The sequence below is a fragment of the Piliocolobus tephrosceles genome, chromosome 4, assembly GCF_002776525.5.
Source record: "Piliocolobus tephrosceles isolate RC106 chromosome 4, ASM277652v3, whole genome shotgun sequence".
In the NCBI taxonomy this organism is placed as follows: domain Eukaryota; kingdom Metazoa; phylum Chordata; class Mammalia; order Primates; family Cercopithecidae; genus Piliocolobus; species Piliocolobus tephrosceles.
In genome coordinates, this window is record NC_045437.1 from 13,073,689 (window position 1) to 13,145,777 (window position 72,089).

Consider the following 72,089-nt stretch of genomic DNA (forward strand, 5'->3'; position numbering starts at 1 on the left):
GTACAGTTGTTTGGAAGTAAAAAGATATTCTGACTTTTTAAGTTGCCAGAGTTCTTATACTGGTTCTTTCTCATCTGTGTGGACTGATGTTTCATTAATCTTTGAAGTTGCTGTTCTTTGGATGGAGCTTTTCACTTTTATATTCTTTGATACCCTTCAGAGTTCGACTGTGGCATAATTTGGGTTCAGTCAACTGGCTTCACTCTGGATGATTTCACGGGGCCAAGTCTCAGCTCAGGGTTCCTGGGCTGTATGCTGTAACCCTGAAGGGCTGGGACTAGGCCCATGGCTTTGTCCTCTGGCCCCTCAAGTTTAAGCACCTATTGTGCTGGTGGGGCTGAGGTGTTCCTGGTCCTCTGGTAACAACAATCCAATGGGAGATGCCAGCAAAAGCGCTTCATCAGGGCAGTAAAGTTCATGCATACATTGTTGTGCTGGCAGCAGCTGGGAGGCTTTAGTTCCATGCACATGTTTGCAGGCTGCCAAAGCAGTGAGGAGAGGCTGTGGGTAAGACTGTGCTGGTGGGGATCCATCTGCAGAAGCGCTCCAACAGTTAGATGGGTTTTGCCAGTGAAGGAGCTATAGCAGTGCCCAGTTGGGCATCCAGAGCTGTGTTGCAAGTGGGCATCGCCAGGCAGGGACCCCAGGAGAGGCCAGCAGACAAGGGATGCTCAGATCAGACTGGCCTTGTTCCATGGGAAAGACAACCCTGCTTTTTCCAGCTCTGACAGTCAAGAATAGCCAAAGCCACCTAGAGGAACATGGTGAGCCTTAGGGGATGGGTGTCTTTGTCCGTGCTCCACTACAGCTATTCACATGCCAGACCCTCTGAGCTCTATACAGGCTGGAGTCCTGTTTCTGCCAGCTCTCCTTGCAGATCTCGCCACTAGCTCAAATCTCCATGGAGTCATGAGGTCTCTTGCAGCTAGGATTCTGGGGGTCTGTGGCAAGAGTAGGCCACTCTGTGACCATTCCACTCACCCCTTCCCCTGGAGTCACTCAGGGCCAGGAACAAGTTCTGGTGCTCAGCAACCTTAAGCAGGGTTCCCAGACTCCACCTCCTTCAGTCCAGTGCATCCTCCATCTGTCCACTCTCAATGTCTTCCTTGTGAAGACCTGCTTGGAGTGTACAGGTCTTTTTGACAGTCTGCTCTCAGTGAAAGAAACTCTTCTCTGATGAATCTGGTCAGCCATCTTGGTCCCAACCCCACAATTTCTATCTTAAGGCTAACTAGTATTCATTGTGAATATACACCACATTTTCTGTATACATTCATCTGTTGATGGACACTTAGATTGATACTGTATCTTGGCTATTGTGAATAAATATGGGAGTGCAGATACCTTTTCAACATACTGATTTTATATGATTTGGGTGCATACCCAGTAGTAAGATTGCTGGACCATATGGTAGTTCTATTTTTATTTTGTTAAGAAACTTTCATACTGTTTTTCATAATGGTTATATTAATTTACCTTCCCACCAACTTGTGCAAAAATGACTTTTTCTCCACATCTTTGTCAACATTTGTCTTTCCTTTTTTAGATAGTAGTCATTCTAACAGGTGTCAGTGTCAGTTGGTATATTACTGCAGTTTTATTTGCATTTCTCTGATGACTAATGATTTTGAACAGTTTTTCATATACCTGTCAGACATTTACATGCCTTCTTTGAAAAACAGTTATTTAGGCCCTTTGCCCATTTTTTAATTGTGTTACTTTATATTGGTCTGTTTTCATGCTGTTGATAAAGACATACCCAAGACTCAGAAGAAAAAGAGGTTTCATTGGACTTACAGCTCCACGTGGCTGGGGAATTCTCAGAATCATGGTGAGAGGGGAAAGGCACTTCTTAAATTGCATTGTGGTAGCAAGAGAAAATAAGGAAGAAGTAAAAGCAGAAACCCCTGATAAACCCATCAGATCTCGTGAGACTTACTCACTATCATGAGAATAGCACGAGCAAGACTGGCCCCCATGGTTTAATTACCTGCCCTTTGGGTCCCTTCCACAACACCTGGGAATTCTGAGCGTTACAATTCAAGTTGAGATTTGAATGGGGACACAGCCAAACCATATCATTCTGCCCCTGTAGCTTTTGAGTTGTTTGAGTTCCTCATACATTTTAGATATTAACTCTTTATCAGATGTATGTCTTGCAAATATATACTTCCATTCCATGGGTTGTCTTTGCAAGCTCTTGTTTTCTCTGATGTGCAGAAGCTTTTTAGTTTAATGTAATCCTATTTGCCTATTTTCACTTTTGTTGCCTATGATTTTGGGGTCATAGCCAAGAAATCATTGCCCAAACCATTGTCCTGGAACTCTCTCCCTATGTTTTCCTCTAGTGGTTTTACAGTATTAGGTCTTACATTTAAGTCTTCAATCTACTTTGGGTTGATTTTTTTACATAGAGTGAAATAATGGTTTAATCTCATTCTTCTGCATGTGGCTATCCAGTTTTCCCAGCACAATTTATTTAATAAACTGTCTTTTCTGCCATTTGGTGTTCTTAGAAACTTTGTTAAAGATCAATTGATTATAAATGTGTGGAGCTTTTTCTGAGCTCTCTATTCTCTATCCCATTGGACTATGTGTCTGTTTGTATGCCAGTGTTTTAATTACTATAGCTATGTAGTAGATTTTGAAATCAGGTAGTGTGATGCCTCTGGCTTTGTACTTTTTGTTCGTGATTGCTTTTGTCATGCAGGGTCTTATGTGGTTTCATACATATTTTAGAATTATTATTTCTATTTCTGAAAAATGTCATTGGAATTTTCATAGAAATTGCATTGAATCTGTGGATTGCTTTGGGTAGTATAAGTGTTTTAGCAATATTAATTCTTCCAATCCATGAACACAAGATATCTTTCCATTTATTTATGTCCTCTTTAATTTCTTTCATTAGTATTTCATAATTTTCAGCATACAATTATTCAACTCCTTGCTTAAATTTATTTGTAAGTTGGTTGTTGGTTTTTGTTGTTGTTGTTTTGTAGCTACTGTGAAGGGTATTGTTTCCTTTATTTCCTTTATGGATAATTCATTGTGTATAGAAATATGAAAAATTTTTATGTTGGTTTTGAATCCTGCAACTCTACTGAATTCATTTATTAGTTGTAATAGTTTCCTGTGGAGTCTTTATGGTTTTCTATTTATAAGAGTATGTCATCTGCAAACAGAAAAACAATTTACTTTCTTCTTTCCAATTTAGATGCCTTTTATTTCCTTCTTTTACCTAATTGCTTCAACTAGGGCTTCCAGTATTATGTTAAATAGAAGTGATAAAAGTGGGCATCCTTATCTTGTTTTTGATCTTAAAGGAAAAGCTTTCAAACTTTTTACTGTTGAGTATGATGTTAGCTATAGGTCTATCAGATAAGGCCTATATTGTGCTGAGCTAAATTCCTTCCATACTGAATTTGTTAAGAGTTTTTAGCATGAAAGATCTTGTGTTTTGCCAAATGCCTTTTCTGCCTCTGTGAGATGATTATATGGTTTTGTCCTTAATTTTGTTAATTTGGTATATCACATTTATTGATTTGCATATGTTGAACTTATCCTTGCATCCCAAGAATGAATTTCACCTGATCATTTTAAATGATCTTTTTAAGGTGTTGTTGAGTTCAGTTTGCTACTATTTTGTAAATAACTTTTGTATCTATATTCAATAGGAATATTGGTCTGTAATTTTTCTTTCTTTTGTTGTCTTTGCCTGGCTTTGGTATCAGGATAATGCTGTCCTCTTAAAACAAGTTTGGAAGTATTTCCTCCTCTTCAGTTTTTTGGAAGAGTTTGAAAAGAATTGCTTCCTTTAAGTATTTGGGATAATTCAGCAGCGAACCCATCAGGCCCTGGGCTTTTTCTTTGATGGAAGACCTTTTATTATTAATTCGGTCTCCTTACTCATTATTAGTCTGTTCAGATGTCTATTTATTTATGATTTAGTCTTGTTAAGTAGCATGTGTCTAAAAATTTATCTCTATTCCTTCTAGGTTACACAATTTGTTGGTGTATAACTGTTCATAGTAGTCTCATGATCCTTGTGCTTCTGTGGTATCAGTTATAAAGTTTCCTCTTTTATTTCCTCTTTTATTTTTTTGAGTATTCCCTTTCTTCTTAATCTAGCTAAGGGTTTGTTAATTGTGTTTATCTCTCAAAAAAAAAAAAAAAAAAAAAAAAACACCTTTTACCTGTGTTGATCTCTATTGATTTTCTAGTCTCTATTACATTTATTTCTGCTCTAATCTTTATTATTTCCTTCTGTTAATTTTGGACTTAGTTTGTTATTCTTCTTCCAGTTCATTGAGATATAGTGCTAGATTGTTTATTTGGTATTTTTCTTCTGTTTTGATGTAGGAGTTCATTGCTATAGACTTCCCTCTTAGGACTGCTTTTGCTGAGTCCTATAAGTTTTGTTATGTTGTATTTCCATTTTCATTTATCTTAAGATATTTTTTAATTTACTTTTTATTTTTGTATTTGACTTGTTAAAATAAAGACGATAAGTCTGACTGAATGAGCTCTTTGTGGTCATAAGATAACAAATTGTAAATAAGACCTAAGTCTATGCCAAGCATGGGTTAAGTTACAAACGCTTACATTTAAATAATAAACTATGTTCTAACTGCCATAAGACTTTTTCTTTTTCTCCAGCAGCTAAGCAAGCAATGACTTCAAGATAAACAGTAAAAAATAATTGCCACTCATTGATCACCAGATGCGGACTGACCACTCCCATTGCATTTCACAAGTCATAACTACAGCCTTGATTGAACAAGAAACTGATTGTAGTAACTTTCTCCTGCTAAAACACCACAGAAAGTTTTGACCAGCAGCCAAAGTCTGCACATAGACTTTTCTTAGGTCCTGCAAAAGACCTCCTGAGGTAAAAGCCAAATTCCACCTATTTGATTGTTAAAACTCCACCCCAAAGTGAACATGGCTTTTATGTATGTTTACTAAATGTTTTCTCACTATGCAAATATTTACTCACCCTTATAAATATTCCTAAACTCCCCACTCCTAGCTGACTTTGTGTGCTAAGCAAATCTTGCAAGGCTTAAAGTCCAGATTTTCCCCATTTTTGGTAGAGTATATACTCTTGGTTTCTCCCAGGTCAAGCTATCCAGATTTGTGAATCATATTTTATTGAAAAATGAAGTTTCTCTTTGCCTCCTTTGTAGATCTCATGTTATTTTTGATAACAGGACCATTGATTCTTTGAGAACCTCTTGTTTAATTTCTACATATTTATGTATTTTCTGAAATTTCTTTTATTACTGATCTCTAGGTTTATACCAGTGTTCAGAAAAAGATATTTGATATTACTTACATCTTTTTAAATTTGTTAAAACTTGTTTTGTGACCTTACCTATGATCTGTCATGAATTTTTCATTTAGCTGAATCTTATTTAATAACCAAATACATGGTCGTGAGATAATTCTAAAATATGGTTTACCCTTCCCTGCTTTCTTAAATGGAGTTAGCAAGCATAATGGTAAATTATTCTTTTCTGCATTCACCCCTTGTCAGTATCTGCCACCACACTCAAGTTCCTGTGTATTCTAGCCAAATGGCTTTCTTAGCTCTAGAGGATTTACCTAATGCTATGGTTTTAATGTCCCCTCTAAATCTCAAGTTGAAATATAATTGCCATTGTTACAATATTAGGCACTGGAGCCTTTAAGAGGTGATTAGGCCATGAGGGCCCCCACCCTGCCCATGTTTAATTCCTCTAAAAGGGAGGCTTTGGGGAATAGATTCTCTTTTGCCCTCATGCACTGTATTAGTCTGTTCTCACACTGCTATGAAGAAACACCCGAAACTGGGTAAATTATAAAGTAAAGAGGTTTAATTGACTCACAGTTCAGTGTGACCAGGAGGCCTCAGGAAACTTACAATCATGATGAAAGGCAAAAAAGAAGCAGGCACATTCTTCATAGGGCAGCAGGACAGAGAGTGCGAGCAGAGGAAATGTCAGATGCTTATAAAATCTTCAGATCTTGTGAGACTAACTCATTATCGTGAGAACAGAATGGGGGAAACTGCCCCCATGATTCAATTACCTCTACCTGGTCCTACCACTGGCACATGGGGATTATGGGAATTTTAATTCAAGGTGAGATTTGAGTGGGGACACAGAGCCAAACCATATCACGCACCCTTGCCCTTTGGCCATGGTATGACACAGGAAGCAGGTGACAGCACGACGTTCTTTGACTTTTCATCCTCCAAAACTATAAGTCAAATAAATCTCTATTGTTTATAAATTATCCAGTTTGTGGTATTCTGTTATATCAGCAGAAAACAGACTAGGAGAAAACTAGTACTGAAACATGGGATTATTACAGTAACAGACACCTGAAAATGTGGAAAGAGCTTCAGAACAGAGGCTGGAAGAGTTTGGAGGAGCAGGCTAGAAAAAGCCTATATTGTTATAAAAGGAGCATTAAGGGTGATTCAGATGAGGGCTCAGAAGAGGAGAGAGCTGTAGGAAGAGTCTGAACTTCTAAGAGATTACTTAAGTGGCATGATCAGAATTTTGGTAGCAATATATACAGAAAAGGCCATTCTGATAAGGAACAAGATATTGAAAGCTGAAATAAAGGTCATCCTCATTATACAATTGCACAAAAACCTGGCTGAATTGTATCCATGCCCAAGGACTTCATGAAATGCAGAACTTCAGAGTGATGAATTCGGATTTCCGGTAGAAGAAATATCTAGGCAGCAAAGTACAGTGGCTACTTTTATCCACATACAGTAAAATGTGACTAGAAGGAAATGGCTTAAAGATGGAACAAAACAATTTGGAAAATCCACAGCCTGGCTATTTAAAGAGTGAAAAGGCACATTTAGGAGAGCAAACTAAGGGTGTGTTCAAGCCACCATTTGCCAAAGAGATTAGTATTGATAGAAGGCAGACAGATGCTATTCATTAAGACAATAAAAGAAAGACCTCTAAGTCATTTCAAAGATCTTCAAGGCTGTACCTCCTATCACAGGCCCAGAGCTCTAGCAGGGCAGAGTGGTTTTGGGAGAAGAATCCAGGATATCCTCCATGGACTTACTGCCCAGGGCCACCTCAAGACTGTTCCAACATTTCAGTGCAGCACTCTTTAGCTACTCTAGCCATGGCTTAAGTATGCACATGTGCAGCCTGACCCACCACTTGGAAGGCATAAGCAGTAAGGCTTGGAAGCATCTATGCAGTGCTAATTCTACAGACACACAGAATGCAAGAGCTATAGGGGCATGGCTATCTCCACCTCGATTGCAAAGGACATTGTAGACAGCCTAGGGGTTTAGGCAGAGACTTGTGGCAGAGATAGAGCCACTGCAGAGAGCCCCTGCTAGAGCAATGCCAAGCAGAAATACAGGGTCAGAGTCAACGCAGAGAGTCCCCACTGGGGCACTTGCCTAGGGGAATTATGGGAATAAGGCTACCTCAGAGACTCCAGAGCTGTAAGGCTAGCAGCATATAGTGCCACCCTGGAAGAGATGCAGGCAAGAGACACAAACCTATGAGGGCTGCTGGGTGGGAGGAGTCCAGCAAAGCCAGAGGGACAGGGCTGCTGAAGTCCTTTCAGGCCGACCCCCATCAACTGTACCCAGGATGTGAGACATGGAGTCACAGAGATTATTTTAGAGTCTTAAAATGTAATGTTGGTCACCCCATTGGGTTTTGGGCTTAACTGGAACCAGTTATCCCTCTTTTCTTCCCTCCTTTTCCTTTTTGGATTGATAATGTCTATCCTATGCCTTATCCCATCATTGTATTTTGTAAGTTGATAACTTGTTTTGATTTCTAAGCTCACAGCTGGAGGAAATTTGCCTCAGGATGAGTCATGCCTTGAGTCTCATCCGTATCTGATTTAGACAAGACTTTGGGCTTTTTTTTTTTTTTTTTTTTTTTTTTAGATGGAGTTAAGCTCCTGTTGCCCAGGCTGGAGAGCAATGGCACCATCTCAGCTCACTGCAACCTCTGCCTTCCAGATTCAAGTGATTCTCCTGCTTCAGCCTCTGGATTAGCTGAGACTACAGGCGTGAGCCACCATGCTCGGCTAATTTTTTTGTGTTTTTAGTAGAGACAGGGTTTCGCCATGTTGGCCAGGCTGGTCTTAAATGCCTGACCTCAGGTGATCCACCCACCTCGGCCTCCCAAAGTGCTGGGATTATAGGTGTGAGCCACTGCGCCCAGTTGGGCTTTTGAGTTGGTGCTTAAATAAGACTTTGTGGGCTATCGGGATAGAATGCATGTATTTTGTATGTGAGAAGAACATGAGTTTTAAGAGTCCAAGGGGAAAATGCTATAGTTTTAATGCCCTCTGCAAAATTAATGTTGATATTAATTGCCATTGTGACAGTAGTAACAGAGGAAGCCTTTATTAGGTGATTAGGCCATGAGAGCTCTGTCTACATGTGTGGGTTTAATGCCTTTAAATGGGTACTCTATTGCTCGTGAGTGCACTCTCTTGTCCTTCTGCCATATATTAATGTAGGAAGAAGGCCTTCACAAGACACGGAACAGATGCTGGCATGCTGTTCTTGGATTTTTCAGCCAGCAAAACTGTGAGCCAAATAAATGTCCATTGTTTATAAATGACCCAGTCTGTGGTATTCTGTTGTAGTCGCAGAAAATAGACTAAGGAACCTACTATAGTGGCATGGAGTGGCCATTGTAGAAACTTACAATTCATCTTTACCTAGAGCTCAGAGACTTAGGTGGAACAAAGTTTCTAAAGCCTATTCCATAGAGCTCATTCTAATCTGGTCTTAGTCTTCTAATTTCTGCTTCCTTCGTGGAAGATGAACCCAGCACAAAATCGGGTCCCTATCTAATCTTGCCAAGTAAAATTAGAGCAAAAACTAAGAGAAGGCACCTCTCCTAAGCCCACTCACTGGGAAGAAAACTTTCCAATAAAGTTGCCTCCTCCAAGACTGTTAGATTCATATCATTTAACTCCTCCGGTCAGGAATCTCATACCCATGGACCTAGAAAAACAAAAAGGGCAGGGGGGGGGGGGGGGGGGGCTTCCTGTATTTCCTTGGTAGTGAAATTTTTCTTTCTCCTAATTTTTATGTCTATTGTAGCTCCATTCTTCCATTTGTTACCTACCAGGATCCCTCCCTTCTGTGGGAGTGGGAGAAAGAGAAGTTATAGAGCCGAGCGCTTGTTGTTATTTTAAGACCACTGTTATAAGCATCAATTCCTGCAATGCGTTGAGCCAGACAAACCTGGATTCAAATTATTGCCCCACAAGTGATGTAAGGATTTGACCCAGATCATGATAGTTCATTTCTTTAAGATTTCATTTCCTCCGTCATAAAATGGCAAATAATGCCTCCATCATAGCACATTAAGTGACTTAGCATGGTACCTGGCAAAAAGTAGCTCCTTTCTTCTCTCCCTGTTGCTTTTAATGGGTATTGAAATAAACAGGCTGATTGCGCCCACACAGGATATCCTCAGCAGTACTCAGCTTTTAAATTCTTGCCTCCTCTTTTGTTGCCAACTGACACTTCTTGCTGCCGCTGTCTCTTCAGCTTCTAACCAGCTGCTACACTTTTTAGAGCATTTTTTGACTGCTGGCTCAGGGCGCCTCAGCCCTCCTCTCTTGGCGTAGAGTACAGAAGCTTTGTTACAGATTATCAGTTTGTAGTGGATGTTTGTTATATCTGTTGCTGTCCAGCACCTTTTGAACACTTTTCCTGTGTTTCATTAACCACCCTCTACCCCTGAGGCCAGTTACTAAGCTAGTGTCTTAACACAAACAAATCCTTCTATATTATGTTTTGTGATGCTGGACTAGGATTCTATAAACCAGCATCTGCTTTGTTGGCTGCTTCCTGTTGGATTATTTCAAAGGGAATCTAGAAAGAGACTGCAAAGCTTGAGGAATAAAAAGAGATACTGTCCTTCTCTTTGACTTCTGCTCCTATCAGCATCACTCAAGCAAATCTCCTTCACCCTGGCAGTGGCACTTCATTCTGGTAGTAGCAGTTGGTTCCAGTTTGCAATTTTTCCACTTGCACAATTAGCCCCATTGGTCCCCAGCAGAGTCAGTACCAATCAGCCAGGTAGCTCTCCCTTCTCAGGACTCTGAGTCCCAGCCCAATGGCATCACTCATCTAAGAATCCAAATTTTAGTAACTCTAACTTCTTCCTTTTAGTCCCAAGTCCCAGAGGTGCTATCTGTTTCTTGCAGGTGCTATTCTATATACTACTCTATATTTGTGGAGCTTTCACCTTTTCAGTTTCCTAGTCAACAATTCTGTATTAATGCAATTCTTTGCATTAAAATATCTCTTTAAAACTTGGTCTGAATATTCAACCCTGACAAGACCCTGACTAAAAATCTCTATTACAAGTACCACCTCTCTGAACTCACTTGCCTAGTGACCGTGACGACTAAGGCACAGGTCTTTGGCAGAGTGCTCAACTCGTACCAGTTTGTCTGGGACATCCCTGGTTTTAGCACCGAAAGTCCCAAACCAGAGAGTTGGTCCACCTTCCTGTGGCCCATGTGTCAACAATCAGATGTATCTCAGAACATTCAGAAGAGAGCTGTCCAGGGATTTCATTTGTAATTTTTTTGGATTAGAATTAAGATATACAGAAAAAGTCTGTCATATCTTAGTGTTCAACAAATAACCATATTACCCTTGAAATTCTGTAAGTATATTAAATCTGTGACACAGGGTCATTGAGAGGATGACTTATATTCAGTACGCACTTTCTATCTCCAACATGATTATATTAGTCTTGCTTGGGGTGTATTTTGCCATAGCAAAATACCACAGATGGGGGGTCTTAAACACCAGAAAATTATTTTCTCACAGTTCTGGAGACTGGAAGTCCAAGATCAAGGTACTGGCAGGGTTGGTTTCCCGTGAGGCTTCTCTTCTTGTCTTGCAGTTGCCTTCTTGCTGCGTCTTCACATGGTGGAGAGAGAGAGAGCTCTCCGGTGTCTCTCCGGTGGAGAGAGAGAGAGCTCTCCGGTGTTTAGAAGTGGCTTCTTCTAAAGCCACTAGTGCTATTGGTTAGTGACCTACCCTTACCTACCCTATCCCTTAAAAGGTTTTATCTCTAAATACAGCCCCACTGGGGATTAGGGCTTCTATATATAAAATTTGAGCGGACACAATCTAGTTCATAACAATGATTGTAAATAAGCTGGGGGTATAAGTGTTGTCCAAAATCCATGGAATCTGTTTTTAAATTAATATAAATAAAATAAGAGCAATTCTTATGATCAAAATAGTTTTTTTAATTAGTTTAAGCATATTATACCTGTATTCCCATACCAATTGCATACCCAATACGTTTTTTCTTTAGAGATTCATATGGGATCCATTTCACTGACATATGAGTTGACATCACTTGTCTGAAAGAAGGATGCAGTTTTTGAAAGACTGAATATGAAGTGTTTCCCATATCCTTTCAGCAGGTCAGAAGTAAGATTTAATGGCCTGATGTAATTTACAATCCTCATACCATGTGTTTGAAATGAACAGTGTGGTTTGCCTAGTCTGGCTGTGAATACCTGTCTTGAACCACTGCTGAAATTACCGAAAAGCACCACTGTCTATTGTGGGAAATGCATTATTATGATTACAGCTGTACTTTAGATGCCATTATGTAATATTTTGTCAATGTGAAGTGTCTCATTAATTAACTCTTTTTGGGTTTTCAAACAGGTGCTAAGGGATGCCATCACCAGGAGAAAGGAAAACAACTTATCCCAAATAAAATGGGGATAATTCCCACCCCTGCCAGTTCCACAAAGTTTGAAATGAGAATGTGGACATGCTAAAAGCATTGGCACATTTAAATTGAAAGAAAATCTTGTGCTGTATATTTTGCAGGTAAAAAGTGCAATGAAATTGCATTTCTGGCAAAGCAGGAGAGAGAATGATGGCTTAATCTTATTAATCTTGTTTTTCTCAAAGTTTAGGCCTTTTTCCCCATTATGGTAAGGTTGCCATGACAATCCAAGACAATTGAATATCCCCACGACAGAATGATTCATTAAGGTGAGGGCAGAGAATGAAGGTAATTATCACATCTGAATCACTGCCCCAGGGCCTTACCAAGTAGGAGATGTGACTTGTCAGTGTGTTACCAACAGAAAAATTTGACCACTATAAATGTCACCAATTTCATAGCTCTTGTCTTGGCAGGAACAATTGCAACCCAATGATCAGACACAGAATACTATGAGTCAGTTAAACAATTTCCTTAGCTGAAGATTAGTAAAAAGTGGGCATTAAATATTAATTAAGATAATAGAGGGGTAATGCAAAAAATCACATTCAGGTTTTTAGTTAGCTCAGCTTCCCTGCCTTCTCTCAGTCACAGCACACCCAAAGGTCCATGCCTCGCTTAACATGGTGAACTACTATTCAACATTAAATTCTCAGTTAAGATTTTGCATTCTCTGAAAAGATTATTCTGGCAACCAAAATCTAAGGGCAGCATGGAGTTCCATAGTCCCCTGTCCCATTCTTATTAAGGATCTTCCCATGCTATTTGACTACTGACTTCTCTGAATCACCCCAGTGGACTATAAGGTTATAAGGAAAAGAAACATATTTCTCTTTCCTCATTCATTCATTTATATATTCGAACAATCGACAAATATTTATTGAATACCTGCTACATGCCACCTACTCTTCTAGAAACAGGGACAACACAGTGACAAAATGGGAATGTTCCTGACTTGCAAAGATTGCATTCTAGTAGAAGAGGCAAATAATATATTAATGCATGTGCTAAATAGTGTCAGGCAGTCACACTGTGGCTCCTAGCAATCTACGATAGAGGAGAGAGAATCAGGAGGGCATTATCTCATTTAGGGTGGGTGGCCAGGTAGGGCCATGCTGAGGAAGTGGGAGAGATGCATGTAACTACCTCAAGGATTTGCTTTCTAGGCAGAAGGTTTAAAAGCAAGTGCAACGGTGCTAAGTTAGAAGTGGGCTCTGCTGGTTGAAGACATAGCAAGGAGGCCAGTGTGACAAAGCAAGAAGTGAAGACCTGTAGAAAATATGGGAGAGAGGAGGTCAGGAAACAGACTTCGTGGGGCTTTAGAACCACAATAAAGATATGAGAATTTAAAACTCCGAGGGAGATAGGAAGCCTTGATGGTGTTTTACTGGCTGGGGATTAGGTTAAGAGGGGAAGAAAGGAGAGCCCTTAAGGAGCTACTGAAGGAGTTCAGGCAAGAGAGGATTATGTCTGGGAGCAGAGGCGTAGAAGCAGTGACTGTGACAGGCAGTTAGATTTAGGACGTATTTTAAAGGTAGAGACAATGGCGCTCCTGACAAATTGGTGAAGGAATGTTACAAAAGTAAAAAATAAAGATGACTCCTTTGGGCTTGAGCAACTGGATGGTACAAAGATGCCATTTAACCAGGTGAGAAATGCTAGGGAGGGAGCAGGTTTGCACAGGGAGGAGGGAATCAGAAATTTTGTCTTAGGAATGTTAGGTCTGAGAGTGGTATGAATAATATCCGAGTAGAGATATCAAGAAGGAAATTGAATATAAACAGCTGGAGCCTGTGTTACACATTTATGGATCACTGGAATTTAAAGGGCATAAAGCATAGGATTGAGATTACTTAGATTGGGGTCCAAGAACTATGGCTTGCAGCCAAATCAGGTCACCTTCCTGTTTGTGTTCAAATGCTGTATTGGAACACAGCCACATTTATTATTGAAACATTGTCTGTGAATGCTTTTGTGCTACCATGGCAGAGTTGAGTAATTGGTGACAGAGACTGTGCACCCAGCAAAAGCCTAAGATATTTACTGTGGTCATTTACAGAAAAAAAAAAAAAAAAAAAAAAAAAGCCAACTCCTGACATAGAGATAAAGAAGAGAGGAGGTCTGAGGACCGGGCCATGGGATCATCCAATGTCTCAGAAGTCAGAGAGAGAAGGAGGACACAGATAAAACAATACAGAAGGAGCAGGAGTGAGACAGCAGAAAAACAAATTTTTTTCACACTTGTGCTCTTCAGCCCTAGAACAGAGGCCACACAGAGAAGATGCTCAAGAAATATTGATGAGATGTCAAATTAAGGAATAAATAAAGTATTAAAAAATTTAAGCAGCCAGCTGCAGTGGCTCATGCCTGTAATTCCAACATTTTGGGAGGCCGAGGCAGGTGGATCACGAGGTTAAGAGATCGAGACCATCCTGGCTAATGTGGTGAAACCCCGTCTCTACTAAAAATACAAATTAGCCCGGCTTGGTGGCCTGCACCTGTAGTCCCACCTACTCGGAGGCTGAGGCAGGAGAATCGGTTGAACCCAGGAGGCAGAGGTTGCAGTGAGCCGAGATCACGCCACTGAACTCCAGCCTATGTGACAGAGTGAGACTCTGTCACATAGAAAAAAAAAAAAAAAAAAAAAAAATTAATTAATTAATTAAAAAACAAAAAATTTAAGCAATTGGAAACATTTTACACTCCAGTCTGCCAATATGGTAGTCTTCAATATGGTCCTTTCATATGATCCAGTGTTCAATATGATCCTTTGACAAAATATACTGAGGCTACCATGAGGTTTTTAGAGGGAAAAATGATATTTTTAAACTCAGGTACGGGTAAGATGAAAACAGCAAACTCCAGACTCAATTTTTGATCTTCCAGATTTCCCTTTTCATCCCAAAAATAGCTTCTGTGTACTTTTATTGCAGGATCCACAACAGAGAAGAGATGAATCAAAATGAAAGGGCACCAATTCACACTGCTCTTCACACCCCATCACTGCAGACGATGGGCACTTCAAAAGCCAATTTGTGTAGTGTAATTTATTCTAGCTGCCCAGTGGAAATAAGTAATACCCTTGGGCCCTCTCATCATGCAGGTTATTTTATTTTTTAAGTTGGGTGAGCATTTCTCACATCTTTCAGGTGCACTGGGTATCGAAGAGAAAAATCTCTCACCCTGGGGGTTATGTGTACTCTGCTTCCCAGGACTCAGGCTTACTACCAGATGGACTATACAGCTGTTGACCCCTTTCCCTGCATTCAGCTGAGAACCTTCTTGAACAACAAGCCTTCATGAGACAAAGGGTGAATAGGAAAGCAGTTCCCAGTCAGGAACCCCTTCGATATTTTACGGGATATCTCTATCTCCAACATATTCCATAATGCCAAACTTTCTAGAAGATGTTAAGGAAGTACATTCGATGTCGATAGTAATAAGCATCAGCCTGCACTGAGAACCTGCTTTGCTACATTGTCTTAGGAAATCCTCACAACACACTTTGGAAGAAGAGTTATTTTCTTTCTATACAGAAGGTCACTTGAGCTTAGAGAGGCGTGGTAGACTTATTTACTATTACCCAACTTGTAATGTGAAGAGCCAGATTGTTACCCCAAATCTTTGTGATCCCAAAGTTTCAGGCTTCTTTTTTCTCATCACCCCGTGCTTCTGCAAGGCACACTACTGAACTATAAATGGAATAGAAAATAAATAACGTTTCTCAGGACTGAGTTAAACCATTTCATTGTCCACTCAAAGTATAGATCCATTTTCCTCCTGACTTGCTTGGGTGGGGATAAAATCAGCCTCAAATCAAAAAATCTAATGCCAATAAATATTACTGTAATTAACTTAGGTCACTTTTGAGACCCAGACAAGCTATCAATTCCGTTTGATTGGGTAAGATCACGTAGCAGGGCCTAATTTAGAAATCATGCATGGTTACATTGATAAGCTTTCATTTCTGCCAAACTTTATGTCAAGTAAATGCTATCGACCAAGAAACTTCAGGGTGCATTTCCTTAATCTTTACTAATTATTCTGTTGACTAAGTGAAAATTAAAATTCTTATCCAGAACAAGCACTTTCTAAGAACTATCTTGCGCTCTGAGGCATCCTTCACGTGAGGTAGCAGATGTCTCACCTGATAGTCTTTGGCAAAACTTTTCATCTTTAATCTGCAGGTTTAAATTCTGCCATGCTGTTTTTTAATCATCATTTAACTTCTGTTCTTACTGTTTCATTTATCCTGCAGTTCTGAGTGGAAATAATATTCTGTAGCGTAAGTGTGCTCATTTTAAAAAGTAGAAAAAAATACTTTCTCACATACTTCAAACTTATAAACTATTCCAAGGTACCTACTTTCCCCTCAGCCCTGCAAAACACCATTTAGTCCATCCGTCTTTTAACGCAATTCATTTTCTTCTCTATTTCTTATTTATTCATCAGTTCCCACTTAACAATGGTTAAAAGAAATGGGGTGATGGGTCTTTTCTCTCTACCATATTCTGTTAGATTTTTGTTAAATTCATTACAGTGTTACAACACTTTATCAGGAAGCTATTATATGCTTTGTACAAGGATAGATAATTTGGTGAATAAGAAATATATATGTTATATATGTACATACATACTCGCATATATAAAACAATAGCTTATAATTTCAGATTGTAATAGAGATGCTCAACTACTTCTACAAACTTGGTTAAAAGACTTTACTTTTCTGAATAGTCATCCTCTTTGAAGTTATTAGCTGAGGGTAGAAGAGGCCACTTACTATCCGTTCATATCCACACTGGTAGACAGATTATCAGGCGCACAAAGATGTCCACACCATAATTCCTGGAAACTGTCTCTGCAGATGTGATTACCTAGAAGACCTCAGAGTGGGAAGATTATCGTGGGTTATCTTGGTGGACCAGATGCAAGAGTCCATATGAGAGGGAGGCAAGAGGGTCACAGTCAAGGAAATGTGATGATGAGAGCCAAGTGGGGAAAAGGCAACAAAACAAAGAGAGAGAGAGATTGGAAGGTGTTGTGCTGCTGACTCTGAAGATGAGAGAATGAGCCACAAGCCAAGGAGTGCTGGCAGCCTGCAGAGGCCAGAAAAGGCAAGGATTGGATTCTCCCCTGGAGTCATCAGAAGCATTGCAGCCCTGCCAACCCTTTTTAGATTTCTAACCTATGGAACTCTATAATACATTTGGCTGCTTTGAGCCACTAAGTTGGTGGTAACTTTTATAGCAGCAACAGGAAACTAATGCATCTACCAAATCAATTCTGACAAAGAATAAAATGACAACTGTCATAGTCAGGTTGCCTTGACACTGGAGTTTGTGCAAGCAAGGCTTGTGCATAAAAGAGAATGAACCTTCACTGACATCCATGGCTGTAGGCCATTGCCTCATGATCCTCAGGGTCACTGTGTTACACGGTAGTATCAACCTTTTGTGGTTTTGCAAGTCTCAGTCTGTGTCTCAGAAGGCAGAGCATATGTGTTTACCATAAAGGAGAAATCATTCTCAGTGTCAGTCATGTGAATACAGGCAGGTCTTCAAAGCTGTGAGTCCAAGAAAGGGAATTCAGTGCCTCCCCTTTGATCTGGACACTGAGGTGACTAACCAGAGCAGAAGGGCTCAAAGCAAGCTTTCTCCTGCAGAATCATGCCAGGAACCAGCAAAAGAAGACCTTGGAAGCTTGTGATTTTCCTTAGGAACCCAGCTAGCATGCCTGGTCTACAATCCTAAGGGACTGACTGTATTTTATAAATGCATTTACTTTCATCTCTTACTCGTCAGTAAACTAGGAAAAAAGTTGCATTTTTTTTTGCAACTTTAAAAAAATGCATTTTCTCACGGAATCAGTAGGATATTTATGCAGGAATTGTAAAAGACATATATAAGGGATCATCTCTCCACATCTGAGTCGGTATTTTATAGGAAAGGCCACCATGACTGCTGGTACAGCAATTAGAGAATAATCCGAAGGAGAAAGTGATTTCCAGGGATCTAGTCTAGGACGGGGACTGGATGCTCTTTTCCACCAGCTCATTCTCTTTCTTCTGATTATCTTGAGAATGCCAGTTTTATTTTTATTGAGAAAAGCTGCATTTCAGGGCATGAGTGCTGTGGGAAAGCAGGAGCACACTCACATGGATTGGAACACTTAAGGGCAGGAGGGAGACAGGAGCCAAGTCTTAAAAGGTAAAAGGATCTGAATAGATAAAAAGGAAGAAGGAGAATGCACTGGGCAGAGAGATGCCTGTGAGTGTAGGGAAGGCAGCAGGAATAAACCCCACTGTGTTCCTAGAGTGCTGACTGGAGGGGAATTAAGGCAGGACCAGGAAGGACTGTAAACTATTACTATTGGGGTGTGCACCAGGAAGCCATTCTTTCTCCAGGAAGTGAAACAGCATGATGACATTAGTGTGCTAGGAAGGTAGGTGGCAGTAAAGAAAGACAGCATGGATAGGAATATTGACCAATCTCAAGAAAAGGCTGGTGCACAAGGATCGCTTATGCAAGCCTGGTAGGCACAGGGATAGAGAGGAAGATGGGATGAGCCTGATAATACATGGAGGAAAACAGGACAAAGCTTAGAATTACATTGGATGTAAGAAAAATGGAAATAGATGAGGGTACCTTTGATAAAATATGAAGAATTTAATAAGGCAGGTATATCAGTTTGTTAGGGCTGCTATAACAAAGTACTACAGACTGGTGGCTCAAACAACAGAAATATATTTTTTCACAATTCTGGAGGCTAGACATCTGAGAGCAAGGTGTCAGCAAGGACGCTTCTCCTTGGCTTGTAGAAGACCATCTCCTCGCTGTGTCTCCACGTGGTCTTCCCTCTGTACCTGGTCTCCTCTTCTTAGAAGGACACCAGTCATATTGGATTAAGGCACACTCTAATGACCTCATTTTAACTTAATGACCACTTTAAACACCCTGTCTCCACATACGTCACACTCTGAGGTGCTGAGGGTTAGGACTTCAACATATGAATTTTAGGGAACCCAACTCAGCCCCTATCAGTAAGGTAAATTGGGGAGAGGAAGCAAGAAGACCATTTTAACTTTGAACAAGTCAAATTAAGGAGCTATCAAGCCAGCCTCCTACAATCTCCTGCTGTGAAGGTTCCTAAGTAGCAAAATTACTTGCAGTCCCCAAAGGATGATTCATTTGTTTTAGCAACTTTGAAAGCAATAAAATGTTGGGAACTCTAGAAATCAATTTCCTATGGATCCTCAAGCCCGGAGAGGCTCCTAATTTTCTGCAGCACTCTACGACGCTTTTATACCAAAATGTCTCACAGTGTGTTCCATAGGCCATTAGCCACATTAAATGCTGTGTAATCACAAGCTTTCTGTAGCCAAATAAATTTGAGAGGTCCTGCATACTATGGTATCCCTCCTGCAGAACCACAATGCACATTGATAAAGGCAATTAGAAATCTTTCAGCAAATAAATGGCAGGGTTTGTTTTTGCTTAATCTGCATTCTCAATCTGATTTGACCATAAACACTTTTGCTTAATATAGTCTTTTTAATGTCCTACAGAATAGAGTTTTGTGAAAAGCTGTTCTTAGACCTATTTTGAAACTCAAATTTTGGCCTCAATGTCCCCAGAGTAGGATTTTGTGTATAACATCATTGGGACATGAGATAGCCCTCTGACACCTAGAAATAATGTATGCTGAAAGCACCAAGCTATGGAACCTAAGATAGGGAGAAGAAGGTAATGAGGGTAACTGTTCTCTATTGCCCTAGGTAGAAAGAATAATGCCCCCCACCACACACACACACACACACACACACACACACACACACACAAAGATCTCTACATCCTAATCCCAGGGACCTGTGATTAGGTTGTTGTATGGCAAGGGGAAATTAAGTTTGCAGATGAAATTAAGGTTACTAGTCATGTGACTTTAAAATAAACAGATTACATGGGATTATTCCGGCAGGCCCAGTGTAATTACCACTTCTCTTAAATGGGTGACAAGGCAGTAAAAATGGCAACATGAGGAGAACTCCATGGCCATTGCTGGCTTTGAAAATGGGAGCAGCCCATGAGCCAGGAAGTTCTGATGGCATGTGATATGGTTAGGCTCTGCATTCCCCCCCACATCTCATCTTGAATTATAATCCCTATAATCTCCAGGTGTCAAGGGAGACACCAAGTGGAGGTAATTGAATCATGGGGCAGTGTTTCTCCCACGCTGTTTTCATGAAAGTGAGTGAGTTTTATAAGGGGCTCTTCCACCTTCGCTCCTTGCACTTCTCCTTCCTGCCGCCTTGTGAAGAAGGTGCCTTGCTTCCCCTTCACCTTCCACCATAATTGTAAGTTTCCTGAGGCCTCCCCAGCCATGCTGAACTATGAGTCAATTAAACCTCTTTCCTTTATAAGTTATCCAGTCTTGGGCAGTTCTTTGTAGCAGTGTGAAAATAAAGTAATACAGTAAATTGGTACCACAGAGAGTTTGGTGCTGCTATAAAGATACCCAAAAATATGAAAGTGACTTTGGAACTGGGTAACAGGCAGAGGTTGGAACAGTTTGGAGGGCTCAGAAGAAGACAAGAAGATGTGGGAAAGTTTGGAACTTCCTAGAGACTTATTGAATGGCTTTGACCAAAGTGCTGATACTGATATGAACAGTGAAGTCCAGGCTGAGGTAGTCGCAGGTAGAGATGAGGAGCTTGTTGGGAACTTGAGCAAAGGTGACTCTTCCTATGCTTTAGCAGAGACTGGCAGCATTTTGCCCCTGCCCTAGTGATCTGCAGAACTTTGAAATTGTGAGAGATGATTTAGGACATTTGGCAGAAGAAATTTCTAAACCGCAAAGCATTCAAGAGATAACTTGAGTCCTCTTAAAAGCATTCAGTTTTATGCATTCCTAAAGAGATGGTTTGGAATTAGAACTTGTGTTAAAAACAGAAGCAGAGCATAAAATTTTGGAAAGTTTGCAGCCTAATGATGCAATAGAAAAGAAAAACTAATTTTCTGAAGAGAAATTGAAGCTGGCTACAGAAATTTTTATAAATAATGAGGAGCCAGATGTCAATTGCCAAGACAATGGGGAAAATGTGTCCAAGGCATGTCAGAAATCCTCATGGCAGCCCCTCCCTTCACAGGCCCAGAGGCACAGGAGGAAAAAATGGTCTTGTGGGCCAGGCCCAGGGCCTGGCTGCTTTGTGCAGTCTCAGAATTTGGTGTCCTGTGTTCAAGCCATGGCTAAAAGGAGCCAATGTACAGCTAAGGTGTTGCTTCAGAGGGTGCAAGCTCTAAGCCCTGGCAGTCTCCACGTGGTATTGGGCCAGCAGGTGCACTGAACTCAAGAACTGAGGTTTGAGAACCTCTGCCTAGATTTCAGAAGATGTATGGAAAGGTCTAGTTGTCCAGGTAGAAGTTTGCTGCAGGGTTGGTGTCCTCATAGAAAACCTCTGCTAGGGCAGTGCAGAAGGAAAACATGGGGTCAGAGCCCCAATACAGAGTCCCCACTGGGGCACTGCCTAGTGGAGCTGTGAGAAGAGGGCCACTGTCCTCCAGATGCCAGAATGGTAGATCCACCAACAGCTTTCACAATGGGCCTGGAAAAGCTGTAGACACTACGTCATCCCATGAAAGCAGCCAGGAAAACTTTACCTGCAAAGCCCCAGGGGTGGAGCTGCCCAAGGCTGTGGAAGCCCACCATTTGCATCAGTGTGAACTGGATGTGAGACATGGAATCAAAGGACATCATTTTGGAGCTTTAAGACATGACTGCCCCGCTGGATTTTAGACTTCCATAGGGCCTGTAGCCCCTTCATTGTGGCCAATTTCTCTCATTTTGAATAGGTGTATTTACCCAATGCCTGTACCCGCATTGTATCTAGGAAGTAACTAACTTGCTTTTCATTTTACAGTCTCATAGACAGGAGGGACTCATTTGTCTCAGATGAGACTTTGGACTTGGACTTTTGAGTTAATGCCAGAATGAATTAAGATTTTGGGGGAGTGTAGGGAAGGCATGATTGGTTTTGAAATGTGAAAGGGACATGAGCTTTGGGGGTGGGGGGCAGGGGTGGAATGATATGGTTAGGCTTCATGTCCTGACCAAAATCTCATCTTGAATTATAAAACCCATAATCCCCACGTGTCAGGGGAGGGACCAGGTGGAAGTAATTGAATCATGGAGGCCGTTTTCCCCATGCTGTTCCTGTGATAGTGAGTTCTCATGAGATCTGATGGTTTTATAAGGGGCTCTTTCCCCTTCACTCAGCATTCTTCTTCCTGCCACCTTATGAAGAGGGTACCTTGTCCACCTTCAACCTCCCCATGATTGTAAGTTTCCTGAGGGCTCTCCCATCATGCTGAACTGTGAGTCAATTAAACCTCTCTCCTTTAAAAATTACCTAGTTTTGGGCAGTTCTTTATAGCAGTATGGAAATGGACTAATACAACGTCTAAAAGCTGAAAAGGGCAAAGAAATAGATTCTCCCCCTTGGGACTTCAGAGTGAATACAGCCTTCCTGACACCTTGGTTTTAGCCCACTGAGATCATTTTAGACTTCTCACCTCCAGAACTGTAAGATAATAAACTCATATTGTCTTAAACCACATTTTTGGAAATTTCTCACGGGAGTGATTAAAAAAAATTAGTACAGACCTCACAGGATAATTTAGAAGGCTCTTATGAATTGTTGATTTCTAAAGGTAAGTTACGTCCTTGTTAGAGAAGTAACATAATAGCTAAACACAAGTGCTTAGTATTTATTTTGCATGCCAGTGATATTTATAATCTAGCTTTGATTATAGGAGAGCAAGAGCAATGCCATCCTAATTATCAGATCTTCTTTGCTGATCAGAGAATAGTGTATCTGTTATTTAGGGATGTTTTATTTATTAATTGCAGTTAATTTTTCAGAGCCAATCTGTGATTAAAACTAAGATGATAGAATATCATGCATCAAAGACGTGGACTTCATTTGATTCACTCAGACCAGGGTTCAGTCACACCTACATTTGTTACTCACCATGGGCTGAACATTTCATTCCACAAATATTGACTGTGCTGCACCTACCACCACTTCCCAGGCACTGTTCCAGGCACTGTGATGGAGACAGGCAAGGTTTCTTCTTTCACGCAGTTTACATTCCTGTAAAAGTGAACAACCAACAAAGGAAGCAAATAACTAAATAATATTTGCCTCTCAGGCAAGGGGTGATGTGTTCATTTCCTGGGGCTGTGTGGATTTAACAACAGAAATTTGCTGTCTTACAGTTCTGGAAGCTAGAAGTCTAAAATCAAGGTGTTGGCAGGGTTGGTTCCTTCTGAGGGCTGTGAAACAGAATCTATTCTACGCCTCTCATGTAGCTTCTCATAGCTTTGGGTGCTTCTTGCCTTGTAGATGACATTCTCCCTATGTCTTCACGTTGTCTTCCCTCTGCATGTATGTGCCTCTAAATCTAAATTCCCCCTTTTTCTAAGGACACCGATCATACTAGATTGGAACTCACCCTCATAACCTCATGTTTACTTGAGTATCTGTAAAGACCCTATTTCAAAATAAAGTCACAATCTTAAGAACTGGGAGTTAGAATTTCTATATCTTTGCAGGGTGGGGAGCACACCCAATTCATAACAAGGAGGTGGGGGAGACCCTGAAACCCACTCAGTGGAAGTAGGGAGGTGCTAGTTGAAGCCATGGAGATTCCTCCAGCCAGCCCTTCCTGCTGTTATGCTGGGAGAGCTATGGCTAACAGCACCATCTCTGGCTGTGTGATGGTTAACACTGAGTGTCAACTTCACTGGACTGAAGGAATCAAGTATTGATCCTGGGCATGTCTGTGAGGGCATTGCCAAAGGAGATTAACATTTGATCAGTGGGCTGGGTAAGGCAGACCCACCCTTAATCTGGTGGACCCAATCTAATCAGCTGCCAGTGAATACAAAGCAGGCAGAAAAATGTCAAAGAGCAAGACTGGCCTAGCCTCTCAGCCTACATTTCTTCCTGTTAGACGCTTCCTGCCCTCAAACATCAGACTCCAAGTTCTTCAGTTTTGAGACTCAGACTGGCTCTCCTTGCTCCTTAAGCTTGCAGACAGCCTATTATGGGATCTTGTGATGGTGTAAGTTAATACTTTATAAACTCATATATATATATACACACACACACACACACACATGGAACTGATAGGAGATATATATATATATGTGTATCTGTCCCTCTAAAGAAACCTTACTAATACAGGCTGTTTTGCAGAGATTATTCTTTCACTTGCTCACTTATGCTCTCCCTGGTGTTAAGCTCTCTCAAGTATTCAGAATCCCTTCTCCAAGGGCTTCTGAGTGGTGCTTACCTTCCCTTGATTTCACCATTACCCAGAATCTGCATAATAATATTGAACCTAATCATCTTTCATGAGAGGACGCTCTTGTGCAGAAAGATCATTAGCTGACATTTGATTTGGGGTTGGGTGAAATTATGTCTTCTTTGAGCATTTTCAGATATTGTTTGGTCATGTCTGAAAATGAAAGGACTGTGTAACGATGTACATATTTGTGTATTGCTTTATAAGAAGTCTTTTCATAGTTATTTTACATTTTGTCTTCTCAATGGCTCTATGGGGCATAAATGAATATCCTTATTTAATGAAGACAGCCTCAGAGACATTGCCAGCCATGCCTGAGATCACAAAGCTCCTCAGTGGTCGGTGTGAGATTCGAACACAAGTTGGTACGGTTTTGCTTAAGTTCATCTATCACTTGAAATTATTTGGAACTGGAAAATACAGTGATGGTGAAGGCTAATTAGATACTAGAATGTGATCCTCTCACTCACTAGATAAATTTTTACCAAAATCATTCCTTTCTGCTGCATCACACTCCCTTTAGGTGAATTGAGAAATTGTGACTTCAGGATTTCAGCTCCCTCCTGACTGCACAGCTAATAAATCTTTCTTCCCTGTAAGAGACACGTCATGATCAATATTTTCCTGTGCTGAAAACCCTATGTTTTAATCACAAAAGATCTAGCTTCAAACTTCATTCCATTTTGTTCACTTTCATTCTCCTCGTATTCAGATTTTTAAAAAAAAACACATACCAAAAGAAGTTTTCCAAAGGCAGATTATCATTCCCACATGGGGAACTGCTCTAAATGTGCTTTAGAGAGAGCCTGATGCTGCCAAAATGGCTCAAAAGGCTAACAAGTCCATGGGTGGTTATTAATTGAGAAAGATTATTGTCTGTGTGCTCTAGAGAAGGAGGGAAAAGGCGCTCTGCTCATTATAGCTCTACCCTCTGTTCTTCTCATAACCTTTGCTGGAACTTGCAAGGTGGCAGGCCAGTCCATGGGCTTCAGGCTAAAGGAGGAGAATGCTTAACATGAATAGGTCAAAGAGTGTACTGTCTCATAATGAAATCTCAGAGAGAAGTACTTAATTCCAATGCTGGAAGTTTTGAAAAGGTTAACGGCAGGGAAAAATCCATGGCCAGAAGACAGACAAATTCACACCTATCCAGCATGTGCGGTTGTTACCTGAGAGGAAAGCTCTGTGTATTTAACCACAATATGAAAGTGAGGAATCAAATCGCCAGCATGACTCACGCTTCTTTATTTCCTTGATTACTGCCCACATTGAATGTATTATTTGGCATAGTGGGCTTCTCAGAATTTTGATAAAATTACATGACTTCCGCAGTGAGAATTGCATTGGTTTCTCTATCCTTTTCTCCACATCCTGCCATATCATGACAATAAAACACAAAAGGACTTCTAACAAAAGACTTATTAGAATGTTTTATTACCAGAAAACCTCTTTATCAAAAGAAACATAAATGCACTGGAAATTTTTCAAAAATGGCTTCTGGTTTTCCCTTGAAATGATAATAAAATGTGATGAAAAATGCGGTCTTGTCAACCATTTAGGAAGGAAAGTTAATCTTGAGCCAACAACCATATCTTTCAAATATCTCTCCAAATAGTGTGGAAATCATTGTGGTATTTAGAACTTTGATTTCCAAGAAAGAAAACTGACATCCAGTTCAACAGGAGCTTTAAGAGGGTTAAGCTCTTAGAGATGCCTGTTTTGAAGTCAATTTTGTCAACCACACCAAAAATGACTATCTTAAATCTCTATAGCTCTTTAAAAATTACCAAAGACAGGTATGATGTCCTCTGACCCCCTCATTCAACTTGAAAGGTAAGAAAGACCAGGTATATTGTGGTCTGCATTTTATTAGTTAGGAAGTTGAGGCTCAAAAACTCCACACAATTTTATTTAGTTTCAGACAGTAATTGACACACCTGGGACTCTGGTTCTCTGTGCAGGCTACATTATAACTCACTGATTAATAAATATATTCTACTTAGCCCAAGAACTGTTAGATGCTTCCAAATCATCCGCAGCTGCAGTTATCATTCAAAGGCTTATGATGCTCAAATCTATCCCTTTGGGCAGACCCACAGACTTGATTTCACATACTTGGATATCCCATGAGCTCTTCAAATTCGACATGTTCAAAATTAGATTCACCTTCAACAGGCTACTCCTAATAGCACCATCACTCCCTTGGTTGGTGAAGATACGTGTTGCAAATAAATTGTTGGAGGGAACTTTCCAATGTAGCCAAATGCTATTCATTCAAATGCCTCTACGGTCTCAGCACTGACAAAGGCATTATGCCATTCTGTATCTCCTCCCACCCCAGGATGTGTTTACACACTCTGTCCCTTCAATATTTTGAAGTCTTTGAAGACAAGGACTATGTACCTGTCACTTGATTGACACGTCATATTCTATGCTAAGGTTTATCAGAAATCTCTGAAAAGTTTTAAATTTAGAAAAAAAAATGTGCGAGGCTGTCACAGAGGGTCTCTGTACACCTCACACATTTTCCCCATTATTAACATCTCATGAGTCTGCTACATTTGTCACAATTAACAAACTAATATTAATTATTATTAACTAAAGCCCATACTTAGCTATCCTTTGTTTTCATCTAATGTCCTTTTTCTGACCTAGGATTCCACATGACATTTACTTGTCATATCTATGTAGGCTGCTCTTGGCTGTGACAATCTTTCACACTTTCCTTGTTTTACTTGACCTCAAAAGTTTTCCAGAGAATGGTCAGGTATTTTGTAGAATGTCCCTCCATTTGGGTCTCTCTGAGGTTTTCCCCATGGCTTGACTGTGCTTATGGGTTTTGGGGGAAATGCCAAAGGAGTAAAGCGCTGTTCTCATCATATGATATCAGGTGTACATGCTGTGATCATGAGTTATCACCAGTGATGTTAACCTTGATCACCTGGCTGAGATAGTGATGATCAGATTCTCCACCATAAAGCTACTCTTTTTCTCCATTCTTTTTTTTTTTTTTTTTTGAGACGGAGTCTCGCTCTGTCGCCCAGGCTGGAGTGCAGTGGCCGGATCTCAGCTCACTGCAAGCTCCACCTCCCCGGTTTACGCCATTCTCCTGCCTCAGCCTCCCAAGTAGCTGGGACTACAGGCGCCCGCCACCTTGCCTGGCTAGTTTTTCGTATTTTTTAGTAGAGATGGGGTTTCACCGTGTTAGCCAGGATGGTCTCGATCTCCTGACCTCGTGATCCACCCGTCTCGGCCTCCCAAAGTGCTGGGATTACAGGCTGCGCCCGGCCTCTTTTTCTGCATTCTAATACTGTGCTCTTTGGAAGTATGTCACTACGAGTAGCCCACTCTTAGGGGCACAAAGTATAATACTAAGATCATTTGGAATCCTGCAGAGGAGATTTGTCTCTTTCCTCCCATTGATTTTGTAAAAGGAAAATCAATTGTGGGGTCCCCAAACCACTAAGTGGGAAAAGTCAAATGGAACCGCTTAGGACAAATCTTCCTCCCATTCTATTCAAAGTCATCTCTCTGTTCACTGAGATAAAAGCATATCTAACTGCCTCCTTTGGAAAGGTGAATCAGAAACTCATAAGAATACAACCATTTGATCCCTTACCTACCAATGACCTGGAAGCCCCCTCCCCACTTCCAGTTCTCCCTTTACTTCAAGTTGTTCTGCCTTTCTGGACCCAACCAATGTTCATCTTACACACATTGATTGATATCTCATGTCTTCCTAAAATGTAAAAATCCAAGCTTTGCTCAGACCACCCTGGGCACATGTTGTCAGGACTTCCTGAGGCTGTGTCACGGGTGCACGTCCTTAATTCTGGCAAAATGAACTTCCTAAATTGACTGAGACCTGTGTCAGATATTCAGGGCTCACAATTAGTTTATTCAATCATTTATTTATGTCAGTATGGACTTATGGATATTTATTTTATACTTTGGGTTATAGATTAGTACTTCCTTATTTTGTTGCTTAAATTGTTCCACCTGTGGCTACTGGGCACTCTTTCATCTGGAAAACCTTTTTGATTCACAAAAAATATACGAATATAATTTATGTATGCAAGGCTGATTTTTACAATTTGAGAAAATAACATATGCCATGTAATTTAGATTCTTAGGCCCTGACTTTAATGAACAATAACATTGGATTCTGGGTTTTTTCCCATGCTTTCCCCTCCTTCCTCCTTTTCTTACTTTAACAGTTGTAAAAATATATAACCCTTACTGATCTTCATATTGCACCTAACTAATTCCCACATCCAGCCTGGCAGGATAATGAAAGATTTTTATCTCTTTTACGGATGAGAAACTAAGACACAGAACCACTAAATGATGTGCCCCAAGGCTTTCCATGCCACAGTAGGGAAATGAAGCCTGCAATTCATCAGGCCAGTCCAGCCCTCCTGCAGCATGCTGGGTCACTGTGGCCTCCCCCTTTCCGATAATGGTGGGCCTTGCAATCAAGGTAGTTATGCCCTTTGCAAAGGCTGCAACTTTCCTGCAAAGGTTAACTGTTGTTTTGCTGTTCGTCAAGCATATTTTGCCTCCCCCTGTATATAGAGCCCAACAGAGCAGGAAATTTCAGCTGCTTCTCAGGAGTACCTAGAGTTTTAAATTCCCAGCTCCCCTAAGAAACTTTACAAATAAGCTCCTCGTTTTTGCCCCGATCCGCCAAGACCTTTATTCAACATCCAGTTGCCTGTTAGGTTTAGCCTTCCTCTCAAAACAAACAGGATTCATTTCTATTTTGAAAAGTTAAGCCCTACTAAATCACCGTCCAACACTGATGGGAGATGAGATTTTGAGCTCCCAGTGCTGCATTACATAGGGAGGGAAAAGGAGGACAGAAAAGGAAGACAGAAATGGTGAAATAAAAATGCCTGGGGTTCTAATCAGCACTTTGCATGTAATTAGCTTCCTGATCTCCCTCTGGCTCCCTCTGGGCCTCAGTCTCTCCATCTGTAAAACATAAAGGCTGTAGAGATCAGAGCCTTTCAAGCCTGGCAAATTAAAGTCTTCACAGGGATAATTGCATCTTAGACATATATAACTGGAATAAAAGTTTCACTAACTGATACCTTTCTACATGTGTGTGTTCTGATATATTTTTAATTAAAAAAATTAATTATATATTTTAATTGACATAAATTGTATACATTTAGTGTGTACGCGATGTTTTCATGTATGTATACATTGTAGAATGGCTAAATCAAGCTAATTAGCGTATGCAATACCTCACACACATTTTTTTGTGGTGATGTTCTGAGAGGTCATGTTCTACTTCACAGCACTTTTTATAATGCGAGTGGTTTGGGACTCAGTACAATTGGTTTCCCAAGCCATTAACAGATCATGACCTGCAGTTTCCTGAGCGACTAATGATACAGGAGTTAAGAAATCACTTAGGCAGATAGTAAGGATACGGGAGTCCTCGGTAAGGCTCTTCCTTTTCATGAAAAGCAGCCCGCCCCAAGACATTTTCTAACAAAGTGGAGCCGGAGACGTAGGCAAGAAAACCGGAAGCTTGCACAAGTGAATGCTGGCAGGAAGGAGGGACTACACATGTTCAAGATGGCGGTTCCAACTTCTCTTGTTTTTGTCAGCCACATGTATTGTAAGGAGCAGACAAGATGGTGCAGATCAACTGGAAAGCCTATTTGCATAATAAGATTAGAGTGGTGCCACCAGCCTTCCCTGTGCACTATGTAAGTGTCATACCTGATCGAACCAATCTGTAAGCCTTATGTAAATCAGGCACCGACTCCTCAAACCTGACTATAAAATTCAGTGCATCCACCACCCACCCGTCCTTTCCACTTGGAGACCCGTCTCTCTATGGGGAGAGCTGTTTTTCTTCCCTTCCCTTCCCTCCCCTCCCCTCCCCCCCTTCTCCCTATTAAATCTCCACTCCTAAACTCCTCATGTGTGTTGGTGTTCTAAATTTTCCTGGGTTTATACCCCACACAATGTAGCCGCTCCACTAACAGATCATGGTCTAAACATTCCAGGGCTAGATGGTGTCTGAGATGCTGTGCGGCATTCCCTTGCCAAACTTCTAAGTCGGGGCAGACCTAGATTCTTAGGTCAGAGCCGACAAGTACATCCTGTAATCCTGCCTACTTTGCCCTGGATTTTGTCCTGACTCTGCAGGAACCGCCTGTCCTTGAGCAAGGAGCTCAGCTTTCTGAGTCTCAGTGTTTTCATCTTTAAAAGAGGCTTATTGTCAGGAGTACATTAGAAAATGCTGGTAGCAATGCCTAACATTTCATGCAAACTATATGGTGTTTCTATTGTCATAACAGATTTGAGGAAAAATTCTTCTCATCTGGGCCTGAGGCATCTTCCCTTGGGAATGAAGGGGAGTAGTGCAGGCTGCCCAGGGGAAGGGTTGTGGGGAGCCAGGTAAATTTTTGGTGTGCTTTTGGGCCTGGTTCTCTCTTATGCCAATTGGCTGTATTTTTAGGATGTCTTAAGTTATGTGGGTGCTGAAAGTTAGCCAGTTCCCTAGATATTCCTCAACCAAGTACATCAAGTTGCCATTCAATTGCAACAACAGTATCATTTAATCATGTAATTGTCATACTGAAACCACATTTGCACAAATTAAAATAGTGAGAAAATTATGACAGTGAAAGAGATCTAACCAACCTCCAAGCTGCCCTTGTTCATTCCTGACTTTAGGCTGAACTAACTTTGGGAATAATTTAGTTTTTTTTTTTTTTTTTTAAACTTTAAGTTCTAGGGTACATGTGCACAACGTGCAGGTTTGTTATATATGTATACATGTGCCATGTTGGTGTGCTAGGGAATAATTTAGTTTATAGTTTAAATGGTAATAACCCTTCCCCAAAACTAAACTGCCCTTGTAAAACTAATCAAAGGTTACCAGATTAGGAGGATGAGTGGGGCTTGAATTCTGCTACGATGTAGGTAGTCAGCCATATTCCAGAGGTCACAAGATTTGCAACTTCCCCAATTCACTATTGTAGAAACTAAAATTGGCCTTTTGAGATGTCCTTTCAGGCTTTTGTATTTCTGATGACCAGATGGCCCCACCCACACCTGAAACTCTTGGCTCAACTAGTCTTGTGTCCCCACCCAGAAGCAGACTCAGCACACAAGGAACATTTTCCACATCCCAACCAATCAGCAGCACCCATTCCCTTGGCCACCAAACTGAGCTCCTTTTGAAGAGGCACTAGCTCCAGGGAGGGGGGCGGGGGGGGGGGTTCTGTTCCTGCAGACCCCTGATTTGGTGACAGATGAATAAAGTACACTGACACACAGATATTCTGCTCTGCCAGTCCAGCTAAGGGTCCAAGCCACTTATAGGCTCTGAGTTCTGTAAACAGTTGCAGCTTGGCCTCATCAGATAGTCAGGCTCGCATTTGTTCAATAAGACTAATTAACAAAAGTTGTGAGTAAACACCACTAGAGGGTAAAGATTAAAGGCCAGGTTCTGAGGCTTAAAGCACACCATTTGCAGGTAATAAACCGCCCCAACCACGACAGCCCCCACCTGAGTAGGAGGCAGTCAAGTACTGAGGTAGAACAAAGGTCAGTCTTAAGCCCATATAAGTAAACAGGTTAGTAAGATAAACTTCTCACATTCCTTTGTACTTGCAACCTAATCTTTCTGGCTCCTGCAAAGACACCCTGGCTGCCTTCAGCCAAGCAATCTGAAGCTATGCAAACTCCCGGGCATTCCAGGAGAGTTTTTGATTATTCCTATAACTATCTTTAATATTTTTCCCACTAGCCTGATTGAACCCCAACACCAAATTACACTTAAGAAACCCTCGCTCTGCATTTGGGGAGGTTAATTTGAGATTGATTTGTCTACAAGACATAGCCACCTCATGTCAATTAAACTCATTCTTTATTGTAATGCCATGGTCTCAGTGAATTGGTCTTATCTGTGCAGCAAGCAAGAAGAACCCATTGGGTAGTTACAATACCTTATAAAATAGAGGAATTTAGGCTGAAATTAACAACAGAGTCATTTTCAAATCCCCTTTTACTTTGCCTGGAAATCTCCCTCACTGTATTCTTCCCTCTTAGACCCTTCTTACCTGTCCCCAATCCCCGCATTCACCCATCCAAGGCTCATGGATAGCTCATCTCCAGGTTATTCAGCCCTCCAAGAGTGTTTTCAAGTAAGAGAACAGGCAGCCCCATCCAACGCAAGCAGCCTAGTTTGTCAGTAGGTGTCATCTTTGAATGAAGCCTTCGAAGAGGAAGGAGGATTGTTGCTACCCTCTGTAACACAGCAAGTATAAGAGAAAATTCAAAAGAAAAATAAAGAGCCTACATTCTCCCTGTTTAAAATAAGAGACTTCTTCCCTTTTCTTAGAAAAATTATTTTAGAAAACGTATAATTGTAAATTATTTCTCTATCTCTCTGAAATGTTTATAAATCATTTCAAAATCTACATAGAGGCCAGGCAGGGTGATTCATGCCTATAATCCCAGCACTTTGGGATACCAAGGCAGGAGTATGGCTTGAGACTAGGAGTTCAAGGCCAGCCTGGCAACGTAGGAAGACCCCATCTCTACAAAAAATGTTTGAAATGATAGTAAATCTAAAAAGGTTTCTTTCCAGTGTTAAGACCCAGGAATGTCTTTCTCCAGGACCTGAGAGCCATCTCTTTGAAATGCAATCATCAAAGAAAACAGCATCCCCATCTTCCAGTCACGTGGGAGCATAGGAGCCTAACGGGTGAGCATGTTACTCCAAGATGTAAAACTAACCCCACCATAAGATACATTAAGTTTATCTTTCCTTTGGATACAGCCAATTAACTAATATGGATGGTCACTCCAATTATAAGGTGAATTTAGAATGAACTGTGTGTGATTATAGCACTGTCAAGTCCTACTTGAGAACTGGTTATTATTGATTATGTTGAGAAAATGTATATGTAGTGGGTTGTATCTGCATGTCTATATAAAATTTTTTTTTCGTGTCTTCACACTCTTTTAGTGAATTGCCTGTGACACACATTTCATTTTGGTTTAATGTTATTCGGTGATAAAAGTGTTGGAGTCCCTGTGAGGACCTAAGGCAGAGATTCAAATGCACGGGACTTATTAAGGGGATGCTATTGGAGAAGGGAAATGGAGGAAGGAAAACAGAGAAGGGGAATGATATCGTTTGACAATGTGTCCCCACCAAATCTCATGAGGCCTGGTGGGAGATGTCTGAGTCACAGGGGTGGATCCCTCATGGGTTGGTGCTGTCCTCATGATACTGAGTGAGTTCTTATGGGATCTGGTTGTTTAAGTGTGTGTGGAACCCCCCCCCCATACACACACACACACTCTCTTGCTCCTGTTTTGTGTCCATGTGACATGCCTGTTCCCACTTAGCCTTCCGCCATGAATAAAAGCTCCCTAAGATCTTCCCAGAAGCTGTGCAGATGCTGGTGTCATGCTTGTACAGCCTGCAGAACCATGAGCCAATTAAATCTTTTTACTTTATGAATTACCCAGTCTCAGGTATTTCTTTTAAGTAATGCAACAACAGCCTTATACAGAGGAAGGCCAGCAACATTGTGGTCTCAGCTGGAGACGAACTTCAGGTTGATCCCACAGAAAGAATCTGAAGCATAATCATAACACAAAATCCTCCCACCTCAAAGCAAAGAAGCTTCCATTCTGCTCCCCCAAATTAATCAATTGCTCGTTCAGAGCTGTGTGTGTATGTTTTCTGGGTCAAGGTGACTCCTGTCAGCTGAGGGCAATATTCCAGAAAAGAGGTCACCCTTGAGCCATTAGCAGCCAATTCTCTAGTAGTTAGTGGGTGGGTGCACAGCTTCTCTTCCGAGCTGATATTGATGCTCAGGAAAATGGCTGAGGAAAAATAAGCAAGTGCAATAAATTAGCACCTGTTTCAAGGAGCCAAAATCGTGTGTGAGGAGGTGACCTGGATTGTGAGGAAAACACCACCATGACCCCCTTCTAGGCCTTTAATCCTATTCAGCCACTTCTAAGAACACGGAAAGGATCTTCTCTTCTGCGTTGTCCCCTTTCCAGTCTTCTTTCTATGGGAGGGTGGCAGCATCATTTAGAGGATTTCTAGTGGCCAGTGGGAACTCCTTTCAAAAGTGTGAACAGACCAGCGACTGCAATATGATTCCAGAGGTAATGCCAGCATCAAATAGAGATTAGAGTTTGGAAAAAGAGCAGCATAGGGCAGCCAGCCCACGCTACCTCTGTGAAATATGCCATGCTAGATGTTACAAAAAGCCAGGAGACAGAACTATTATTAGTCCCATTTTACAAATGAGGAAATGGAACACAGACCCTTTAAGCAACTTGTCCAAAGTCTTGGAACTAGTGTAAGTGAAAATTCTAATCCCAAACCTATGATTTCAAAGTGCAGATGGTAATCTCTGTAGTATAGTATCAAAGACACGAATTCTGTTTCTGCTGCTCAGTGTGAACTTAGGAAATCACTAAGTATCTCTGACCCTCAATATATTCACCTGAAATGAAATATCCTAACACAAGTCCTACTGCCTCAGAGAATCAAGCAACACAGCAGATATGAAGTGGCTCACAAAGGTCAAAAGCTTTTATTTTGAAGTAAAAGTATAAGCATTGTTAATTACCCTGACCATGAAGGAGATAAGAAATCAGAGAAGAGTCCCGCTAAATGGAAAATCATAAACATACCAAGAAAACAACAAAGTAGAGAATTGCTTGGAGTGCCTTCCCTGGTTTCCTGGCCACCATGGAATCATGGAGCATACTCCAACCATGGCACCAAGTGAACCCCACAAGCTCCAGCAGAAGCATCTTCCAAAGGGCTCTTGAGTGTGCCATTCACATGAAACACGTGCCTGTCTGTGAAGATCCAGGCTGTCTCTTGGTGACATTACAGGGATATTTTACATCTGCAACCTGACAAGTGGTTTCCTGCAGCATCTTTATGTATTTTATAGTTTTTATTATATTTCTGAGCCAGCAGTGATAAATGCCCTCTAGAAAGAATCCTATTCTCATGTTAAAAGAAGAGAAGGGATAAAAAATAAGCAGGCTTTATGGCCACAGGAATGTTTGATGTCTGACCAGCACTAACTGTTCCTGTGTAGAGATGGAAAATTTTTCAAGAAGAATGTCAAGATTGACTGCATTCACCTTGAAACATTGGTCCCTTTGGGTTGTAAATTTCTGCAATCTCTGGAGGCAAAGCTATTTGGAAGGGAACAGCAAGGGCAGGGCAGGGGGTGGGGAGGGAAATAATCCTCGCTTCAGTAGCAAAAAGGAAGATCTCCTCTGAAGCTTAATCTTGGGCAATCTCGAGGACAAAATACCACTGATCTATACTGGCCTTCTGCATGAAATGTATACTTTGTTAGGTAGAAATTTTAAAACTACCACCCTCTCCAAGAAAACAAATCTTATTAGAACAGTTTAAAATACCAATGTACTTACTCCTATTTCACCAGTGGGAAATGATAATTCTGAAGAATTACGCAATTTAAAAACGATGAATTATAAGATTTTAGTGTTGAGGAATCCTTAGATAGCAATTTGTCCATGAAGATTTATAGTGTAGGAACCCCCTAAAACCAAATCCTGGTTTGCCATAATAAGGATCCTAATTCCCAGAGTCCATTGAAAAAAGTACCATGCAAAGAGTGAGATATAATATTATACTAACTCTTCAACCTGTATCTAGAGGACTAGCCACAGTGACAGTATGTATAGAGTTGAAAGGACCAGAGGTGACAAATAAACTAGATAAAGCAGCTGAAGATGGGAAAATGGTGAAATCAATGAGTTCTTCAATATTATCTGTGTCTACCATGGGGTGAAGGGAAGGCTTCTCTGCCTTCTGAAGATCTACTGAAAATGAACTGACAATAGGCAGATAAATAGAAGAAAAAGGCATACACATTGATTTAACATGCATAAGCACAGTGCAATTGCAACAGAATGATTTCCTAACAACCCGATGAGGTGCAGATGCTCACATACCCTGCTGTCAGAAAGGAAGGGGAGATGACAGTAATGTGGTCTTTTTGAGGAGTGATAAATGACTTTTAGGGGGAATGAATGGGTCCAATGCTCAGATAATGGTTAGCAAGTGATTCTCTTTGGGAATTGAATGGGACCAGAGAACAGATAATAGTTTGGGACAAAGTTCATCTGGGTTGTAGATGTGGTGTTCAATTTTTAGTTCCTTTCTCTGTGCTGTGTTAATATATCTTTTAATTTTCTCTGGTAAATGACATTTCACAGGCATGATTGAAGGCAACTGTGTTCCTCTTTGGTGGGTCCAGTTTCTAGGTAGATAAGGAACTTCAGAGAACAACCTTACCCTGTGCTTTGAGAGACAGAGGATTGAAGAACAGCAGAAGGAGGAAGATCAAAGAGACCTTGTGGCTGCTTCTTTAGCTCAGCGAGTCAAAGCACCATATTTTGGGGTATGGTTTTCTGAGCCACAATACTGCTGATATTGATGAAAATGTAATTTTATATTATGTACCAAAAAAACACAGTTCAGTTGATGTGCAAATTTTAGAAACTCACTACTCCACTTAACATAAACTAGTTCATAAAACTTAACAGTAGAATGTAAGAAAAATGTTAATTTATATATGGTGACATAAAATCTAAACTAGAAGAATCTCCTTCCATTTAAATAACTATCTAACAAAGAAGGGGTAAATTTCGGAAACCACAGCTGAAAAATACCATTTTTCTTTTAACAGTTTTGATCACTAGCACTGCTGCTCAGACACTCCACATTTTAGACGTGCAAAATCCTTCCCTCACCCCTCCAGTGTTCTCTCTTTTGATTGGAGTATATATACCATTCGGTTTACTTTGTATGATATTTGCTTTGACTGTTATCTGCTTCCTTCCTGCCCTCCCCTTCCTACTTCTTCTTTTAAAAAAAAACAAAAATTGGTGCTTGTTGAAGAAGTTGGATTGACAGCCCAAGAGACCAAAATCCTCTGTTTATCCAGAGAAAAAAATAAAGAGAAAAGCAATGAGACTGAGAGCTCCCTGACCTCCAGTGCAGTTCGCATTACTGCTGAATCCCTGGCTCTCAGAAAGCTCCCGCAGAGGTATTGGTGACCTGTGAGGCAAGGTGCAATGCTGGCTGGCTACTGGGGAACTACCTGTCTTGGCATTCAGTGTGAGTGGTAGGATACAATCTGCAAGGAGATATGAAACCCGTAGGTCTCCTAGCTGTCTCATTTTTACCCCAAACTGCAGTGGATTTGGCATAATTCAGATACTATGCTTTCAAAACGTGTGTGTGTGTGTGTGCGTGTACACATGCGTGCATGCATGAGGGTGTACATACCTGTAGTGCATTCTCTAACTTTCCATGTATTCTATCACCTAGAAACCTTGTTAAACTGCAGATTATAATTTGAATAGTCAATATGTAGCCTGAAATTCTGCATTTTGAACAAGTTCTTTGGTGATGTTGAGGCTGCTGACTCAGGGATCACCTTTTTTTTCTTTTTTTTGAAAAGCAGTCTTGCTCTTTGTCCAGGCTGGAGTGCAGTGGTGCGATCTTGGCTCACTGCAAGTTCCACCTCCCGGGTTCAAGTCATTCTCCCGCCTCAGCTTCTGGAGTAGCTGGGACCACGGGTGCCCACCACCACACCCGTCTAATTTTGTTTTTGTATTTTTAGTAGAGACAGGGTTTCACCGTGTTAGCCAGGGTGGTCTCCATCTCCTGACCTCGTGATCCACCCGTCTCGGCCTCCAAAGTGCTGGGATTACAGGAGTGAACTACCGCGCCCAGCCCCAGGGATCACAGTTTGAGTGGCAAGGGTTATGTTTACTAGAGAAAGACCAGAGATATTTGCCACCCATCAAATATAGTTCCTCCCTCAATTATTTCTAGAGTTGGTTTCATAATAGAAATAAGGAAATTACCTTGATACTTCAGCCATTAAATCCCTCCAGGGTGAACATCATCATCACTTTCTGTATTGGCTCATTTTCATCATGGTGTCAAACACTGATGGGATAAGGAACCTATGACTCAGGAAGAATCGACGTTTGCTTCATATATGTTCTATTATGTACAAAGTAACAGCAGTACTTGGGCCATATGGCCTGTAGAGCCTAGGCTACTCATCCCTTGCCCATATCCTTAAACCTGGGCTGTTAGCTGGTACAAAACTGCTTAGCAGGTAAGGAGCTTGCTCTAGGAGCCTCCAACTGACAAGAATCATTTATGACCCTACTTTCAGCTGGAGAGCTGACCACATTTCATTCTCCAAACAATTGTGTCATTTTGTCTGCTTTTATCACAGTGGTTGTTTCAACATGCTACCATTTTGGGTAACAATGACTAATATGCCTAAAATTTTATAAAATAGCTACATAATGACTCTTGTCCATGAAATAAATGTTAATTTTTTACTTTGGGGGGATTAACCACCTAGACTACTAGTCTATCCTCAAGGCAGAATCCTAGGGCATTTGCTTATATCAAGATGTGACAAGATCTTTGTTAGTTTTAACTTGCCAAAATTTTAAAGTTTTTTTCCTCGTAATTGTGAGCCATTAACAATAAGTTTGACTCATGATGGAACTGTTCAGCTTCTAAGGGACATCTTTTCCAAAGTGATATAAAAATCCATGGATAGGAGAAGGACATAGAGGACACAAACGTTTCCTATGGAATAATTTTTTAGGGTTGAAATTTGGGAGTTTCTGAGTGGAAAATTTTCAAAGGGTGTCACTATTTGCAGACCTCTTTTGAAAGATAACTGATGTGGCAGAGATGCTGTCTCTCCCTATGACCACCAGAAACCTTATCCTATCTAAATGGAGATATGTATAAAATGACATTTTATATGTCATATTTTATACATATACATATATGACATTCCATGTCATTTTTCCCTTTGTCTTTTAAATTTTTAAATTATTCTGTATTTTAATCCAGTATCATGTTCAGATCAACAAGACAGCAACCATTAGCCCCTCACATCACTGCCCTTGCCTTTCCTCCTCTGAGCCTACACCTTATTTTCAATGATCTCTCAATATGACATCATTATACATTTATGTCAAAAGAAATGACTTATTCTCTCTGCTCTGGAAAAACAAATAGTATCTTATTTTTCTAGAGGGTTTCTTTTCATAAGACCAGATTTTTGCTCTTTAAATACTTTCTAATTTTTAAAGACTTCTTAACAATTAAGAGAAAGATCTTCTGAATTATACAATGAATTCTGTTAAAAATAGAGCAATAGTCACTTCTCATATTCAATAAAAATCATGCTTATTTGCAAAAATGTCTAGGTTTGAGATCACTGGATTAGTGAAGTTGGAATATTCCATAATAAGATTATCTTATATATGAAAAGGAGTTATATGCTAAACATAAAGTATGCTATCTTAAAAATGTTTACTCATTTAGGCCTAAGATTTCTAAGTCCTCATTTAACAGCCTAGTGGTCTAAAAGCACATCTACCAAAGCTGCTAAAAGAGATGTGTACAACCAAATTTCCTAAGTTGTATTCTTCATAAGACCAATTATGGGAATTAGTAGTAGGTATCAATTTCAGAATAAAAATTTATAGTCACTTAACTTCAAAAAGCACAAATCCAAATAAAGTTTAACCGACGAGTTACTGCAGAGCTTCTCTGAGCTTTTACAGATTCATACCAGAGGCTGGCTAGGTACTGGCCAATTCCATTTTCTATTCCAAGACACACAGACTAAATTTTCCAGCTGCTTTATTTTTAGATTGAGGCCATGTGACTGATCCTGTCCCATAGAATCTGGGCAGAGTGATATGTGCCATTTTCAGGCCTGATCATCAAACATGCCAGCTCATTGTCTTTTCACTCTTCACTCCTTGGGAAGCGGAATTCAGAGACTCCGTTAGAGAACTCCAAGGAAGCTCTAGAAGATGAAGGTACCAGACAATGTAAGGAGCCATATCTTTAAATCACCACATAGAAGACCACGTCTTATAACCCAAGTGAAGCCTTGCTTGTGGGAAGCCACTAAGAAGTTAGAGATGCTTGTTACAGCAGATGGCTTCAATCACCCTGACTAGTACATGTGCTAAGCACTCTGTGAATCTCCAAGGAGTGGATAAGTAGATAGCATTTCCTAAAGTTAATTTCAAGTGATTTTTCTTTCATGCAAAATTTTGAGATATTATTTCTCCACTAGTTTAGTCCCATCATGAATGCCATTCACAAGCCTTATTCTATAATTAGGTTTCTGAATCAGACTTTCTCAGTGCAATCTCATAGCAGAAGAGGAAGGTAGAATAGTCCATCCAAGAAATGTGGCAGAAGGGGAAGTTGAAAATATTTGAAAAATGAGAAGACATGACCTGCCGTTGTTGTGAGCAGGCCACGTCAAAAACACGAAAACGATTGTGGCTGCCTCTAAGAACAAACTGGTCCCTGGCTGACAGCAAGGAAATGGGAACCTCAGTCTTTTAACTGCAAGGCAGTCCATTCAGCCAACCAGCTGAAGGATCCTGGAAGTGGATTATTCCCCAGAGCCTCCAGAAAGGACTGCAGCCCTGGCAAAAACCTTGATTTTTCCCTTTTGCGATTCTAAAAAGAAGACCAAGCTGAGCCATGCTGCATCTAGACTTCTGATCTACAGAACTGAGACATCATATATTTTTGCGGCTTTTGAGTCAATAGTTTGTAGTAGTGATTAAAAACTAATATAGAGGGCCGGGCGCGGTGGCTCAAGCCTGTAATCCCAGCACTTTGGGAGGCCAAGACGGGCGGATCACCAGGTCAGGAGATCGAGACCATCCTGGCTAACACGGTGAAACCCCGTCTCTACTAAAAAATACAAAAAATTAGCCGGGCGAGGTGGCGGGCGCCTGTAGTCCCAGCTACCCGGGAGGCTGAGGCAGGAGAATGGCGGGAACCCGGGAGGTGGAGCTTGCAGTGAGCTGAGATCCGGCCACTGCACTCCAGCCTGGGCGACAGAGCGAGACTCCGTCTCAAAAAAAAAAAAAAAAAAAAAACTAATATAGAAATTGATACATTAATGTAACAATTCCTTCAACTCCTCCCAGTGCAGTGATTACTCTAAGCAAGCCTGTAAGTAGTCTCAATGCAAAGTTAAGACGAAACGGCTCTGGGCTTTTATCCTTCCAGCCACTGCCCCTCCACCCCACACGGTGTCCCAGGTCACTGCACCTTCCATCCTCACCTGGCTGTCAGGAGGCACCCCTCTTCTCCCTGCAGGGGCTGTCAGAGGAGGCCCAGAGTGGAGTCAGGATTTTTACCATCACACAGCAGTAATTAGGCCATGTTCCCTGTGGTGTCAGAGGTGATCATGTGGGGAACCAAGTTCCACGTCCCTCTCAGCAGTGATAAGGAGGTAGAGGCCCCTCAACCAGGGGTCAGGGAGGTTAAATGGAGAACCTGAGCCAAAGAGGAGGAGAGTTTAAAAGAGGGGTAAAATCAGTGTCAAATCTGACACACACAAAAATCAGGTAAAACAATCGTTTGCAAAAGCTTCTATTGTGTGTGATTTGGAGACCACTGTGACTTTAGACAGAAAGCGATTCGTGATGGATGGTGGGGTTGCAATGGATAATCTTCTGAGTGTCATTAACATTATATACAAGTAGACACAAAGTATAATTTGTTGTTTTTAATAAAACTTGACTATGAAGAAAGGTGTAGGGAGATGACTCGAGGTAAACAGAGGGATGTCTGTTATCCAAGAGGAAAGGGACATAGCTATGCTTACACAGTGAAGAGAAAAGGCCTTGAGAGAAAAACAGGTGAACAATTTCAGAGCAGGAGTGATTGGCTGGTACCGTTCTCGGCTGCTACAGTTCTCCAGAGGACCATGGGACTCCAATTACCAAGGGATTAGCCTTGACTAGGAAAGGCTTCTATCTTAAAGACAAGATTGCAGACCAAGCAGGAAGGCTGAGCAGAAAAACTTGTTTTTAGTAGCAGGGAGTCCAATCAGTAGAGTGCTCCTGCAATGGTTTGGGGATTTTCTCAGGAGGTTAGAGGCACAATAATTTCCTAACAGTAAAGAGACAGAGATATTAAGTGTTTTTAGGATTGCGTAAGACAGTCACAGTGAACAAGTATAATTAAAGACTGAGTCTCTGATCAATAATTATAATAAATTAAGGTAACAATGTTTTAAATAGTGTTTCTTTTGAGCATTCGCATTATTTTGAAAAATCATTTCTTGTCTTCCTTGGTAATAAAAAAGAACATTAGTAAAATTTCAATGTTTTGCCAGTCATTTTAAAAAGTGAGTTATAGCTCTGCCATCTCCTCGGTATTTTCAGCCAATTTCTACAATTTATTTGGGAAGCGTAAACCAAACAAATAAGCCACATTTTCAACTATACAATCAGGAAAGGAAGATCACTTAATAACATTTCTTGCCCTCAATCAGTGCTAGGCTGCAACATTACTCATTGGTAATAAGTGTCATGTTCCCCTTTTTTGCCTCTATCTGAATTTATTTTCTTATTTGTTAGGAACAGAGTGCAAGTGTGACTTCCTATCCTAGTGAACGAGAGTCCAGTCCTGATCTGAAGAACCCAAGACACCCTGATCTGAAGAACCCAAGTCTGTTGCGTAAGTGTCAGAGACATCCAACATACAGGATATTTGCTTGGCTTGATGCCGCACACCTGTAGTCCTAGCTACCCGGAAGGCTGAGGCATGAGGATTGCTTGAGCCCAGGAGCTCAAGGTTACAGTGAGCTATGATCCTGCCACTGCACTCAGCCTGGGCAACAGAGTGAGACTCAGTCTCTAAAAAAAACTAATAATAATTAAATAAGTAAGTAAAATAAGCAACACACAGGAGTTCAGACACAGTGAAGCAGGAAGGGGGCGTGTTACCATCACAACAGCCAGTCTCATCAGTAAGCCCTGGAGAGACCTGAATAGAATGAAAATGTGGCTGAAGACATGCAAGAGAACAGAAGCCTGATGAGAAGATCCCTGGACTGAAAGAGAAAATCATTTTTAAAGCTAATAATACTTAACTGAACAATCTCTTTTCTCTCTCTCCCCACATCCACTTTGATACTAATGTCACCTACCGGCACAGGAGTGCCTTCTAATTCCCAGTGCCTGGACCGAGCAAGAGAGCAGTACTGTATACATTTCCAAACTGTGTATGTCAGCATGACTAAGTACATCAGGCACACACAGTGTCTCAAGCTCTGTAAAAATTGCACTTTGTTTGTTTTACCATGGGTTATAATTGAACTCCACCCGGCAGTGAAGTCACATTGGGAACATTTAAAGACAGGCTGGAAACATAAAACACTTACATATTATCTTGTGAGGTAATAGAGCATCTCTTTGTATTATGATTTTTTCCACATCACCAACCAAAAAAGGAGTCATGGAAAGATTCCAGAAAAGTTAGGTGATGCTTGCCGTGGGTCCATCACACTTCCGTCAAAGGCTTCTTCAAGATACTTGACTACTTTGGAGCTCAGACATACTTAAAAGGGAAAAGTAAATTAGATCTTTGATTTGTTGAGGTCCATACACATTCAAGAATCTAACGAAAGTGTTGGGTTCCAGTTCTGAAATGTGAACTCTTTTATGACACAAATTTCAGAAGCGTCATGAGTCACTGAAGTCCAATTACGGACTGCATTATGAGTTAATTGTATCCCTCAAATATATGTTCAAGTTCTAACCCTGGGTACCAGTAAATGTGACCTTATTTGGAAACATGGTCATTGCAGATGCAATCAAATTAAAATGAAGTCATACTGGAAAGGAGGAAGAAAGGACATCCTAAACCCAATATGATTGGCATAATAAGAAGAGAAGAAGAGACACAGACACACAGGGAAAATACCATGTGATGATGAAGGCAGAGATTGGACTGATGCATCTACAAGACAGCAAACCCAAGGATTGCTAATAACCACGAGATGCAGGAAATGGCAGGGGAAGATCCTCCCCTGGTGCCTTCCAAGAGAACATGATCTGACTGACACCTTGATTTCAGACTTTTAGCCACTATCACTGCGAAATAACAAATTTCTGTTGTTTTTTGCCACCCAGTTTGTGGTGCTTTGTGATGGCAGCCTTAGGAGGTGAATCTAGATTCCATGGCAAGAAGCTCCAGACAAAGCGCTTGGCAGCCCTAGGAAGTGAATCTAGATTCCATGGCAAGAAGCTCCAGACAAAGTGCTTGCAAGGTTTCTCTGTCTCTCACAATCACACACTCCATCAGAAAATCCTGCTGGCTGAACTGCAAATTACATCCAGGGTCTGACCGTTTTCACTAACTCCCATTCTAGTCCTCTAGTCCAAACCACTGTCCATCATCTCTAGCTTAGATATCCAGGTATTTCTCAGTGCTAGAGCTAGTCCATGCTAGGCCACACACACCATCACTTATTGCTAATAAATGTCATCTTCCCTCTTTTTGTCCATCTCTTCAGTTTCTTTCTTTCTTGTTACAAATCAGTGTGGACTGAAAAACAGGACTTCTCAACCAGGAGTTGGCAAACTAGGGCACATGGGTCCCATCCCACCCAAAGGTGCCCATTTTCCAGGGGAATTCCCGGGTCTGCTATGCCTAGGCCAGTGTCAAGGCTCCTGAGAGATTACACAGAAGCTGCTTCCACAATCTAGAGCCCTTTGCACTTACAAACTTTGTTCTTAAAATTTTATTGGAACACAACCATGTCCATTCATTTATGTTTTGCCTGTGATTGCTTTCATGCTACAATAGCAGAGCTGAGTGGTTATATGAGAGTATGGCCTGTAGAGCCTAAACTATTATTTGGACCTTTACAGAAAATGTTTTCCCATGTTGCAGACTATATGGGATCCTGGAATTCTCTGTCCACAAGGTTCAGAACCCCCTTCTGGAGGTAGATGAGCTGCTTCTCCAAATCTACTCTCCCAGGGATAGACTGTGAGCTAGATGTGTACCACTGTGCCTTGGCAGGAGTGGTCAAGGATTGGTGACTTGCTGAAGTGTGGTGTGGGTTATGCTTGGACATGCAGACTGCTGTGTCCACACACATAGGTGTAAGTTTCCTGGATTGGAGGATGAAGTTGGGAATGGGAAGAAAATGGCTCCCCTATGCAACCACATTCCAATGAGAAAGTCCACAGGATCCAAGAATTCTAAATTTGCACCTGGTCTTATTGATTGCTACGAAGATGTATTTGCCAAGGTTGGAGGAGAAAACACATTTTATTTAACATATTTTGGGGTGGTGTATAACTTTATAGTCATGGGCCACATCATAATGTTTCAGTCAAGGACAAACTGCATATATAATGGCGGTCCGGTATAATTATAATACTGTTGTATTTTTACTATACCTTTTTATGTTCAGATACACAAATGCTTACCACTGTGTTACAATTGCCTATGGTTATTCACTACAGTAAAACTCTGTAGGCTTGTAGTCTAGGAGCATTATGCTATATAGTATCACCTAGGTGTGTAGTAAGCTATACCAGCTAGATTTGTGTAAGCACACTCTATGATGTTTGCACAACAATGAAATCGCCTAATGACAAAATTGCCTAACAACACATTTCTCAGAATGTATCCCTGTTGTTAAGCAATGCATGACTGTATGCGGACATATAGGTTGTGAACTTTCATTGGACTTGTGCACTGTTAACTGTTAATGGATCTGCATTAGGGAAAGATGGTGGTAGACTTTAAATTCCATTTTCTATAGATTAATTAAACTGGAAGTTTCTTTCCATAGGACATACAGCCTCTTGTACTCCTGCATAGATATTTTATAGTAACCATGGTCTAGCCAGCTGTGGTCAGAGAGAACTGAGATTCCACTTCCATCCAGGCCAGGAATTGTGCTATTTTCCTTACATCTCTGTGATTAGTGATTACAGAAATTGATAGCAGGCAAAATTAGAGCATGTTTGACCCCAGAATACGGGTCCATTAATCTATTGATGTTCTGTAAACTCAATTGATAAGAACAGGGATAAGGAAAACGATACTTTTAGCTATTTTCAAGTTCTCATTTTGTTGAAACCAGTGGTCTTTTCAGCAGCCCATCAGAATTTGCAAGACTGTCTCCCAATTCTTAGAACCTTCATCAGCAGAACATGAGTCAGCTGTGAAAACACGTAATTTATTCTTTCTTTCATTCTATTTCCCAGTCGGCCAACAGGTGAATCTAGACATAAATCCTTGTAATTAGTGTGTGTTTATATACTTTAGTTATCTTATCTAGCTTTGCCAGTGGCCACCGTTACAAGTTGCTCTGGTAAAATATTCCTGATGTTTGCTATTAGAAGAGTCACTGTTGAGTTTTCAGCCACAGATTCTCACAACATTCATTCAAGAGATTTTCAACAAGAACCGTATGCCAGGCTGTGCACATAAATATAATTGCTAGTTATGTACCAGTGTGGACATATCAGCTCACAACATAGATGCAGTCCGTGCTATAATGGAACTTATGATCCAGTGGATGAGTCAGAAATTAAACAAAAATTAGTGCCAAAAATACCTACATAAGTTTTTCTTACATGCTAGGAAGGGTCAGTGAAAGATTTATAAACCAGTTATGAACTAACTGGCAGGGAGTGGGGTAGGTGACAGAAAGCTTCTTTGAGGAAAGAAGCTCCATTTAAATGGAGGCCAGTAGAATGCAGAAATGTTATCTGAGCAAAAACAAAGTGGTTTTAAGGGCCCTGCAGCAGGAAAGAACGAACTTTGATTAACTGAAGAAAAACCAATTTGGCTGAAGAGAAGTTAGCGAGGTAGAAATGGTGTCAAAGACTGAAGAGGGGTGCAGGAGCCAGATGAGACACAATGAGTCCTTAACACATCTGAGATGGGCTGGATGGTAGGTTTTTTAGTCATAGTGAGCCAAATGGCAAAATCAAGGATATTATGCAGGTTTGTATATATCAGGAAAGAGAACAAATTCCCACATTTTTAGTGACAAAAATCAAGATATACTACTACTAATAATAATAACAGGTAAGTATTTTCTGTAATACAGCTCTGTTAATAAAACAAACTTCTTTTGCAGGAGGATAACATATTGCTTAATATGGCTTCAAGGTGAATGTTTCCTATGACTAAATTGATTAAATTTTATGTATTTTATCTTTGAAAATGTCTTTTCACACATCTGTGTACTAGCAAATACTGATCTGAATCCATGAGCATGATTCTGTTTGAGCATTTTCATCATGTAGAACCAGGCATTTATAGAATTCTACTACAGTAGATTCTTCTCTTGATATTTGCCTTCTAGCATGTCATTACATTGCAGATTCATCCTTTCCAATGGAAGGTTAGGTGGAAGCTCCTCAGTGCATAAATCAATTTTGAAATACAAAAATTCCCTTGGCACTTCCATTCAAGTCCAGAAAGCACTGCTGAAATTATAAATGGAGTCTGTGGAAAAGTTGTTTGTTTTATTATATTAAATGGTGCTTGATAATCTTTCTTCCAGAGTCCTAAGTGGGGACAAAAGTGTAAGATTCTAGCCCACAATTAAACGGTAGTTTGTTGACTTAAATGATATGCAGTTTTGTCTATTTTAAAAATGTTTGCCTAGATGCCTTACCAGAAACCAAAGTTTCAGCTATCCAGAATTCAATTTCTATTTCAAACATTATCACTATTCTTTCTGTTTCAGATAAAAATATTTTGGCTATTTACCAATCATATGGATAAAATAAAGGGAAACATAGGGCAAACAATTCAATTGTGGAAGAAATTGAACTGAAAATGTGTAACCTCCTAGGTTCACTTCTTTCTTAGCTATTCTCATAGTGTTTCTCATCGTAGGTGAGTTCTTAACATAGATATTCTTTTAGTCAAAATACTGTTTTATTTCAAGAATCTCAAAGGAATTATCCTAAACCCTTTGATGGCAGTGAAGACAGCAAAAAATTGTTCATCATAACAGTTTCACAGAACTCAATCCTAAGTACCTTAATGAAGAAGAGAATTTAAAGAGTTTTTTTCAGTCTTTGCTGGGAAAACATCACACACACTGACATGACTAGGTAGAGGGATTTACTGTGATTTTGCTTCTCACTGTACCAAAGCCTTATTTCTTCCAAGACAAGCAAAGGAACAGAAGAACAAAGCAACATTGGTAAGTAGATTTAGGAGATAAATGCTGAAGTTAGAAAATGATCCCTAATAAATACACTTCTATTTTCATTTTCTAAAACTGCATAACAAATTCCCATAAAGTTAAAGGCTTAAAATGACACTCACTTATTAGCTCGTAGTTCTATAGAAAATCCAACACGATGTGACTGGGCTTTCTGCTAAGGTCTGAAATTGGCCTGGCTGAGTGCTCCTATGGAGGCTCTAGGGGAAAACCTGCTTCCAAGCTCATTCTTGTTGGCAGAATTTAGATGTCTCAGGTTGAAGGACTGAGGTCCCCGTTTCCTTGCTGACTGTTAACTGGGCCAGTGCTCACTTCTTAGAGTCAGCCTCAGTCCTAGCAAATTGCAACTCCCTCCAGTAAGGCCCACGCAGATAATCTCCCTTTCTTAAAGTCAGCTGTGCCATATAACACTCTAATCAAGGGATAAAAAAAGCCACCAAATTAACGGTGCTAGAGATTGTGAAGAGTGTGTACACAGAGAAAGGGGCGATGTGGGAGCTATTTTAAAATTCTACCTACCACAACATCCCATGATACTCCAGTCAAGGAATAAAAGTTCAGATACTCGTACATATCTGTACACATACATCAAAGTGAAATTAGTTTTCCTTTCTGATTTTTTAAAAATTTAATTTCTGAATCTCAAAAGGTAATCTTCATACTAGAAATGATTTTATAGCCCAAGATTTGTAGCTGAGTACTATGATGATTCCATAAATAAAAATGATAAACTATCAGAGGGCAGAAAAGCTTCATGGACATGAGATCTCAAATGATAATTTCACCTCTAAGGCTAACATCACTCTTCTTTCAGCCAAAAATTTCTCACCTAGGCAGGTTCCCTACATAGATTATGATAGTTGTGAACATTAAGCTAGAAGTTTGCAACAGTGACTATTTGTGAAAGTAAGAATATTAAAAATATTCATCGTGTTTTTCTAGAAAAATAAACATTTTTGGAGATGCAAAAAATGTTCTATTATGGGGAATGCTAATGTATTGGGTAAAGAGAATCTATTACTTCCCAAAAAATACAAGCTTGTAATAGGGAGGACACTAAAAGTAAATGCTTTTAAAATTATGACTATCATTAACAGTTAAAGTCTGAATTCAAGGATAAACCAATGTGAAACTGCCTTTGCAAAAATTACAGCAGTGAGATAGATCTAACGTAGCTGACTCTATCTTTGCTCATCCTTGCTCACAGGCCAAGCTAACTATGGGAGGAATTTAGCTTATAATTTAACTTTAAAACAAAGATGATAACAGCCCTTCCCAAAACTAACACCCTCCTCACTCAGGGACAAGAATGGCCTGTATAGCATTAATGAAAGGCCATAAGGCTGGAATTGTGGCAAAGGCCTGAATTTGGATAAGACTTAGGCATAGTTAAATAATAACTAGTCAGTGTCTCCTAATATACTTACTGCTCAGGAGTCATGTAGCCAGACATCACAGATTTGTAACTTCCCTAATCACCCCTATAAATGACATCACTATTTTAAAAACCTAACACTGGAATTTCAGATACTTTTCAAAGTCTGCATTCTGGTGGACCCACTGATGCCAACCAGACTCATGACTCACACAAAAGAACGGACTCAACTGGTTCTGTGATCCCTACTCAGAAACTGACTCAGCACATTAAGACAGCTTCAACACCCCTAAAATTTCATCCCCATTCAATCAGCAGCTCCCATTCTCTAGCCCCTTGCCCATCAAATTGCCCTTAAAAACCCTAGCCTGAGTTCTTGGGGAGGCAGATTTCAGAATTATATCCAGTCATCCTTACGCAGCCTCCCTGTGAATAGTAAACTCTTTCTCTGCTGCAACACCTACTTTCCTCAGTGTATTGGCAATTTCTGGGCAGTGGGCCAAAAGAACCCAGTTGGATGATAACAAATGTATTAAGGATCTTCTTATCCATGTATTATTAAAATTGTGTCTCTTTTCACCTATATTTATAGGTCAGGCCAAATAAATCCTTTAGCTACCTTATTTTTACATTGTCATCTAGCTAGTATTTGATGTCTAATGCTAAACATATTTTATTAATTTATTTCAGAATTTAGACTGCTCCCAACACATTTTAGGTATTTAAAGGTAGTTTTGTAACTTAACTGAATTGAAAAATATTTTTAATGATAATGTAGTATAAGGCCATAAAGAAACATAAAATATTGTAATAAAAGATTGCATACTCATATATATTTATTCATTGATAAAATCATCAAAATACTTCTGAATATAAAATATAGAATTTTTGCTGTGGTTACTCAGATTCTATTCAAAAAAATGAGGTAATCAGCATATAAAAGCATTAAATTAAAAAAGAATGTATAGCAGGAGAAAAAGATTGATTAAAAGCAAGAAAACAGTGTACAAATCAATTCAAGATTATGAGGATTGGCTGCAAGGTTGTTTTGATTTCAGGATGAACTTTAAAAACAAGACTTTATCTCAGTTGCCATGGAAAGTCAGTTTTTCTGTGCTGACATTGGTTTGCAATCTATGTCTTTCTGATTAACATTCTCTCTGCTAATATAAAAGAAGTCCAAAAAATTAACTTTTTGGAGTGAGAAAGAAAACTATTATTAGATGTCTCTAAATTGACTAGGATAAATTATACTTATTTTCTTCTCCAGGAATAAAACCTAACCCAATCAACTGGCTGCCAGCTCCCAACTTTCCAGTCTGTTTCAGTTATCTTTGCTGCATAAAAAGCCATCCCAAAACTTGATCATGTAAAAAATACACCATTTTATTCTTGTGTATCGTGTGGGTCAGACAGCATATGGTGGCCATAACTTGTCTCTTCACAATGTCTGGGGACTCAGCTGGGAAAACGCAAATGACAGAGAATGACTCATACCACTCTGGGAGGGAATCATCTGGAAACTTCTTGGTTTTCTTACCTGTAAACTGAAGCGCTTGAACATAAATAAACTATGAATTCCCTTGTAACACTAAAAGTTTTTGTTAAAGGTTTTTTCCTTTCTTATTGTCCTCTTTTTTGTTGTTATTGTCAATTGCTTGCTTCTTCGTTACTATTTTTATTATAGCTTTACATATGGAAAACAGGCAAGTTGAAACTGTATTCTGAAATGAGTTCACCAACAGAAATGATGGTAGATGAAGATAGTCCCCAAGCTATCCTTGTTTAATCCAGCTGTATGGTATTGCATTTCAGCTATTTTTTTAGTTTGATGGTTTTTCCTAGTTCTTCCTTTTGAGAGTAGAGCATGGAGGGGCATTCCTGGATTAAATTGGAAACCTACCCACAATTAGTAAGATGTGTCTTTGAGTAAATGTGCTCCAAGACAATAATTGGGACTCATGAAACATGCAACCCGACTTCACAATCCCCAGACATACCTGTAGTGAGATTAGAAATCAGGTAAACTACATTTTTCTCTTGAAACAAGCAGAAAATTCTGACTAACCAGTCAAAAGGAAAATCCTCATCCAAAAAGCCTTATTAGGAACCTAGTCCAAAGAAAGATCATTTTTAATCTCCAATAACTATTTCCCCACCTCTGGTATGGCTGCTATTTACGGGCAACCTGGCAAGCATGTGCACCTTTGGAAAATTAGGACTGTCCTGTCACCCATCACCACTGCAGACTGCCACTGACCAACTGCATGGACTTCTCTGCACGTAATTAGGACGGTCCAGCTGCTGCCAAGTCTCTTTAGAGTCTGAAACACCAGTGAGAAATCACAATTGTGCCTTAAAATTTGAGTTTCTAGGAAAGAAGAGGTGGTGGTAGATTAAATGATGGTATATTTGGAGTTAATAAACCTATTCATGTATTTTCATTGCACTTGTAACCATAGACAGGCCAAACTGTACAAGACTGAACAAACAAAATCATCTTGAGTTTCACAGATACAATAGGAAACGTAGTAACTTTGCAGCAAGGAACCAGGTAGAAGGCAGCCACGGTTCTATTCACGATCTAAGGTAAGTGAGCCTTGGCTGTCAGAGTTAAGGGTTAATTTCTCAGGAAGTGGCATGGGGTGCTGTCTACCTTGGACTCCACCATATCCCTAGAACCTAGCACAGTGCTCGGTACCCAGAGGGTGCTCAATACATTTTTGTTGAATTGGGTGGACTTAAAAGGCAATGAAATGTATGGAGATCAGGGACACGGGAGACCTGAATTCTAAACTTAGCTATGCCAAAGTTTTTGAGGCTTTTTGTTAGTTTATCTATAAAATCATAAATGTGGAGTGGGGCTTTCCAATATGTATTTTAGTGCTAACTCATCTGACTCTGTGATTGCTATGTCTTTGAATTTTGGTTACAATTTGAGCAAAATGAAAGTACTGAAGATGATCCTCAATCCAATCACTCAGATTCCACAAAATTTAAGACAACCTAAGCTCAAGTCATGTGGGAGGAATGGCTGCCATGAGCACTCTGTCACCATTCCCCAAACACACAAACTCGTACAACCTTAGCCTGCAAATTGGGTAAACCCAAAGGCCCTCCCTCTCTAGAGAAAGACACCAATGCTCTCCTTGCTGTCTTCAAAAGAAAACTGTGAGGTATATTTGTAGGATTTCTTAAAATTCCTGCTTATAAGGGTAAATTTTTGCCAACACCATGAGAAACCCTGGGAGAAATCATCTAACCATCCAGTAGAACAGAGCCAGTTATTCTAGGCAAGCTTAACCCTTAATTGTGTCTACCTTCCTGGTGAAATAGTTCCTTGTTCACCATTTATCTATCTTTATGCTTTCACCTCAGCATTAATATTAAAGTATAAGATAATTAATACAAGGTATCCTGTTATCATAACGTAAAATCACTATGTCAGTATCTGACCTGTTTCTTGAATAGCAATTGCATAAATAATTTTTAAAATAAAATTATAGTGCTATGAAAACCAGTGATGCATATTGAGTGTGTGGGCAATGTTGTATCAATGAATAAGAGAGTCAGAGACAATTTTCTTTACATCAAAATGTATATTGTCCTTCATATATTGTGAAGTTGCCACTGCAATGTGCCTATCCAGTGGAAACTACGTTTTCCCACCTTCTTTTACACTCAGGTGGCCACGTGAGTGGCTCTCATCTATGGAATATGAGTCCAAGTGCTCTGTGTCACTTTTGGACAAGAGTTTCTAAGAAGCAAGTTTGCCTTCTCTACCCTCTCTTATCCTCTTTAGCAGATAAATGCACAGGACACTGAGGGTTTAGAGATTATTAGTCCACAATATGAAAGAAATCTGGGTCTCTGAGTCACTGCAGGGAGACAAGCTAATTAGGAGCATTTACACTATTGATTTGTTACACAATGAGATTCAACATCTATTATGTTTAGTCCTTGACATCTTAAGGTTTATTTGTTACAGCAGCTCGTATTACCCTAACTAATAGACTGAAAAAGTGAATACAATCGCCTAGTCTCAATTACCTCCCAGTGATGTGGAGACAATAGAAGCCACCTCAGAATACTGTTGTGAGAGTAAATGAGATAACAAATACATACATAAGCAGTCAGTCTGTCTCTTGGTGTTCTACAGGCACTCATTAAATAATAAGTACAGAGTCACTTGTGCCTTAATTTTCCATCACTCCTCCCATCTAGGTGTAATGGTAATCCTTCAAAAAAGACTATAATTAATTTTGTAAAATAATAATAATGTTTAATTCCTGTGATTGATCCCTTTCTTTGTGGACTTTAGGGGAAAATGTTAATTCAAGACAGCAGACCACCAGTCACGCATCCCCACACATACACAAACATGAACACACAAACATCAAAAGCATAAAACCTTCCTTTCCAGCCAATAATGTTTGCAACTGCCACAGGTCTGATTTGAAAGTAAGAGTGGAAAGATCAGAAAAAAAAAACAACAGAATGCTCACACCTAATAACTCTTCTTATTAGTTTCCTTCTCATTATTGCCACTCGAGGACATTTCAGCCTAAGGCTTCAGAATAAAACACACACACAAGCAAACACACACACACACAAAACAAAATTGCACATCACCAAAAACTAAGGATTGTTTCCTTGATCTTGATTGCTATAACTGCACCCATCTGTCTCTGCGGCTTCAATCAAGATAATGAATTTTGTGGAAAAATCGTTAAAATATAAATTCCTATGCTATTTTGAGGGAATGTATGCCCATGAAGAGTACTGATGAATTTTAAACTTATGCTGATTGTAAATTTCTCTTGCACCGTATGACCATTGGGATATACGTAATTCAGTTTTTAAATTGTTTTTAAAAAGTCCATTTTGTAACCAGGCAATACAGTCTCATAGATTAGCTGAAACACTGGGCATTGTCTTGGGAGTTCTTTGCTCAGTTAACACCATACCTGGAAGTCAACCGTCCCTTGCGGAGTTGGGTCATCCTTATGGGCATAATGGATTTGTCTGTTGTGATCAAGTCCCAAACACGTCTGGTCAGTCTGACTAAAAACAGAAAGACGGTCTGTAAATTAGGCACAGTGCTGATGCTTAGGAGGCATTTTAGTTTTAGAAAAATTATGTGCTATGTTCATCTTGACTATGATATAAATAATAGTAAATAATTTAGAAAGCATAATAAAGAAAATTTCCCACTTCAATATTCAAAACCTACTCCTGTTAGCAGGTTTGAATTATTCCTGACTATGTGTATTTTGTCCAGGCTATGTGCCACTTTTTACTCTGTGACATATAAAGTCATAATTAGGTGTTCTCCAAACACCACCTTAGCAGATGATTTACAATTATGAGAAGAGCAAGAAATTTACTTTCCAGAGCCACTCTGTGTGCCACTAGCAGAACTGGTTTATAGAGCTCATGCTGTGTGGTTGAGGATTTTTCTTTAAAAATAAATAAATAAATAAAACCCTTGCAGTAAAAATGTTATATGTTCAGGCCCAGGAGCATGCTGGGTGAGGTCAATTTCTCAGACTTTTCTCCCCATGGAAAACTACCAGATACCTTCCCCTACGGATTTACTGAAAAAACACACGTTTATATTCTCTCCCCAGACGTCTTCCAAATCTTTGTGTGTGAAAGAAAATTTCTCAGCACAATTCTGCTTGTTTTCAGGTTCTGTACTGATAAACAGAAGAAAATGGTGCCTGTAACAATAATAAATGCCAGAGAAGGAGAAAAATTTTTGTTTCAAAGTCTCAAACTATGGTAGGTGATATCTTTGAATGAAAAGAGAGAGAACTCTTGGGAGTTCTCTTGAGAGTAGAAACTGGATCATGTGGCAAGTCATTTATAACTAGGGGCATTGACTGAAAACCACTTAAAGTTGTAAGGTAAAACAGTATTAAAATCAGATCTTAAGTGATTACATTGTATAAGATTAATGAAATAATTGGGGGAGATCATTTAGGTAAAAAGAAGTGAAAAATTGAAGAATCCATGTATATCAATTTCCTGGGATGGCTGTAACAAAATACCACAAACTGGGTGAGGTAAATAACAGCAATTTATTGTCTCGGTTCTGGAGGCTGGAAATCAACATGTCGGCGGGGTTGGTCCTTTCTGACGGCTTTGAGGGAGGATCTGTTCCAGTCTTCTCTCCCAGCTTCTGTCAACCTCAAGTTGGATTGTAGATAGCATTTTCCCTGTGTCTTCATGTCCTCTTCCTCTCCATGTGTCTGTCTCTGTGTCTTAATTTCCCCTTTCGTTAAGGGTCATAATCACATTGGATAAGGGCTAACTCTAATGACTTTATCTTAACTTGACTTTCTGCAAAGACCCTATTTCCAAATAAGGTCACATTCACAGACACTGGAGGGTTACGACCATTTTTATACCCTTTGAAAATCAGTAGAATAAAGTATATACCTGTGGCATTTTAACACCTGTTTTAAAATACTGTGCTATATCTCACAACTAGCACACTGTCTATATCTGGGTTTTAATAATAATAATAACAAAAACCAACAAAAAGCCCCCAAACGAACTTTAGGGGTATTAACCTAAGACATTTTCTGCTATTTTTATGTATGAGTTTCACCATCTATAAGACATGTTTGTTGACAATTATTAACTCAGAAAATTACACATACGACTTAGAATAAAAGAGGTTTTTCCTTTCTTTCCTTTTAGTTAGTAAGCTGAATTTTTAGATTTTCTCTTTTTTTATGGATCAACTGGCAGCAATTTCTATATAAAGCTTTTTAAAATTCAGGGTCTATCTGCTGTCTTTATCTCAGCAATTATTTTACAAACACAAAGAAGTGAATTGCCAACTGGTTTTAATTCTATTCTTGGATCTGGATGAACAGCATTATTCTATAAAGGCGTTTTGACTTTGGCTTAGGACACAACAATCTTGGAATGCAGCGGTCAACGTCACTGTTGCTCTAGAGATCTCAAACAGCACCTATTATGACTTTTTCACTTTGTAGACCACTTGAACCCCCATGAGAACCTAAGTCCCCACTAGAATTTGGAAAAGTCCTGAGATTTGGAAAAGTCCTGAGATCTCTCTTCTACAAGACGTGGAAAGCACATGTCAGCCGGGAGCAATGAACTAAAATTTGCTGACATTGTATACACTACCTAAAATCTAGAACTTCATACACCCTTCTCAGTTTATGTCAGAATAGTCTGTCAGACCCAAAGCAAAGTACAACTTTATGATTTGCCTTTATAAAGGTTCTGTGTGTGTGTGTTTTTTTAAAACAACCTGTCTGAATGAACTTGCATCTTTCAAAGCTGGAATTATTTCAACTTTCTCATGAGCTGTAAGTTGTCAGGAAAAAAACACAAATCATTTTTTTATGCGCTTGACAATTCTATTATTATTTTCTGTGGGCTTTGCTGTTATGATATGATACAGGTGCAGGTACACATAGACATTTACGTGCATACACGCCTCAACCAAAGAAAGGAAAAGATGGAAGGGAAGGGGAAGTGTGGTGAGTAAAATTCTGAGAAGGTGGTCAAGATGCCCAGACTGGTGCATACTCCCGTGTAATCCCTTCTCCTGGAATATGAGCAGGACCCATGAATGTGAAAGGATATCATTTTCATATTTAGATTACTTCGTAAGGCAAAAGTGAAGATAATTTTGCAGAAGTAAATGAAATCCCTAATCTGTTGACTTTGACCAAATCAAAGGGAAGATTATTCTGGATGCCCCAGCCTCGATATTTGAAGTACTAGAGAGCTTCTCCTGCTGGCTTTGAAGGAGCAACTATCCTGTTGTACAGACGGTCTGTGGCAGGAAATGGAGAGCGGCTGTTAGGGGCTAAATACGACCCCCAGTCAACTGCCAGCAAGAGAGGGGAGCCATCAATTCTACAAATGTGAGGAAGGAATTCTGCCAGCAATCTAAGAACATGAGAAAGACTCTGGGTCTGAGATCACACTGACCCCCATGCCAACACTTTGATTTTAACCCGGGGAACCTTGACCTGAGGAAGCAGCTAATCTGTGGCTGTGATTTCCTGATCCCTGGAAACTGAAATAATAAATGTATGTTACTTGAGGCCCTGTAGTTTATGTGGCAAAAAACAAGGAATACAGGAAGTCTTAGAGGAGAAAGATCCTGGAGAAGAATGGAAGGAAAATTCATTCGACACTGAAGTTTACCTTTCTCATCCACTCTGTTTTAAGATTTTCCATTGTTTGGCAAACAATACTGATTGGGCCAGGAGGAACACACCTGGGTATCTGGAAATATATTAGTATATCTCTCCTTTTGTCCCCATGGCATTTTTTTTTTTTTTTTTACAATGATGAATGTTACTATGGCAACATCACAAGATTCCAAATGATTTTTCTGATTCGTTGAAATAGTAAATTAAGGCATGCAGTGAGCAATGCTTAGGTTCAGTGAATGCTCCAGTCACTGGCTGCAATAAATCTGCTTCCATTGCTCCACCTGCTACCTAAAAACCTGCTGGTAAAAAGTCCAAATTAGATGGAATAGTTTTTACATGTATAAAAGAGTCATATCCACCATGAGAAGTATAACTGTCCATATTACAGATAGTTAATTACAATCACTGAAATAATTCTTTAAGCTATCTTAAAACTTAACTCCAGTGAAACAGTTTCAATTATCTTTGGTTGACTATCAATACAGCAGCAAGAAAAGTCATTCACGTATTTAGTCGTTAGCTAACTGTTTCCATTACAAAACTGAGCACTTCTGTTAGGAGACTTATTTTAGCAAAACTAAAAAATTTGACCTAATCTAAAGGGTTTTTTTTTTTTTTTTCTTTGAGATGGAGTCTCGCTCTGTCGCCCAGGCTGGAGTACAGTGGCCAGATCTCGGCTCACTGCAAGCTCTGCCTCCCGGGTTTACACCATTCTCCTGCCTCAGTCTCCCGAGTAGCTGGGACTACAGGCACCTGCCACCTCACCCGGCTAGTTTTTTTTGTTTGTTTGTTTTGTTTTTTTTTTTTTTTTTGTATTTTTTAGTTGAGATGGAGTTTCACGGTGTTAGCCAGGATGGTCTCGATCTCCTGACCTCGTGATCCGCCTGTCTTGGCCTCCCAAAGTGCTGGGATTACAGGCTTGAGCCACTACGCCCAGCCATCTAAAGGTTTTAAAAAGGTAAACAGAGCTCCCAAACAAGTGAGGTGTCATTTTGACAGACACCTGATCACAATTTAATAAGGATTTGATCCTTAAAATATTCCTAACCACTAGATTTAAAAAGAAGAACAATGCAGTAAAACCTCTGAGAGGCTTCTCATAACCTCTGAGTGCACATGTCATGACTTCTGGGAAAGCCATACATGTCCCCAGGCCCCAGGGTGAATTGCAATCAGTCTAAGCCAGCAGTTATCAGTCTTTACCTCTCAGCTGCATCTCTTGAGAACTCATTAAAAACAGCTTGCAAAGGTCAGCTCCAAGAGTTTCTGACACAATAGACTTGAGATATAGCCTGAGAACATGCATGTTTAACAAGTTCCTGGGTGACACTGATGGTACTGACCCAGGGACTCTAATCTGAGAACCATTCCAATCATTTTTCCACCCAGGAAGTGATTCATTTAAATGGAGGCCTCTGATACCTCTGAGCATTAAGGTGGGAACTGAGACATACAGCAGACTTCCTCTCTTTCTTGCTTCTGAACTTTGTTGACTTCATTTGATGCCTACAACTTGGGCGTTTATCTATGGAAGAGTCAGGTTAAAAGAACAATCCAACAGCAGGTTGGAGAGGTAGAAAGAACCTGGATTATGAAGCTGTTGAACTGCTGAGCTAACTATTCCTACAACACTCTGCCTCTGAACTTGTTATTGGATGTGATTTATCGGCTTTATGCCACTGTCGGTTCAGTTTTCTGTTACTCAGAGTCTAAATCTCCATAACAGAATCATCAAAAATTGGAATAATCTATTTGTATTAAAGAGTTTGGATTAAATAAGAAACAATCATCATTAATTAGAATTGTTTATTACATGCTGTACACATTATTCATGTCCTGGGTCCTGCTGCCTTCGATATTTAAATAATCAGTCTCCAGTTGTGAAAACTGATCAAAATTCAAAAAGTATTTTGATGAATTATGAGAACTGAAGGAAAGAGTGGAACAAAATAAAATTATTAAAATGTACAACTAAACTTAGAAATATATTGCAAAATATTGGTATTCCAGACATTTCTGAGTATATGCATTACTGTCACTAGTGGGAAGGCTAAAATGAATTAACTTATTAAAATTAAGGAATGTGACAGTTGGCTTGTAAGGAGTTTTTTATGTCATTTTACTTTTATTCAAGGTTAATTAACTGTTTTATTAAGATGATTCAGAGGCTTCAGGCAACCTATTTTGCAGAGGATTTAGCACCTGAGTGTCTGCCTGCCCTGCCCTCTCGAGAGCCTAATCCTGCCAACAGAACAGGAGAACTCATCCTTTGTGTCAAAATGGGTCTGGGCTTTAGGTTTCAAGTCCACGCTGGAACTCCTGTTCTCATTAAGAACTCTTTGGACTGTGTATTTCACAATGGGATATTTGGCTTTGTACATTTTGGTGAGGTCATCATCCTGGGGACTCCAGCTCCTCAGCCTAGTAACCCGTAGAGTCAGGAGGGAGTTTTGCAGGAACCAAGGACTTCTTAGGCTATCCCTGTGGTGGAGGTTTTCCAGGTCAAGGCATTATAAGGGGGCTCCTCTTCCCTAAAATCCCTTTCTCAAAGTGACAGCAAATGCCACATCCTTTGTTGAAACGTAGCTGTGTTGATCATTCTGCTACCTGTTGCCACAGCACACAGCGACTGCCCAGTCCAGGCTGCCAACAGCTCTTGGGCTAGATCAGGCCAATGCCAGCTCCAGGCAAGCACCATGACCAGCACCAGCATGAGGTGGTGCCTCCTGGGGAGCAGAGTCCTCAGTGCTGCCTGGCACGCCTGTTATTTTGTCATTTCATTTGGAACCTACTATGACAAGGCCTACCTTGCAATCCTAAGGCCCAGATATTTGTAAATGAAAATCCACCAGAAAATAAGTTTATTATTTTAATTCATCTAAAGTATATCAATCCCACTTGCGGGAAAGACCCTAGAGAGTTTATCATGAATCCTCTACTACAGGAAAAACAACGGGAGCTTCATCTTGAGTTCTGTTCTAGGTAGTTTGGTTACTGCAATGATAAAAGAATTTCCTTACGAAGCAGCTCAGGGGCTTTCGGGGAGGTTTACATACTAATTAGTCTTCCTTCCTCTTCCTTCCTTCCCTTCCTTCCTTCCTTCCTTCCTTCCCCTTCCTTCCTTCCTTCCTTCCTTCCTTCCTTCCTTCCTTCCTTCCTTCCTTTCTTTCTTTCTTTCTTTCTTTCTTTCTTTCTTTCTTTCTTTCTTTCTTTCTTTCTTTCTTTCTTTCTCTCTCTCTCTTTCTTTCTTTCTTTCTTTCTCTCTTTCTCTCTTTCTTTCTTTTAGAAAGTAGTTTAGTTGTCCTGTCAAGAATTGTCAAAAATGATGTCAAGGCCAGGTGCTGTGGCTCATGCCTGTAATCCCAGCACTTTGGGAGGTCGAGGCAGGAGGGTCACTTGAGCGCAGGAGTTTGAAACCAGCCTGGGTAACATAGCAAGACCCCAACTTTACAAAAAAATTAATGGTGACAAATCCACCTATGTAGAGGCAGAGAGATGGAGGAGTTGATCTGCTGAGATACATTTAAATAAGTTTCATCACTTTAAGAAAACACTTTATTCTGAAGTCTTTTCAAAGGCAAAGTTCTCTTTTGATCTCTGTGTATCACCACCTCTTTGTTCTCTATTGCAAGTTATTTTCACAGAATTTCTTTGACCATAAACAGAAGAACTGTATATACTTATAAAGCACGAAGAAATTTTGGTTAATCAGTACAATAGATAGTTATAATGAATAAATAAGACCTATATTTGCTAGCACAACAGAGTGACTCTAATAAAAACTAATTTAATTGTACATTTTAAAATAATTAAGAGTGTAATTGGATTGTTTGAAACACAAAGAATAAACGCTTGAGGGGATGGATACACTATTTATCCTGATATGATTATTATGCATTGCATGCCTGTATAAAAGTATCTCATGTACCCCATAAATATATACACTTACTATGTACCCATAAAAATTAAAAACGAAAAAAATAAGTCATTTGAAACGTGGTTTTCAAACTGTGGCTCTACAAAAGAATTTAGGCATTACCAAAAGAATAAAGAATAAAGCATCTTCCACCAAATGATGACTATTTGAACTGCCTGAGAAAACTACTCAGCAAGCCTACCGTATTTATATAATACTATTACCATAATGTTCTACTGTGTGTGCTTTTTCTTAAAAAAAAAAAAAATAAGTCTACTGTTAAGTAATGAAAATGCAGCACCAAAGCTGATAGAATATCAGGCAATGTAAAAGTTTTAGAAATAAATTTACTTGTATTCATTGCTTCTCTAGACTCTAATGTTTACGTTTTTCAGAATGTGTCTTATTTCCAATTCGTACTTGTGCCCCTTCTTCCAGTAACTTTGAAAAGTTTTGATCACTTATTCTTATCCTTGTGAAAAACATCCATGAGATGTTCATTTTAAGTTAATTTGTCTTTAAATAAAATGTATGTTTTATTTTAGAAGCAATACTCAGAATATTAGAAAACAAGTGGAAGAAAATATAAAAGAAAACCATTTATATCCTCAATATCCAAAAATAGCCAATACTAATTTATATTTTGATAAATTCCTCAAAGTCTTTTCTGCTGATTTTAATCTCTTCATTTTTCCAAACTTATCAATTTAGGTTCATTCTCTGGTAATGGTTTCTCACTATCCCTAGCTGTTTTCTCTATGTCTGACTATTGACTGTTGGTAGTCTCCAGCTTTTGACCTTAAGCTCATGCAGTACACCCTCAGGTTAATATGATCAATGAGCTGATAAATCCAAAATAAAAATCTTCATTTACATAACATTTTAATCATTACATCCATTTTTTCTATTTGCTTACTACATAGCTCCACCCAAGTGTCTTCAAATAGAAACATCCAAGCTTGCCCTTTCTTCTCTACTCTTCTAAGATAACTTTGGTTGCAAATAAGAAAACAACAACAACAACAAAGCTTGTGGATTCAGGATAGGATCAAAAACTCCAGTACGGTTACTAAGTTGGCCTGATCTTGCTCTACCTCACAGTTCTGACAGTTCTATTTTATTTTATTTATTTTATTTTTATTATTTTATTATTTCTTAAGTTTTGCCTTTGTATAGATCATCATTTGTGGTTACTAATGGCTGCCACCATCTTTCTCCACCACGTGCATCTGGGTCCTAGTCAAGCAGAAAATCTAGAGCAGACCTGTGCTGCTATGATGGAGGTGATTTTCCCAGCATCCTCAGCAGAGCTCTGAGAGGGACTCGACTGGACTGGCCTAGGTCACATGTCTAACACTGAGCCAATCACATTGGCCAGAGGAATCCAATGGGCTGCTCTGTTCTCCTCAGGCCTGGCCTCACCCTTCTCAGGGTTCCTGGATACCTTATCATGGACTGAAGGTGGGGAGGGAGAGACAAAACCCAGACAGAAATCAAGCAGATGCTGGACAGGAACAAATGCCATTTCCCTCTCTCCTTTAGTTAATGGCACTCAATCGCTCAATTCTAAAAACTGACATAATATGAAATGCCTAAGTCTTTCTCCCCATTGTGGACACATGGTCAACAACCCTTTCACTTCTATTCCTGCAATATCATACGAAGTCTTTCCCTTTCTGCATTCCCATGGCTGTCTCACACCTGGCTTTCACAGATGCTCTTCACAACTGATGCTTCCTGCAGCTTGCGGGTAACCCCAGCATTCACTGGGCCTCTAGAGTGATGTATCTAAGTTGTAAGTATGATTCTGCACTTACCCACTGAGTGGCTCCCATTGCCTTCCAGACAAGTGCAGCGCCTCAGTGCTTCCCTCCGGGGTGCATGTCCTCAGTTTTGCAGCACTACGTTGATCATATCCCTTCACATACACTTAGTTACAGGTACATTGGCTGATTTTGAGTGCCCCAAACAAAACATTGTCTCCTGTGCCTTCCTCCATTGCAGCGCCTGTTTTCTCTCCTAGAATATCTTTCTTTCCTAGCTCCCCGCTTTCTACCATTTCCCACCAGCCGTTGAGACAAGCTAATTCCCACTGTATTTGTTTCCTGTTCCTGCTGTAGTAAATTACTATAAACTTAGTGGCTTGAAACGGCACAGACTTATCCTCTGATAATTCTGGATGACAGAGGTTTCGAATGAGTCTTATGGGGCTAAAATCAAGGCGTCAGCAGAGCTTCGTTCTTTCTCGAGACTCTAGAAGAGACTCTGTTCCTTGCCTTTTCCAGATTCTAGAGAGCGTCTGCCTTCTCGTGACATCGTTTCATCTGCAATGTCGGCAATAGCATCACTCTGCCTCTGCTTCCATCATTACACTTGCTTCTTTTTTCCTTTTTTATTTGTAATTTTTATGGATATATAATAGTACATATTTATGGGATTCATGTGAAATGTTGATACAAGCATACAATGTGCAGTGATCCAATTAGGGTAATTGGGTATCCATCACCTCAAGCATTTATCATTTCTTTGTGTTACAAACATTCCAATTCCACTCTTCTAGTTATTTTGAAATATACAATAAATTCTTGTTAGCCATAGTCACACCTTACTGTATTACTGAGCACTAGATCTTATTCCATCTGTGTGATTGGATTTTGGGTCTATTCACCAACTGCTCTTTATTCCCCTCCCCCCCTCCTCTAACCTTCCCAGCCTCTGGTAACCATCATTCTGATCTCTGTCTCCACGAGATCAACATTTGTAGCTCCCACAAGTGAGTGAGAATATGCAATATTTGACTTTCTGCATCGTGTCTCCTTCAGTGACTGTCCTGACACCCTCTTTTGCTTATGAGGATCCTTGTGATTACCTTGGGTCCACCCAGATCATTCAAGATAATTTTCCTCATCTCAATATCCTTAACTTAATACTTTCTACAAAGTCCTTTTTGCAAAGGAACATATTCACAGGTTCCTGAGATTAGGACATGAACATTTTTGAAGGATCATTATTCTTTCTACTACACCCATATATCTTTTAAGAACCAGTTGCAGCATGACCTGCTTCTACAAATGTGTTCCAACCTCAGGTCTATTCTGAGTTTCCTCTGGTTACTTGCTTACCGCTCTGCATTCCTCTACTCAAGCCCTCAACACACACTGTCTTTTATCTAGTGATAATGCCCAACTGTCTGTCTGACACAGACAAGGAAATCAATACATGTATTATAATTCTACAGTCCTCTGACCACCAAGCTAAAAGATCAATAATTTTAAATTCCTGTGTCCTAAGCTAATCTTAATGTGGACAGTGTGAGTCACAGTGAAATTATTTTATATTTGAAAGGCATTTGGACAAAGTTCACTTTACCTTTTACTAAATTTCAAACACGCAAATTTGATTTCTGACTTTCAGTATTTCATATGATATTTCCTGTCAACTAAGAAACAGAAACACTAAATCTTTAAACAAAGCTTAAAGTTACTTCTTGCTTTCATCTATTCTGACAGGTATCACTAGTTCCAAGTGCTTCCTAGGAAAAAAGTTCTAGGAAAAACAACTAAAGAAATGGTGGAAAGTACACAGTAATCCAACTCATAAATATGTGTATGACAGAAGTGTACCTTGGCTTCAATACTCTCCAACATTGACTCAAATGTTCCTTCTTCATCCCCTCTTAGAGCCCTGTTTTGCCATCTGACAGAGTTACTTCTCAACTCTTGAAGCACACATGGATCTAGAGATGCCACGGTTGCCATGTGAGAAACTGTGTGAGGCCTGTGGCCAAACGACACATAAGCAGCCCAATCACCACCCCTGTCTCCTCTCTTTCATTAGAAGCTTCAAAGCAATCTCAATCATATAAGGCGTAACATGGTCATAATTCACAGGAGAATACATAAGGCTCAATGAACTACTTGTCAAATGATAGAAAAATCAGTTCAGAGGAATTGTCCATAGATGGTTTTGAATAAGAAAGATGTTGCATCCCCAGGAGTTCGTTGAAGAGGGAATCTGGCAAAAATGGGTAAGAAGACTGTGCAGATGGTCATCATGATATTTCAGTGGAAATAATGTTTCATTATGTTAAAAGACTCAGTGTGTGTAACAGTGAGAACATCACTGCTCAGATTTCTCTAGTGACACAGTCCACAAAAGAGAAAGTGGTCCTGTTGTGGGTGGTTGTGTTTTCTAATTAACCTGCTTGGAATTGCTCATTACCACAGCAAGCAAATGCCTGGAATTCTTCATTCCTGATTGTGATCACAGAACTTTTATGTATGGTTGTCAACTGTATTTTTCTGTTGCCTAATATCTCCTTCCATAGCAAACAGCAGGTGTCATGGTCTAGTTCTTATTTGTTCCACTCATCATTGTATCCAAGTATCTATCTGTCTAATGGTGTGTGTTGTGTGTGTGTGTGTGTGCATGCGCATGTGTGTGTAGTCATAGTAGTAGTAGTAGCAGTGCTTTGGTTTCGTCTCATGGGCAATAAAATAACACTTTCATTGACCAGGGTACTGACCCACATATACTATCTTTTTAAATCATCCGCTTTGATTCAATAGAGCAAATAGAAAACAGCAACCTCACTTCATACTCCATAAATTTATACAATTATAAATTGACAGTTTATGAGAAAAACAGGATTTTTCTGAAAAGCTATCATTTTATAAATTATATATCACATACAAATAACACTCAATTAGAACTGAACTACACAGTTTCAGGTAAAACTAACCCTCCCTATAAATCTGTCTTCTTAAGTTCACTGGCTGCTAGCCAACCATATGGCCCTCTTTCTCACTCTGAAATCATTTAGCATTTATAGAGAAGACAATTGAGTATCTGTCTATCCTAATCACCTGCAAAAGATACTTATCAGATTTTGATTGTGATTTTTACCCATGATTATCACTATTGAAGATTATAATTAGGAAAGGTTTTGCTTGTTTCTTTGTTCATTTGTTTGTTTTGATTGGAAAGTCATTTGGTGTTAGAAAAAAATGAAGTGTGAGAGTATTTGGTTTGCATCTAATATTTAGCATATAGTTTGACATGCTGGCTTTTATTTCTACCTTAACTTTGATCACAACCATGAAGAATTTATTTTGGATATATAATACAAGGCTGGTTGAACATTTGAAAACTATTCACAATAAAATCCATCATAATTATAGGAATTGAGACCAAAAAGGCATTTGACAAAATTCAACACCTATTCATGATTAAAATGTCTCAGCAAATGAGGAATATAGGTAAACTTCTACAACTTGCTAAAGAACATGTACAAAAACCCTACAGCTAACACTGTACTTAATTGTGAGAAACTGGATGTTTTCTCCCTAATGTAGGGAACAAGGGAAGGGTTTCCCTTCCTATTTGACATCACATTGGAAGTCATAACTACTGTAGTAAGATTTTAAAAAAGAAATAAAAAGTATACAGATGGGGAAGTCATCTATCCTTTTTTGTAGATGACATCATTCTCTGTGTAGAAACTCTCAAAGAATAGACCAAAAAAAAAAAAAAAAAATTCTGAAACTAATAAGTAAACATAGCAAGGTTGTAGAATGCAATGCTTTCTTATATGCCAGAAGTGATCAACTGAAATTTGGAAATAAAAACACAATCTCATTACCAAAAGGGAAAAGAATTAAGTTCTTAGGTAGAAACCTAACAAAATATATACTAGGTCTGTTAATAAAAGGTTACAAAACTTTGAAAAAAGAAATCAAAGAATATCTAAATAAATGTAAAGTTACTCAGTGTTCATGGAAGGGAAGACTCAGTATTGTCAAGATGTCATTTATTCCCAAATTGATATATGGATTCAACACAACCTTCATCAAAAGTCCAGAGGCCGGGCGCGGTGGCTCAAGCCTGTAATCCCAGCACTTTGGGAGGCCGAGACGGGCGGATCACGAGGTCAGGAGATCGTACCATCCTGGCTAACCCGGTGAAACCCCATCTCTACTAAAATATACAAAAGAACTAGCCAGGCGTGGTGGTGAGCGCCTGTAGTCCCAGCTACTCAGGAGGCTGAGGCAGGAGAATGGCGTGAACCGGAGAGGCGGAGCTTGCAGTGAGCTGAGATCCGGCCACTGCGCTCCAGCCCAGGCGAGACTCCGTCTCAAAAAAAAAAAGAGTCCGGAAAGGTGTTTTATAGATATTGACAAACTGATTTTAAGCTTATATGGAAAACAAAGGAGTTAGAATGCCCACCACCATACTAAACATGAAAAAAGTTGTACGCACGCTATTCACTTTCAAGCCTTACTATAAACCTACAATAATCAAGACAATGTGATATTGGCAAAAGAATAGGCATATAGGTCAATTTTAAAAATAAAGATCCCTGCAATGAACATAGTCGTGAATGTATATTTGCAATAGAATGATTCATATTCCTTTGGGTATATGCCCAGTAATGGGATTGCTAGGTCAAATGGTATTTCTGGTTCTAGATCTTTGAGGAATCATCACACCATCTTCCACAATTGTTGAACTAATTTACATTCTCAACAATAGTGTAAAAGCGTTTCTATTTTTCTGCAACCTCACTTGTATCTGTTGTTTCTTGACTTAAGCCATTATCCTCAGCAAACTAATGCAGGAACAGAAAACCAAACACAGCATGTTCTCTCTTATAAGTGGGAGCTGAACAATGAGAACACATGGACTCGGGGAGGGGAACAACACACACTGGGGCCTGTTGGGAGATGGGTTGTTAGGGGAGGGAGAGCATTAGGAAAAATAGCTAATGCATGCTGGGCTTAATACATAGGTGATGGGTGCAGCAAACCACCATGGCACACATTTATCTATATAACAAAGCTGCACATCCTGTACACGTACACCATAACTAAAAATAAAAAAATTTTCAAAAGAGCCCAAATAAGGAACCACACAAATATAATTAGTAAAACTTGGACAAATGAACAAAGGCAATTCAACGAAGAAAAAGTGTACTTTTCAACAAATGTTACTGGAACTACTGGATATCCTTATGCAAATAATGAACCCAGAAAAAGAAAGACCTTATGACTTTTATTTAAACTAACTCAAAATGTAAAATGCAAAACTACAAAATTTTTTGAAGAAAACACAGAAGAAAAATGTGTGTGACCTAAGTTTGATGATAAGTTTATAAATGCAAAACCAAAAATATAATTCATGAAAGAAAAAACTGATAAATTGAATTGTGTTAAAATTTAAAACATTTAATCCGCAAAAGACACTCTTGATAGGCTAGAAAGACAAGCTATAAACTGGGAAACAAAAATTGCAAAACATATCTGTAACAAACCTACCCAAAATATAAAAAGAGCTCTCAAAACTCAGCAATAAGAAAACCAACAACCCAATTAAATAATTTGAACAGATACCTCACCAAGGAAGATACACAGGTGGTGAAAAAGCATACAAAAATACGCTCAACAGGCCGGGCGCGGTGGCTCAAGCCTGTAATCTCAGCACTTTGGGAGGCCGAGACAGGCGGATCACGAGGTCAGGAGAATGGCGTAAACCCGGGAGGCGGAGCTTGCAGTGAGCTGAGATCCGGAGACTGCACTCCAGCCTGGGCGACAGAGCAAGACTCCGTCTCAAAAAAAAAAAAAAAAAAAAAAAACCCTCAACATCATTTGTAATTAAGAAATTAAAAATTAAAACAAGAATGAGATGCCATTAACTAAACACCACCTATTATTATGGCTATTTTTTTAAAATGTCAACACCAGTTGCTCACAAGAATACAGGGAAATGGGAACTCTTATTCATTGCTTGAGGGATTGCAAAATGGTATTTCAGAAGACAGTTTGGCAGTTCCTTACAAAGCTCAATGTGGTATTAACATATGATCTAGTAATCGCACTCCTAGATTTTTAACCAAATGAATCAAAAGCTTATGTCCACACGAAAACCTGCACATAGATGTTTATAAGGACTTTATTAATGATCACCAAAAACTGGAAACAAACAAAAAGTACTTTAACAGGTGAATGAATAAACTGATATATCTGTACAATGGAATATTATTCGTATGACACAGAAATCTTAATTGCATACTGCTAAGTGAAATAATTCAGTCTAAAAAGTCGACTTACTACTGTGTGATTCCAATTACATGACATTCTGGAAAAGGTAAAACTGTGGGGATTTTCAGATATTTGGAAGTATAGAGGAGAGTTGAATGGATGAGCAGTGGGAAAATTTTTAGGGTGGCGAAACAGGTTACTATGTTACTACAATCATGCATTCATGGTGCTACACATTTGTCAAAATCCATAGACTTTAACAGTGCAAAGAGTGAACTTTATGCAAATTAAAAAAAATATCTTTTAGAGAGTAGGAGTATATCAGGATGGAATGAAGAATGTGACAAAATAATTCTATCAAAAATACATAAAACCACTTTATTGACTGAGGTGAGTTCAAAAGGTGCTGACCAAAGTAACATTGGAAAAGAGTGAAGTCTGTAAAACCTAAAGACAAAAGAAACTGCACATAAACATCACACTCTAATTGTTAAAGCTTTTTTCCAATTCTGGGTACAGATTCATAACACTAATAATGCTATATGTTTTTACTGGAATTGAAAAATTAAGCATATGGATGGCAGATGATGAGATCCAGATCTCTCACTATTGAATTGGGAACTTACAGACAGACCAGAGGAAGAGGCTACAGTGATCCATGTGGTAATGAATTAGAGTTTAAACTCATGTTTAGCTTAATAAAGGTACAGATTGTTACACATGGAAGTCCTTATAGAGATGTGTGCATAAATGGGCTGGTATACATATATTTCCTTGTTCTGTTCAGCTAGGAAGGTCTAGAAGCAAAACACCTCAAGAAGTGATGAGCACACCTACTGCCCAGATATTGGTTTCTAATGCCACTCACCAATGAAAGGAACCAGGAATCCTTTGGAAAAATAGTTGATTCAACTACTAGGATAGAAATACACAAGATGAGCCTGAATCATCTTACAGTGATGAAAAGTAGAGAAGTGCTAAGCATATATACACACACACACACATGCATATGCACACACACAGACACACACACAACATGGCCAAAGCTAAAACAACTTGAGCAAAAAAACAAAATAGTATTAGTTTACAATCCGGAGAATAAAGTAAATGTCCATGAGAAACCTCAGAAACACTAACTTTAGTTAGATGATCCAAGTTAATATCAACAGCAGTAAGTGATATTGAGAGTATGCACTGTTGGTATGATGTGCTAAAAAATGGCACTTTACTTGTATTGTCTTCTCCAAAAAAGCACCACATAATCCAAGTCTAATTACAAGAAAAACTTCACACAAATCCCAACAATTAATAATGTAGATTATAATAAGTAGAATATTGGAACATTCTGCAACATAACTGACCCAAACTCAAAACTTTCAAGGTTATTGATATGGTTAGGCTTTGTGTCCCCACCCAAATCTCATCTTGAATTGTAATCCCCGTAATCTCCATGTGTCACGGGAGAGACAAGATGGAAGTAATTGAATCATGGGGGTGGTTTCCCATGCTGTTCTCATGATAGTGAGTGTGTTCTTACAAGATGTGATGGTTTTATAAGGAACTCTTGCCCCTTCGCTTGGCACTTCTCCTTCCTGATGCCTTGTGAAGAAGGTGCCTTGCTTCCCCTTTGCCTTCTGCCATTATTGTATGTTTCCTGATGCTGAACTATCACTCAATTAAACCTCTTTCCTTTATAAGTTACCTAGTCCTGGGCAGTTGTTTATAGCAGTATGAAGATGGACTAATACAGTTATCAAGAGTAAGTAAAGTCTCAGAAACTTTCTCAGCCAAGAAAAACTTAAAGAGACATGATAACTAAATGTAACTTACATTGGGTGGGATTCTGGAATGGAAAATGGATATTAGGGGAAACATTAAGAAAATCAGAATAAAGTAGGACTTCAGTTGGTAGTAATGTATCAATATTGGTTCATTCATAAAAAAAGTTTACCAAACTAATATAACACATTAAGAATAAGAGAAACTGGGTGTAGGGTATATGAGAACTCTATAAACCCCTTAAATTTTTATGTAAAACCAAAACTGGTATAACATTAAAAGTTTATTTTTTAAAATAGCATTAAAATTGATAAAAATACATTTAATCTCCATCTTATGCTATTTGATATGGTTTGGCTGTGTCCCCACCCAAATCTTATCTTGAATTCCCACATGTTATGGGAGGGACCTGGTGGGAGGTATTGAATCATGGTGGCAAGTCTTTCCCATGCTGTTCTGGTGATAGTGAATAAGTCTCATATGACCTAATGGTTTTAAAAAGAGGA